At 45.5% G+C, this 72,089-nt stretch overlaps 1 long non-coding RNA gene across 10 annotated transcripts; it reads left to right on the forward strand.

Moving 5' to 3' along the window:
- Positions 1-27,209: 27,209 nt before the first annotated feature.
- LOC125513176 lies at positions 27,210-33,080 on the forward strand. 10 transcript variants are annotated; one of them, XR_007285731.1, is made up of 10 exons: positions 27,210-27,515; positions 28,344-28,728; positions 28,812-28,909; positions 29,640-29,719; positions 29,820-30,218; positions 30,500-31,108; positions 31,212-31,279; positions 31,540-31,668; positions 31,861-31,953; positions 32,771-33,080. It is a non-coding gene; the product is annotated as an uncharacterized LOC125513176 (long non-coding RNA). The 10 variants fall into 10 exon arrangements; XR_007285733.1 differs by having other exon boundaries at positions 29,659-29,719; XR_007285729.1 differs by lacking the exon at positions 28,344-28,728 and having other exon boundaries at positions 30,500-30,588; positions 30,947-31,108.
- The last annotated feature ends 39,009 nt before the right edge of the window (positions 33,081-72,089 follow it).

Here is a 72,089-nt window from a genome sequence, read left to right on the forward strand (position 1 = left end):
ATGACATGTTCATGAAGCTAACCATGGCAAGAGCAAGTTCATAGGGTCCATGGATCACTAGCAACAACCATGGCAAAATTGATTAACATGATAACATTCTACCAGGAACATTTTATAGCAAAAGTAGAGCAACAATAACTCATTTTAGGGCACTCCATAATTGCAAACAGGGGCATGGATGGATAGAGAATAACCACATGTTCAAAACATCCTTACTGAAGTATCTCAAAATAAGCATGTATCTCACTATCAAGGTTACATGGCATCAAAATAACAGCAGGAAAATGACTTGGCAAAATCCTAAGTCACTGAAAACAGCAATATCACGAAGCCTAGTTTTCATGCTTGTTCTAGTCACCACATTGATCAAAAAAATGCAAGACAACCACCTCTGTAAAGACGGCATGACATAGTTCAAAACACATGTATATCTCATGCCCATATGAAGCACACAACAAATGCAACAAAAATGACAAAACCTCATAATCTGATAAGTAGCAGCAGTATACATTTTATAGCACTCTTACTTCAATGATTTGGGAATCAAGATGAACTCAAAAAAGAATGCCACAATGGAATGAAATGAGGAGCATCTCACAATGAACATTTCGATATATCATGTGCATGAAACGGAGCTACGGTCATGGAGATACGAGGCAATGAACATGGCATGAAATTATCATAGAAAAAGACACGAAACGAGGGGGGTTCGACCTCCAGATCTAGGGTTTGACTTCAGCACGGAAACCGATGCAGGGCTGGAGTGCTCGTCGGAGTTCGTCGGGGACGGCGACCGGAGGTGAGGAGGTGGCCGGAGCGTCGGGACGCCGGATTAGGCGCAGGGTCGCTGGAGTGGTGTGGTGGTGGCGGTGAGGCGCGCTGACAGCGGCAGGTTAGTGCGGCGGCGCATGGAGGAGCGGTGGTGGTGCGGCGGGGGAGAACGACGGCCGGAGCGGGTGATGAGGCGGCACGGCGGCGGAGCTCAGAGCGGGTGGCGGCGGCGGCGAAACGGGCCCCGCGGGCCAGGCATGGGCTCGCGGGCTGGCGGAGGTGGGAGGCGGCGGACGCCATGTGGCGGGCGCCGGTTGGCTGCGGGCGGCGGCACGGACGTGTCTGGTTCGATCTAGACATGTCTGGCGGTGGAGGAGGGAGTTTTGCTAGGGTTTGGACCCGAATTTCTGGGGAGGATCACAAATTTATAGGTATGAGGAGGTAGGATTGTCCAAATGAGGTGTAGTTTTCGCCCACATGATCGTGATCCGATGACGGAGGACATGGAAGTGGTTTGGATGGGTTATTGGGCTGTTTTGGAGGGGTGTTGGGCTGCAACCCACAAGAGGCCTTTGCGGCTACCAGGTTAACCGTTGGAGCATCAAACGGACTCCAAATGGGAAGAAATTTGACAGCCGTTCTACTGGTGGTGTACCAAGGCCACTTGGAAAATCTCGGTCCATTCCGAGAATGTTTAACCCCCGCTCACGAAGAGAGACAAGAGGGGTGCGCCGGTGCATGTAGTAGTGTCGGATTGCAAAACGGACAACGGGGAAATGCTCGGACGCATGAGACGAACACGAATGCAAATGTGATGCACATGATGACATGATATGAAATGCATGACATGAACAAAAAGCAAAACAAAGACAAAACCCAACCACGAAGGGAATCTCATAACTTAAAGCCGAAAATGGCAAGAGTCAGAGTTACAAATATGGCAAGTTACATCCGGGGTGTTACACATACCTCCCAATACTAGCCATATATTCATCAAAATAAGAAAATAACACATAGAAAACAGAATCTGTCAAAACCAGAACAGTGTGTAGCAATATGGAGATTTCCAATACTTATGTAACTCCAAAAATTCTAAAAAATTAGGAAAGCCTAAGAAATTTGTTTATTAATCTTCCTAAAAAAGAATCAGTATTTTATCGCGCTTTTGCTAAAAATGAAAATTAATTTCCTGGGAGCAAAAGTTTCTGTTTTTCAGCAGGATCAAATCAACTATCACCGTATGCTATCCCAAAGGTCTTACTTGGCATAAACACTAATTAAAACACAAAACCACATCTAAACAGAGGCTACATGAATTATATTTTGCAAAACACTACCTAAAAAGCAAAAACAAACCAACAAGCACTATTGTTTAACACCCTTACTAGGCATAAAACACGAATAGATCTAGGTATTATCATCTTTGGCATGCAATCCATAAGTGGCTCTCATAATAGATTCGTAAGGAAATTTAATTTTATTTCTTGGAAAGTGTTCCATGCCTTTCCTAAACGGAAATTGGAATCTAATGTTTCCTTCTTTCATATCAATAATTGCACCAATCGTTCTAAGGAAAGGTCTAGCAAGAATAACAGGACATGTAGGACGGCAATCTATATCAAGAACAATGAAATCTACGGGAACATAATTCCTATTTGCAACAATAAGAACATCACTAATCCTTCCCATATGTTTCTTAATAGAGGAATCCGCAAGATACAAATTTAAAGAACAATCATCAAATTCACGGAAACCTAACACATCACATAAAGTTTCTGTAATCGTGGAAACACTAGCACCCAAATCACACAAAGCATAACACTTGTAATCTTTAATATTCATCTTAATAGTTGGTTACCACTCATCATAAAGTTTTCTAGGGATAGAAACTTCCAATTCAAGATTTTCTTCAAAATATTGCATCATAGCATCAACAATATGCTTAGTAAAAGCTTTATTTTGATTACAAGCATGAGGAGAATTCAACATGGATTGCAACAAGGAAATAAAATATATTAAAGAACAATTATCATAATTAAAGTACTTGAAATCCAAAAGAGTGGGTTCATTGCTACTTAAAGTTTTGGCCTCCCCAATCCCACTTTTACCAATTTTTGCATCAAGATCTAAAAACTCTGAAACATTGGGACGCCTTTTAACTAAAGTTGACTCATCTCCAGTACCATCTTCATCAAGATTATATTGGAAAACAAAGATTCAATAGGAGTCACATCAATCACTTTAAGATCTTCATCATTATTTTCACGGAAACTAGAAGAACATGTGTTTACAAACCAATCTTTCTTAGCACACATCTTAGCGCTTCTTTCTTTGCACTTATCAATGGAAATTATCATAGCTTTGAGAGACTCATTGATATCATGCTTGGGTGTAATAGATCTAAGTTTCAAAGAATCAACATCAAGAGAAATTCTATCGACGTTCCTAGCCAAATCATCAATCTTAAGCAATTTTTCTTCAATCAAAGCATTGAAACTTTATTGCGACTTCATAAATTCTTTAACACCATTCTCAAAATCATAGGGCATCTTATTATAATTTCCATAAGAATTGTTGTAGAAATTACCATAATTATTAGAGGAATTACTAGGAAACGACCTAGGATTAAAATTACCTCTTTACGCGTTATTACCAAAATTGTTCCTACCAACAAAATTCACATCCATAGATTCATTATTATTTTCAATCAAAGTAGAAAAAGGCATATCATTAGGATCAATTGGGCACTCTTGCTAGCAAATAATTTCATAAGATCATCTATCTTTCCACTCAAAACATTAATCTCTTCAATCGCATGCACTTTTTACTAGTGGAAGATCTTTCGGTATGCCCTTGAGAATAATTAACCACAATATTATCCACAAGTTTTGTAGCTTATCCTAAAGTAATTTACACAAAAGTACCTCCCGCGGCTGAATCTAAAAGATTTCTAGAAGCAAAATTGAATCCAGCATAAATTTTTTGTATAATCATCCACAAATTCAAACCATGAGTAGGGCCATTTCGTATCATCAATTTCATCCTCTCCCAAGATTCTGCAACATGTTCATGATCAAGTTGCTTAAAATTCATAGTATCGTTCCTAAGGGAGATGATCTTAGCGGGAGGAAAATACTTGGAAATAAAAACATCTTTACACTTATTCCATGAATCAATACTGTTCCATGAATCAATACTGTCCATGAATCAATACCAAGTTTTAGCGCGATCTTGAAGTGAGAACGGAAATAGCTTCAATTTAATAATATCGTTATCCACATCTTTTTTCTTTTGCATATCACACAAATCCACGAAACTATTAAGATGTGATGTGGCATCTTCACTTGGAAGGCCGGAGAATTGATCTTTCATGACAAGATTCAGCAAAGCAACATTACTTTCACAAGATTCCGCATTAGTAGCGGGAGCAATCGAAGTACTAATAAAATCATTACTATTGGTATTGCAAAACTCACATAATTTGGTATTCTCTTGAGCCATTGTGACAAAGCAAGCAATCCAACTCACGAGCACACAAAAGCAAGTGAAGAAGACGAACGAAAGAGGGGCGAAGAAAAGGCAACTTTTTCTGAAAATCATTTTAGAAGTGGGAAGAGGAAAATGAGAGGCGAATGGCGAATAACGTAATGCAAGAGACGAGAGGCGAATGGCGAATAATGTAATGCAAAAGATGACATGACGTAGATCTCCCAGGCATTGGCACCAGAAATTCTTCCTACTACCTCTTGAGCTTGCATTGGTTTTTCCCTTGAAGAGGAAAGGGTGATACATCAAAGTAGAGTAAGTATTTCCCTCAGTTTGAGAACCAAGGTATCAATCCAGTAGGAGACAACGAACAAGTCACCGAATACCTGCACAAACAACCAACAACTTGCAACCAACATGATAAAGTGGTTGCCAATCTCTTCACGATTACTTGCAAAAGTGAGATTTGATAGAGATAGACAAACAGTAAAGTAATTATTTTTGGTATTTTTGGTTTATAGATCAGAAAGTGAAAGATTTCAAAGGAAGTAGATCAGAAACTAAAATTGTAGATCGGAAACTTATATGATGGAAAATAGAAGATTATGGCCCTGTTTGGTTCGGCTGTGGATTTCTAAAAGGAGCTATGAAAAATCTGCTGTGCAAAAACGGCTATGAAAAATCTGATGTGAAAAAGATGTAGGTCATTTGGCAAACTAGCTGATACAGCTTTTTCAGATTTTGGCCCGCAGCGGAATCAGATTTTGGAAAGCACGTCGTGGGCTGCTTCCGCTTTTGGTTCAGATTTTGGCAGCGGATTTCTGGAATTGGATTCTGCTGGGTTCTCCCTTTGGTTCAAATTCTGTTGCGCGACAGTGGAATCCGTCGATAAAAGCTGAACCAAACAGGGCCTATATGATGGAAAATAGACCTAGGGGCATAGGTTTCACTAGAGGCTTCTCTCAAGATAGAAAATACCACGGTGGGTGAACAAATTACTGCCGAGCAATTGATTGAAAAGCTCAAAGTTATGACGATATTAAGGCAATGATCATGAATACAGGCATCACATCTGTGTCAAGTAGACTGACTCCTGCTTGCATCTACTACTATTACTCCACACATCGACCACTATCCAGCATGCATCTAGAGTATTAAGTTCATAAAGAACGAAGTAATGCTTTTAGCAAGATGACATGATGTAGAGGAATTAACTCAAGCAATATGATGAAATACCCATATTTTTATCCTCGATGGCAACAACAGAATACGTGCCTTGCTGCCCATACTGTCACTAGGAAACGACACCGCAAGATTGAACCCAAAGCTAAGCACTTCTCCCATGGCAAGAAAAATCAATCTAGTTGGCCAAACCAAATCGATAGTTCGAAGAGAGTTTCAAAGATATCAAATCATGCATATAAGAATTCAGAGAAGATTCAAATAATATTCATAGATAAGCTGATCATAAATCCACAATTCATCGTATATCGGCAAACACGCCGTAAAAAGGTATTACATTGAATAGATCCCCAAGAACATCAAGGAGAACATGGTATTGAGAATCAAAGAGCGAGAAGAAGCCATCTAGATACTATGATATGCAATGCATATGCGTGCTCCGGAAGGGGAAGATTGATCAAGGCATAAACTTTGCAAACCAAGTGTGCTGCTAGAAAGATGAGATGATTTCGATCGAAATCGATATAAAGATTGCCGAAAACAGATGCACGGTTTGCAAATGGCAAGCAAAACAAGAATGGCACAATTCTGCGATTGACAGCACGATGCCAACTACAATGCAACAAGAAACTAAGCTACTGCACTCTAACATAGAAAACAATCACACTGAAGTGATCTACGCAAGATGCTTGACAAAAGATGAACACTGAGCCATGGCTAAATCACACAAGAGTAGGTTAAAACAAGCATGGAAAAAGTGCAAAAGATATCAGCTTCACAGACTTAGTGAAATGTACTAGCATGCCAGGAATAACATCAGGAAGCAAAGTTTAGAGCAAGCAAACAACATGCTACAAGAACAGATCATAGCAAACAAAGGCATGTCATGAATCTACTAAATGCATAGAACAAAAGTCCCTTACTGAACATGAGCCAAAAAGGCACAGAAGATATGATGACACCCATGTAAACATAGCAAGTTTTATTAACAGTTTCAGACTTGCAGAAAAACTGAGCATGGCATAAACAGAATTATGAAGGCATCTTTGCGAGCTCGAATCACCCAACACAAGGCATTGCATGACAAGACAAGCATACCTACAACAATAAGACATGATCGTGAAGCTAACCATGGCAAGAAACAAGTTCATAGCATGCATGGATCAACAACAACATCCATGGCGAAATTGATTAACATGTAAAATATCTGCCAGGAACATTTTATAGCAAAAGAAAAGCAATATTAAGACATGCTAAGGTACTCCATAAATGCAAACAGGGGCATGGATGGATATATCATAACCATATGTCCAAAACATCCTTACTGAAGAATCTAAAAACAAGCATGGATCTCACTGTAGCATCATGTATACATGGCATCAAAATAACAACAGGAAAAGGACTTAGTTAAATCAAAAATATGGCGAAGGCTACTTTGCATGCTTGTGCTAGTCACCAAATAGATCACACAAATACATGACAAGCACCCCTGTAAAGATGGCATGGCATAGATAAAAACACATGTAGATCTCATGTTCATATGAAGCACACAACAAAAGTGACAAAAATGACAAATCCTCATAATCTGCTAAGTAACAGGAGCAAACATTTTATAGCACTCTTGCATCATCGATTTGGGCATAAAGATGGACTCAAACAAGCATGCCAAAATGGAATGAAATGAAGAACATCTCCCAATGAACATTCTGATATCTCATATGCATGAAACAGAGCTACGATCATGGAGTTATGATGCGATGAAAATGGCCTGAAAATATCACAGATAAAGGACTTAGAGAAATTAGACCTCCGAGAATCGGGACGGAGCGGTGCGGGATGGAGAGATCCGGGGACGGGGCGCGTTTGGAACGAGGGACTAGTGGATCTCATCCCGATTTAGTTCAACGCCAACTCCGGCGAACCGTAGGGTTCCGGCGATCGCCGGAGAGGGCGGAGGAGGAAGCGGGTGGCCAGATCCGGTCCGGCCCGACCGGATCCGCGGCGAGACGGCGCGGCAACCGGCGACGAGGCGGCGAGGAGCGGAGAGCTGCGGTGGCGCTCGCCGGCGCGGCGGCGGGGACGTGAGGCGGCGAGGCGCGGTCGCGGGCGGCTCCGGGAGCCCGCAGCGAGCGGCGGCGCGGTCAGGCCTGCGCGGGCCCGCGATGGGCTCCGCGGGCCGGGGCGGCGGAGGAGAGAGAGAGGGCCGGTGGAGGACACGTGGCACCGCGTTATTGGTCCGGGCGCAGTGGCGGACACGTCCGGCCGTCTTGGACGCGTCCGGAGGCGACGCGGGAAGGTTACGGTAGGGTTTGGACGTGAAATTTTGGGGGAAGACATATTTATAGATAGGAGGAGGTAGGAGTGTCCAAATGAGGTGTAGTTTTCGCCCACACCATCGTGATCCGACGACGGAGGACATGAGAGTGGTTTGGAAGGTGTCGTAGTTTTGTCACGGGAGATGTCCTAGAGAAAGGACTTAGTCGTGGAGCCATCGCGACTGGTTAGCTTGAAGGGGTTAAAGCGGACATAAGGACGCAAGAGAGTTTATACTAGTTCGGCCCCTTAAATGAAGGTAAAAGCCTACGTCTAGTTGTGATGGAATTGATGGGGTTTCGATGACTAGGGAGCAAACAAGCTTCGCCTATGTCTCGAGTTGTTGTCTGTTTGTCCTTGAACCGCCGCCGGGTCGTCCCCTTATATACACGGGTGACTCTCGTCGGCTTACGGAGTCCCAATACTGGCTCATAGATGTGTCCGGTTTGGTCTCTTCTTATTCCTAATTTACAATACAGGTTAACTACTAACGCCGGTTTACGGCTGCAGGCCTTGAGCCGACCATGGGCCTTGAGCCCTCCTTTGTCTTCTTGGGCTTTAACTTACTTAACTACTGACGAAGTTAACCCGGCCCAGATAGGCCGGTTTACGCCCAGTAGTAATATCCCCAACATTAGGCCCCAGATTGATTTGAACGGGTTCATGTCAATCCTTTAATAAAAGCTTCATCTTCAACATCTTCTTATAAATTGGTAAACCGCCATGATGTATTCTTCTCTGATTGCTGTAAACCGGAGTGACGTCACCTGTCATAACGAAGCTATCCATTATGCTTCTTTGTTTAATAGATCGGCGGAAATCGAGGCGACAGCTCCATTTTGTGGCCCCTTGATTGTCGCGCCTGACTCATGTTCTTTCGCCTTATAAATAGGACCGAAGGGTCATTTCTTTTCTCCTTCCGTGCCTTCTTCATCTTCCTCGCGTCGCCAGCCTCGGAGCTCCGCCGCCGCCGTCGACCTCTGCCTCATCCTTGGCCGCTGCATCAACCTGAGCGCACCAGAACATCGCGGCAACCTTCCGCATCTTCCTCAGCTCCGGTAAATCTTCTATCTTTTCCCCCGCAGATCTGGCCTAGGGTTTCGTAGTTCTTCAGGGTTCATCGTCTGCCTCTTGCTCATACAATAGATCTTTAGATGAATCCGCAAATCTTTATTCTGTGCAATGATAGTTGTTTGACCTTCGCCTTTACTTATGCATCTCAAACCATGGGTCTATATGAACGTTTTGCTCATTGGTTCGGTACTGCTCCTTTGAACCTCTAAGTATTTATCTCTTCTCTGAACTTGCTTCAGATCCAATGCTGTAAAGAAATCTTGTGAAACCTGTTTGTGCGTACTTGTCCATCCGCAATCTCAGCTTTTCAATGCTTAGATCAGGCAGTTTAACCTTATAGAAAATTTTCCAAACCGGTATATGCCATTAGTCCCCTTGTTGTACCACCAGATGTTGGTTGCTTCATGAAACTCCGGTTTAGATAGTTCTGTCTCCGGTTTAACAGTGCCCATACCAACGTACCTTGATCAAATGCATTTTTGAACCGGGATCTTCTACCTTGTAGATTCCATCATGGCCAAGCAAGTATATGAGTGCAATTGGGTTCCTTCTCGCGTCACAGAGGATCAACTGGACGATTTAGTCCTGATTGGCACTTTAGGCAGCAAAGATACCATCCATTGGAGGGCTCCTGGCAAAGAATGCCCTCCCACACCTCGAGAAGGAGAGGTTGTTGTTTTCGTAGATCACTTAGCCCGGGGCTTTAAGCCGCCCGGTTCTAAATTTTACCGGGATGTTTTAGCCGATTTCCAACTCCATCCGCAAGACACTGGCCCCAACTCTGTTACAAATATGTGCCACTTCCAAGTGCTCTGTGAGGTGTTCTTTCAAGAGGAGCCCACAGTGGAATTGTTCAGAGACCTTTTCCATCTAAACCGCCATACTGAGTTTACTGATGGCTCTAATACGGAGTTGGTTGGCATGGCGATTCAGAAAATGAAAGAGGTCACATACCCTCACGCCAAGCTGCACAGTCACCCCAAGGAGTGGAATCAGACATGGTTCTACTGCAAAGACACCTCCCCTGCTGGTGAGAATCCCTTGCCTGGCTTTCATCCGGAGCGGCTCAGCAATACACACCCTTTTCCTCAAAGATTAACTGCCCAGGAGAGAAGCAAATATGCTCCCCAGCTGTCAAAGCTCAGAGCCTTTATGGCCAACGGTTTAACAGGGGTTGATCTCGCTCGCTGTTCGATATCATGGAGCATACTGCCCCTTAGTCAGCGCTCCGGTTTGATTTGCGAGTATACTGACAGTGTTGATGACCCACTATGACATTCAAAACTCCAGCTCTCCGATGAAGAAATCACAGAGGCTGTGCATAAGATACTGAATGAACCGGAACACGTCTGCGCTAGAACCGGCCTGCTTCCCTTCTGTGCCACCAACAAACTGCCAGCTGTAAGACTTTGATTTTTCTCTTTGCTGAATCTGTTATTGATATGTCTGGTCATTGTTTTTAATATCAGTGTCTGCATAATCAGGGCAATGATCCGTTTTGGAGCAAAAAACTGCCGCAGGAGAAACCAGAAAAACTAGACAAACCGGAAAGAGCAACCCGGCAAAAGACTAAAGCTGTGTAGAAGACTGCCCATAGGAAAAGAACCACTGCATCTTCTAATCCGGCCGCTGATGATGATGTGGATAATCCGGACTTTGAGGTAGAACTTGACTCACTTGGTTTATTTTTCATGCATCTTATTGATGATGATATTTGTCAGGATGATGCCGAAGCCAGCCACGCGGATGTTGCAGAGGTAATTATTCTCTCTTCCGATTCAGAAACTTTGCCTTCACAAAAAATCCGCCAGGCAAACCGGAGAGTTAAATTTTCTCATCCTCTTGCTTATTTGGATCCTAAATTTCTTATGAAGACCCAACAATACGAAGCTCGTCGCACAACCCGGCACAACGGCCAGGTAGTTACCTCCGCCGGTTTACCGAATAGTCCGGTTCGGAAGCGCCATTCAGAGGTCTCTAATTTGCTTGTCAGTGCTTGTCCTAAAGCGGGCTGCTTTCGTCAACCTCTTAATCCGTCTGACTCCGATTATCAGGTTACTTCCCACTCATCTTCTGGCGAGTCCTCGGCTACTCAGCTCCCACCGCTTAAAACGGTGCTTGGGTAAGCTATACTTATTGTGATGTTTGCAGTACATCACCTTAGAACATATGCTGTATTTGATTTTATTATTCTTCTCAGGGCCAAACCTAGGCCAAGCAAGAAAGCCCGCATGGACAAAGCGGCCGAAGAAGATGTCGTTCTTGAAGCAGACAAGACACCCAATGCTGAAGCGGCTATTCCTAAGGATATTCCCAACGATCCACCGCAGCAAGATGATGATCTTATTGCTGAAGAGAGACCTACTGATACCTCAGGTCCTATCCATCAGCCCACAGGTTCCATCCGGATTGAAAGCTCCACCGATCCAGCAAAACCTACTGACAAGCCAACAGCTCCAGTGCAAGCCGGCGGTACCAAGGATGATGAGGTTGTCATTACTGGCACTGGCCATACTGAGCCAAGCAATCCTGTCGCTTTATCCAAACATTCTGCCAAGGAAGAATTTGCTGCCTTTGGCAAAGGCAAGTGGAACGCTGATCTGATGACTTACGCTGCTCTGAACACCCAAGATATCCATTCCGGCTATCTGAACCGGCTGTATACCAGCCGTGACTACGAAGCCGGTCTGGTTAATATGATGAAAGATAAATATGAGGTAACTTTCATATGCTCCTTCCTGCTTGTATGCTTCCATTCTTGCTGATTCTCCTAGCCCCCAAGGGCCGGTTTGAAATATTCTTTCAAACCGGGACTTAATAATATAAATCTTGATGCTTTGAAATTTGCTGATGTAGCCCCCAAGGGCCGGCTCAACTTAGCGTAGTTAAACCGGTACTTTAAGTAATTGAAACTGCCGCATCAGAATATATATGATCAAATAGCCATTAGCCCCCAAGTGCCAAGTTGAATACTTGTATTGATCTTGGGACTTTGTAAACAATTGAAAGATGAAGATCGAATATGCATTAGCCCCCAAGTGCTAAGCGCATAACTTGTTGTGTGGTTGGTACTTGAATCCTTCTACCGATTTGTTGAAACATATATCTGTATGCATGCAGGCGGAGCTGAAGACGAAAGAAAACCAAGTCATCGATCTTCAAGAAAACCTGAAAACCCAACAGGCTGAAACCTCCAAAGCAAAAGAGGAATTGGCCAGTGCTTTAAGCGCCATGGAACAACTTAAGGAGAACTTCAAGAAGAAACGGGCGGATTGGGCCACTGAAAAGTCCGCTTTGATCAAACGAGCAGAGGATGCCGAGGCTGCACTAAAACCAGTGACGGATGAACTGACCAGCATAAAGCGGCACGTTCATGCCATGACCATTGCTATCTTTGGTAAGCCAGCTTGCCTTCTGAATTGGCTCTGCCTTCTTACAGAGTCACCGGTTTATTAACCCTTTATGGTATTTCAGGGACACGCATTGGTCACTTGGGGTCAGATGTGCGGAAGAAATTGAAAGCCGCCTATACATTGGTTGAACAATTGTATACTGGTGCCCAGCGGATCATCTGTACCGCGTCTCATAACAAACCAGCGCCCACTTTGATTCAAGATACTCTGATGAACTGTCAGTGCTTCCTGCCCGGGTTGAAGAGCTGAAGAAATTTGCTGCTCGAACCGGTGCAATCAATGCCTTAATCCGGGCAAAAGCCTGGGTGCCGGATTTTGATCCTATTGAAGCGGCTCAGGGCTATCCCAGCTTGAAGGAAGACGGGTCAGAATTTGGTGAAGCGGATCTGCGAGCAATAAACCGGGAGGTACGTCCACTAGCTTGTCAGTTGGCTGAGGAAGCAGACTTGTCTCATTATCAAGCGCAATATGACAGTCAGAACAAGCGAATAGCTGCACCAATCCATGAATCGGAAAATCTGATCCCTCCAATCCGTAAGCATACTTACGCTCCCGATATTGACCCATCATTGCTGATCCATGATGAAGCTGTTTTTCAAGCATTAATGGGAATCGACTGGACAATTGTGGACTTCCAGCCACTGGGTAGAGAAACGGAAGCTGAAGCGGCGCAGGATGACCCACAACCATCAGGCCAGGCTGGTGACCAAGCTTGAACCGGAAGCCGGTTTTAAAACTGCCTCTCTTTTCTGAAAAACAATTATATTATTATGGGCACCATGTTGCCTTGTAATAGGCTAACTGATACCTTTGATGTTGATATGCCTTCATGCATAACTTGTTCTTCCTGTGGTAATGAACTTTCCAAAACACTTTCTGAAATGAGAAATTCGTCAAGTGCCACCGCGGTTGTACCGTCAGGCAGACTATGATGTCTGTATATATGAAATCAAAACATCCAAAACAAAATTTTAAGTATATGATCAAATTTTTGAGATACATAATACCTGCCATCGTTGAGTATGAAGTTGGCTTGGCCAATCTTGAAGCGGAGTTTTGCAAATCCACACTGTTGGAGGAGATAACAGCTCCTGTATATATATATATATATATGATGCTGGTTTACCATGTAAACCGTGCCGGGTTATAATAAACACCGTGTTACTCCATAAGAGGATGTTAACAACAAGGATCAAACCAGACAAATAGTCTCCGGATTGACGTGAACTGTGTTCCGTCAATTGATTGGTTAAAAAACTTTGTCGGTTTAAAAAACACAATGAAAAGCAAAAACCGCCCTTCAAAGAAAAGTGTGAAGCAAAAGCAACGACAAAACCATTTGCCAAAAAAGGTTTATTTAAGCTGATCAAATGGCGTTACCATGGCCAAACACGACCAAGCTCCCGTTAGGTGTAACTATGGTTCTAGTCAGCCAGGTCCCCAAATGAAACCGTGGCATTTATGCCGACCAAATGGCATGGTCATGGTTCAGGTTCGACCAAGCCCCCAAGTGATTCTGTGGCCTTAAGCCGATCAAGAGGCATGACTAGTTCAGACATGACCAAGTCCCCAAGTGATCTGGTGGCTCTCGCCTATCAAGAGGCATGGTATTGGTTCGGACACGGACCAATCCTCCAAGTGATATAACACGATGCTTTTAGCAAAGCGAACTCAAGGGGTAAACCGGAAGCCGCTTTAAAACAACTCCGTGTAACCACACATGATGTAAAAGAACAGATACCCCGCTTTAGCTGAGGTTCCGGTTTATTATAGTTAATATATACATCGCTGTAATATGTACATAAGTAGAACCAATGGCTCAGGTATAATAAGGCCGAAGATGAGCTATGTTCCACGCCTGTTGGTCTCCTCCTCTGATGTACGTGAGTCCTTATGTTCTCGAATATCGATCAGATAGTATGACCCGTTGTGCAGATTCTTGCTGACCACGAAAAGGCCCCTCCCAAGGTGGGGATAACTTATGCATATCAGTCTGATCTTGGATGAGCCGAAGCACCAAATCTCCCTCCTGAAAGGTTCTGGTTCTGACCGGCGACTGTGATAACGACGAAGATCCTGCTGGTAAATCGCCGATCGGGCGGCTGCGATGTCACGCTCTTCATCCAACCGGTCCAAAGCATCTTGCCGTGCTGTCTCGTTGTCCGCTTCAATATAAGCCGTTACACGAGGTGAATCATGACGGATATCACTGGGGAGAACCGCCTCCGCTCCATAAACCATGAAGAACGGTGTGTATCCTGTTGATCTGTTGGGTGTTGTATTGATGCTCCATAACACAGATGGTAATTCTTCTACCCAACAACCCGGCGTTCTCTGCAAAGGAACCATGAGCCGGGGCTTGATGCCTCTCAAGATCTCTTGATTAGCTCTTTCTGCTTGACCATTGGACTGTGGATGTGCCACTGATGAAACGTCGAGCCGGATGTGCTCCCGTTCGCAGAACTCCTTCATAGCACCTTTGGACAAATTGGTACCATTATCTGTGATAATACTGTGCGGAAAGCCAAATCGGAAAATCACCTTTTTGATGAACTGAACCGCCGTGGCCGCATCACACTTGCTAACAGGTTCTGCCTCTACCCACTTTGTAAACTTGTCTACCGCCACCAGGAGGTGGGTCTTCTAATCTTTGGACCTTTTGAAAGGCCCAACCATATCCAGCCCCCAAGTCGCAAACGGCCAAGTAATTGGAATCATTCTCAATTCTTGAGCCGGTACATGAGCATGCTTTGAAAACCTTTGGCAACCATCACATCGTCTGACCAGATCCTCCGCATCAGCATGAGCAGTTAAACAATAAAAACCATGGCGAAACGCTTTAGCCACCAGAGACTTTGAACTGGCGTGGTGACCACAATCTCCTTCGTGGATCTCACGCAAAATTTCACGGCCTTCTTCAGGAGACACGCAGCGTTGAAAAGCTCCTGATATACTGCAATGATGCAACTCGCCGTTGATGATAGCCATGGACTTGGATCGCCGGATTATCTGCCGGGCTAGAATCTCATCCTCTGGCAACTCACCCCGGTTCTTGTACGCCAGGTAAGGAAGCGTCCAATCTGGAATAACATGAAGAGCCGCCACCAATTGAGCCTCCGGATCAGGAATAGCCAAATCCTCTTCACCGGGGATCTTGACCGACGGGTTGTGTAGCACATCCATAAAAACATTGGGTGGGACCGGTTTGCGCTGAGAGCCTAGCCGGCTTAAAGCGTCTGCCGCTTCATTTTTCCGCCGATCCACGTGGTCCACCTGATAGCCTTTGAAATAACCTGCGACAGTATCCACCTCACGACGATATGCTGCCATGAGTGGGTCCTTGGAGTCCCAAGTGCCAGACACTTGCTGAGCCACAAGGTCCGAGTCACCGAAGCACTTAACTCGACTTAGATTCATCTCCTTAGCCATCCGGAGACCATGGAGCAAGGCTTCATACTCAGCTGCATTGTTAGTACAAGGGAACATTAAACGGAGAACATAAGAAAACTTATCACCTCGTGGGGAAGTTAATATGACTCGAGCCCCCGAGCCTTCCAACTGCCTGGATCCGTCAAAATGGATGGTCCAATACGTATGATCTGGCTTTTCTTCAGGTGCTTGCATTTCCGTCCAATCATTGATGAAATCAACAAGTGCTTGAGACTTAACCGCTGTCCGAGGCACATACTTCAAACCATACGGCCCCAGCTCTATGGCCCACTTTGCAATCCGGCCAGTTGCTTCCCGGTTCTGGATGATATCTCCCAAAGGAGCAGAACTGACCACCGTAATTGAGTGCCCTTGGAAATATTGTTTAAGCTTTTGGCTTGCCATAAAAACTCCATACACCAGCTTCTGCCAATGCGGATACCTTTGCTTGGACTCAATGAGCACCTCGCTGATATAATAGACCGGACGTTGAACCGGATGCTCCTTAGCTGCCTCCTTTCGCTCCATCACAATAGCTACGCTGACCGCCCGAACATTAGCAGCAACATATAGCATTAACGGCTCCTTGTCAATGGGAGCGGCGAGCACAGGAGGATTGGCCAATTGCCGCTTTAAGTCCTCAAATGCTTCATCAGCAGCAGAACTCCAGACAAACTGATCCGTCTTTTTCAACATCTGATACAAAGGCATTGCCTTCTCACCCAGGTGACTGATAAACCGGCTTAGCGCAGCAATCCGGCCTGCCAGGCGTTGAACATCGTTGATACACTTCGGTTTAGCCAGGGAGTTGATAGCCGTGATCTTCTCCGGATTAGCCTCAATTCCCCTGTTGGACACTAGAAAACCCAATAGCTTGCCCGCCGGTACACCAAAGACACACTTGTCCGAATTAAGCATCATTTTGTATGTTCTCAGGTTATCAAAGGTTTCCTTCAAATTATCAATCAGAGTCTCCTTCTCCCTGGATTTAACCATGATATCATCCACGTAAGCATGTACATTATGGCCAATCTGCTTGTGAAGACAATTTTGTACACACCGTTGGTAAGTTGCCTGGGCACTCTTGAGCCCAAAGGGCATAGACACATAGCAGAAGGCTCCAAAGGGAGTTATAAATGCTGTCTTCTCCTGGTCCTTAACTACCATTTTGATCTGATGATAGCCAGAATACGCATCCAAAAAACTTAAACGCTCACAACCCGCCGTAGCATCAATAATTTGATCAATGCGGGGGAGGGCAAAAGGATCTGCTGGACAAGCTTTATTAAGATCTGTGTAATCCACACACATGCGCTAGGTGCCGTTTTTCTTGAGGACCAGCACCGGATTGGCAAGCCACTCAGGGTGAAAAACTTCAACAATAAAGCCAGCTGCTAAGAGCCTGGCTACCTCTTCTCCAATCGCCTTGCGTCTTTATTCGTTAAACCGGCGGAGGAACTGTTTCACCGGTTTATATTTAGGATCCACATTAAGTGTGTGCTCAACGAGTTGCCTGGGTACACCTGGCATGTCGGAGGGCTTCCATGCAAAAATGTCCCGATTCTCATGGATGAACTCGATGAGCGCGCTTTCTTATTTCGGATCCAAGTTGGCACTGATGCTGAACTGCTTGGACGATTCGCCAGGTACGAAGTCAACAAGCTTAGTTTCTGCTGCCGATTTGAACTTCAGGGCCGGATCATGCTCCGTAGTTGGCTTCTTCAACGGAGTCATGTCCGCCGGATCAACATTGTCTTTATAGTACTTCAACTCCTCGGTGGCACAAACCGACTCTGCATAAGCCGCATCTCCTTCCTCGCATTCCAAAGCGATTTTGCGGCTTCCGTGAACCGTTATTGTCCCCTTATGACCCGGCATCTTGAGCTGCAAATACACATAACAGGGCCGAGCCATAAACTTGGCGTAGGCCGGTCGCCCAAACAGGGCATGATATGAACTTTGGATTTTCACCACTTCAAACGTCAATGTCTCCGACCTGGAATCATGATCATCCCCAAAGGCCACTTCCAGAGCTATCTTACCAACGGGATATGCTGATCTGCCAGGCACTACACCGTGGAATACTGTATTAGACGGTTTGAGATTCTTATCTGTTAGTCCCATACAACAGAAGGTCTCATAGTACAGGATGTTAATGCTGCTCCCTCCATCCATGAGCACCTTGGTGAACTTATAACCTCCCACCTGAGGCGCCACCACCAGAGCCAACTGACCCGGATTATCGACCTGGGGTGGGTGATCCTCTCTGCTCCATATTATTGGCTGTTCAGACCAACGTAGATAACGGGGTATGGCCGGTTCAACAGAGTTGACTGCCCGCCTCTGAACCTTCCGGTCTCGCTTGTCCAAGCTAGTGGTGAAGACATGATACTGCCCACTACTCAACTGCTTTGGGTTGCTCTGGTAACCTGACTGTTGCTGCTGTTGGTTGTAACCACCCTGGTTGTTCTGACTATTTTGACCATTATGTCCGCCCGGATTACCATTAAATCCTGAGCCGGAACTTCCTCCACCGTAACCCAGCCCAGATCCTGAGCCACCTCCAGATTCGTGATCATACCAGAAATTATTAGAATTCTTGAACTCCTGCATAATAAAGCAATCCTTCCAAAGGTGGTTTGCTGGTGCCTCCTTCGTCCCATGTCTTGGACAGGGCTGGCTTAGCAGATAGTTTAGGCGGTTTGGGTTAGGGTTGGGTGCTCCATTACGATTTTTCGGCCTACCCTTGCGTCGCTGGCCATTGTCCTGTGCATTGGTATTAGCCACAAAGTCCATGTTACCATCCGCTTTACGCTTGCCTCCTCCGCCATTGCCTACCCAGTGATGCGCTAACCTTTGGAGCTGCTGTTCTTCTTCCCTTTCCCTGTCTTGTCATCATTAGATTCAGATCCTTGGTACTATCAGAATCAGCATATTTCACCAAAGCGGCCATGAGGGTCCCCATGTCGGTGCAATGACGTTTAATCCATCCCAATTTCAACTTCAGGGGCCCAAACTGGCAGTTGCCTTCTAGGGTTAATACTGCGGTGTCAGCGTTGATGCGGTCTGAGGAGTGCAACACTTGTGAAACCCGGCGCACCCAATGAGTCGTTGATTCTCCTTCCTCCTGGACGCATGCAGCTAAGTCCTCTATCGACATAGGCTGTTTACAGGTATCCTTGAAATTGCTGATAAACCAGGCTCGTAATTGGGCCCATGAACTGATAGAATTAGCTTGCAAGCTTTTTAACCAAGTACGGGCCATTCCTTCAAGCATCATCGTGAAGTATTTCGCACACGCCGTGTCATCCACATCAAGCATCTCCATGGCCATCTCATAGCTCTCCACCCATGTCTCTGGAGGTTGATCCGCCGTGTAATTTGGTACCTTGCGCGGGCCTTTGAAATCCTTGGGCAGGCGCACGTTGCGTAAAGCGGGGATAAGGCAAGGCACCCCCAAAGAACTAGATGTAACACCAGGTTCGATCGAGATGGTTGGACGAACCGGCGTGAGCTGCCGAGCCTGATGTTGTGCGGCTAACTCGGCCTCCCTGCGCGCTCGGGCCCGGTTCACCACTTCCTGAGCGTCATCAGCACCACCCGTCGGGTTGTTGCCATGGGGTGCTCCACGTCGTTCATTACTCGACACTGCTGGTTCATCTATATGTCTGCTATAGCTCCGGCTTGGACGGGGGGTCGAGTGGATCCGGTCTTGGCTGTACGAGTACGCTTCCTGTTGGGCCAAAGCTGTCCTCAGAAGTTCCTTGACCCGTCGCGTCTCTACTGCCTGCGGCGAGTCACCTTCAATTGGAATGGCCTCCAACCGTGCAGCAGCGGCAACAAGATTGTCCATTGGGTTGGAGTAGTGACCCGGAGGTGTTAAAGCATCCTGAGGTATAACGGTGTTTTGACGAGGCGGGTCCATCTGACGAGGCTGAACCGGTGCACCGGTCCCAGGGGCTTCTACCCGGTTCCCCTCCAGCGGATGGCCGACTCTTGGTCCTGGAGTGTTGAAAAGGTCTCTGGCCTCAAAAACCGGAGGTAAGCGGGATCGGTGCTTCCTCCTCATGACTTCATGCGACGTGCTCTGGTCCAACATAAGCCTGTAGGCCTGTGCGTCTAAAGCGGCCCGCTCTGCGGCCATCCTGGTGTCCTCAGCCGCCAGATCCGCCTTGGCCTGGGTGATCTGTTCCTTTACCTTTGCAATCTCCGTGTTGTGAACGTCCTGATCTGGCGGATTAACTTCCGCCATAAGCACAGCCAACACATCAAATAGTTCTGATAGAACCTGAGCTGGCGGGCGCACAGGGCCTCCTGCCCTGGCAGCCGTCGCCGCTGCTGAACCGGAGATCGTTGCCGCAACTGTCGAAGAATGAAGCGCTGCTTGTGTTCCGGCCATGAATATTCCAACCCGGTTGGGCTGATCAGAGGGGTCCGGAATACTGTCGCCATCGGAACAGCTCCCAATCCGGCCATCTTGTAGCTGATAAAGAGATTCGGTTTCTCCAGTCGAAGATTCGTCACTGGAACAAATGATAGTCGCCCCACGAAATTCCGATCCGTCCTCATAACTTCCTCCATGGATGACTCCCACGAAGGCACGCTTCATGGCCGGTTTAACCCGGGCGGATTGCGCACGCTGAGCCGTCTCGACGAGGTCGGTGCAGATGTCCGGCTCAGGGCCCGGTTCACCGATCTTGCCAATGAAAACGTGAATGCTACCAAAGGGGACCCGGTACCCGTACTCAATTGCGCCGGCCTCGGGGCCCCAGCCTGCATCGTCGGTGTAGAGCTTGCCGCGATGACTCTTAGTCATCCGGCCTACAGCGTAGCCCTTGAGTCCTTCAAAGCGGCCCTCCAAGAACCAGAAACCATTGTGCGATAGCCCCACGGTGGGCGCCAACTGTCGTAGTTTTGTCACGGCAGATGTCCTAGAGAAAGGACTTAGTCGTGGAGCCATCGCGACTGGTTAGCTTGAAGGGGTAAAAGCGGACACAAGGACGCAAGAGAGTTTATACTAGTTCGGCCCCTTCGATGAAGGTAAAAGCCTACGTCTAGTTGTGATGGAATTGATGGGGTTTCGATGACTAGGGAGCAAACAAGCTTCGCCTATGTCTCGAGTTGTTGTCTGTTTGTCCTTGAACCGCCGCCGGGTCATCCCCTTATATACACGGGTGACTCTCGTCGGCTTACGGAGTCCCAATACTGGCTCATAGATGTGTCTGGTTTGGTCTCTTCTTATTCCTAATTTACAATACAGGTTAACTACTAACGCCGGTTTGCGGCTGCAGGCCTTGAGCCGACCATGGGCCTTGAGCCCTCCTCTATCTTCTTGGGCTTTAACTTACTTAACTACTGACGAAGTTAACCCGGCCCAGATAGGCCGGTTTACGCCCAGTAGTAATATCCCCAACATAAGGGTTATTGGGCCGATTTGGAGGGGTGTTGGGTTGCAACACACACGAGGCCTTTACGGTTACCCGATTAACCTTTGGAGTATCAAACGGACTCCAAATGGCACGAAATTTGACAGGCGGTCTACTGGTGGTGTACCAAGGCCGCTTGGAAAATCTCGGTCCATTCCAAGAATGTTTAACACCCTCTCATGAAAAGAGACAAAAGGGCGACGCCGGTGCAAGTAGGAGTGTCGGATTGCAAAACAGACAACGGGGAAAAAATGCTCAGATGCATTAGACGAACACGTATGCAAATGTGATGCATATGATGACATGATATGAAATGCATGACACGAAAAAAAATGCAGAATGAAAACAAAACCCAACCACAAAGGGAAAAATCATATCGTATCTCTAGAAAAGGCAAGAGCCGGAGTTACAAATATGGAAAGTTGTATCCGGGGCGTTACAACACTCCACCACTACGAGAGGATCTCGTCCTGAGATCTAGGATGGCACCGGAGGGAAAACGGATGATGAAGAGGTAAAACAAAGTTTCTTCTTTGACAAACGCGTGAAACCAAAGAACCTTGAAAGGTTAAACCATTTCGAGAAAAGAATACAACGGAGATAAACGAAGTTGACAATCTCCGTCAGAAAAGAGGAGAACAAATTCGGACAGCACTCTGGTTGAAAAGAGATGCAAGACTTGAGAAGATGAAAAGAACTTGAGCAGAGGACACAACACTCCGGTTAAATGGTTAAGGACTAAAAGAACGCGATCCTCAACATTCGAGATGATGAGAGAAAAGAGCAACATCACAATGCCTCTGGAAGAAATGAAAGAATGGAATGTAATGAACGGAGGGAAACAAGATCTTGGGAGAGCACGCTTACAATAAATGTTAGAACGGAGTTGTTGGATTATCAACAACGAAAGGATAAGCTTGATATGGGTTTACGGAATACGTCTCAAAATTATGAGATGAAATTCTGCCATTAACTGAAAACAAAAGATTGGATTGATATCAACAAGAAGACGAGAAGCTTATTTCATCGGAAGAATAAATGAAGAACTTGTGTCATTTATAAGCACCATAAATAGCAACAATCCTTAGGGAAAGCTTTAGGTGAAATATAACCCAAGATAACTTCAATGAAGAGATCGATGGGTTGAGAAGAAATTGATGGGTTTAACTATCTCATACTTGACAACTTGCGAATCATGAAACACGAAGGGAAATTGTCAAGAATGACATAACACCATCTCAAAAGATAAGGTAGAAAGAATTGCACTTCGGAATGCAAGATGAAGAATACTTGAGCTCCTCTGAAAAGAATCTCAATGAACACTTCGAGAAGGAATTAAATCCTTGATGAACCATCATGTAGAGCCTCCATAAAGAACTCCGTTAATAAAAAGATGGTTGCAAAGAAATGAAGCTTGAAAAGAATAAGATGAACCCTTGAATTGATTAAATGGAGCTTCGCAATGATATAATTGAAAGATCTTGAAACTCTGGGAAGAAAAGATGAAATAATTGAAACCGAGAATTTTGATGAACCTCCGGAATAAGGAATTAATCACTTGGATGAAACAATTATAAGAATTATGTTACACGCATCCTTCACCAATTTAGATTGATGGAAAGCAACGGATTTGGCATACTACTTATTTTCATAGAAAGGATTAAGATAGACATAGCGCAAACTTGGGAAGGTCTTCAACGAACCACCGGTAGCATTGGAAAGAACGAATGAATTGATATGATAACCAAGGAAGAGAACTCTTGAATGAGCCACCGTAAGAATTTAAAACGAATGAAGAAAAGATAGGGAAACACTGGGAAGAATTAGGAAATGAACGAAGATACAAGAGAGAATTTTATACAAGAGAATGAATAGATCACGAGCTAATTAGAGAATATTTGAATGATGCACCGGTAAGATTTGGAGAACGAGAGCTAAAAGCTGAAATGAATAATTCTGAGATGATGGGCTCCGAAGGATCAAACTGAAAATACTCCTGAATTGCTCTGGATGGGTGAAAAGAAATCTCACATCGAAAATAATATGAGAGGATGGCATAACGCTAGAACCATGAATCTTTGAGAGAACGGACCAAGATTTAGAGGAAACACTTCTTCAGTCCCCAAAAGCAGAGAATGACGATGAGAAAGACAACCATGAATTGTTGAGATACTCCGGGATGAAAAATAGAAAGGTTGAACCAACGATGAAAAGAATTTGAAAGATCTTGGAGAAAGACAAATGACTGATGATAATTTATTCTTACGTCAACTTTGAAAGATTTGAGAATAGCTCCGGTAAATTTAGAAGAGTCAGGTAAGATCCTGGAAAAATGACCTGTGGGTTAGGGCCCACTCAAAAAGAAACACCGTTGAATGATTGCTTGAAAAGAGAGATTGCACCGGTTGAATTAAATGGCTTGAATGAGATAGCAACCTCGAATGAGCTTGAACGAATGTAGAGTGGAAACACAAATCTTCGAGATATCTTTAGCACTCCGGAACAATTGAATATCGAGAAGTGGATTATTAACAGGTGCACCAGCATGAGAAAACATTTGAACTGAGGAAAAGATATGATCGACAAAGCTTGAATTGAATCCACTAGAGGAGAAAAGAATGAAGAATGACGAACTTGAAGCTCCGTTAGATTCTTCGTGAGAATCACCGTATAAGAACATTGATTGAAAAGAATGAAGAGACTTCACATGAATAAAATGGATACTTGATTAGGACATATGATTCCTTGAAGGAAAAGGGTGGGAGGGAGGGAAAACAAAGACAACTTGGAACAGATGAAACAAACACCGTTGGGAAAACCGAGAGGTGATCCTGCGGAAGTGGAAATGATCGGATCCACTTGAAGACAAATATGCCGGTTGAAAAAGATTGACATGACAATCTCGATTATCACGAAGGATTGGTATTCACATAGAAGTGTGAGAACACCACTTAGGGAAGGTATGGAATTAACACTTGACATTGAAGCAACTCGAATACCTCAATCAAAACAAAAACAAAGGATTGGCTTGCAAAATAAGCAGGAACAAACATATGATAGATCCCATATCGTATCATGTGTCTGTTGGAAAGATATTCTAGGAGCTACTTGAATTCCCACTTATAAACTCCCGAAACTTTCTGGTTATGCAATCAGGTGTTGGGGATACAGGGGAAGCATAACATCTCACCCAAAACTAGTAAATCCTACATCCAGCTGTATCCATCCTTCAACACATAACCAAGAAACCTTCGGAAATCATTTACCTCAACCTTCGAAAAGCATCCGTTATACAAGTTATGGCAATACTCCCGAACTCCCGCCCCAGTACTGGGTGGCGTCAAGGTTATCTCACCAACAACTGCATAAAAGAGATTTTCGATGTCGGCGAACTCTGGTATTCCAGAACTGCAATGATAAAATTGTGACGACAACACCTCGGAGCTCAACTCCTCGGGACACTGCCACAACCCCTAAATGTCAGGAGGCACCAAGAACAATGTTCTCGTCACAAAACCATCGAAACGATTCCAAGATAACCACGTGATCTTAAAATTTTTTTCATGAAATTTGAGGAGAGAGGAGTGAAAACTCTACGTCAGGAGGCCTCACCAGAGCGACGAAGGGACTGAGGAGTAAAAATAATCCTACTCTCCGATATATATAATCCTATAAAACTCAAAACATTTTGTTCTAGACTCAACAACATCAGCGATTCGACCAAGCAGGGGGCTCCTAAGTCGGGGAAGGCTCTGATACCAAATTGTAACACCCAGGATGCAGCTATATCTCCCACGTGTCGGGGCACGACTTAGAGGCATAACCGCATGGCAGGCATGTCGCAAGAGGGGTAATCTTTACACATCCCATGTACTGAATAAGAAAGGGATAAAGAGTTGGCTTACAATTGCCACTTCACATAATACATAAATATATCATACATCATCCAGAATACAATCAAGGTCCGACCATGGAACCAAATAAAAGAAAGACAACCCCAAATGCTAGATCCCCGATCGTCCCAACTGGGCTCCACTACTGATCATTCGGAAAGGAAACAAAACAACTATCAAGATCTTCATCGAACTCCCACTTGAACTGGGCTGCGTCATCTGCACTGGTATCATCGGCACCTATAACTGTTGGGAAGTATCTGTGAGTCACGAGGACTCAGCAATCTCACACCCGCGAGATCAAGACTATTTAAGCTTATGGGTAGGAAAGGGTAGTGAGGTGGAGCTGCAACAAGCACTAAGCATATATGGTGGCTAACTTACGCAAATAAGTGCGAGAAGAGAAGCAACAAAACGATCGAGAAGCTATAAGTGACAAAGAAGTGATCCTGAAACTACTTACGTTCAAGCATAAAACGAGACCGTGTTCTCTTCCTGGACTCCGCCGAAAAGAGACCATCACGGCTACACACGCGGTTGATTCATTTTAATTAAGTTAAGTGTCAAGTTTTCTACAACCGGACATTAACAAATTCCCATCTGCCCATAACCGCGGGCATGGCTTTCGAAAGTTCAAAACCTTGCAGGGGTGTCCCAACTTAGCCCATCACAAGCTTTCATGGTCAACGAAGGATATTCCTTCTCCCAGGAAGACCCGATCAGACTCGGAATCCCGGTTATAAGACATTTCGACAATGGTAAAACAAGACCAGCAAGACCGCCCGATGCACCGACATCCCGATAGGAGCTGCACATATCTCATTCTCAGGGCAACACCGGATGAACACTACATATAGCTAAAACCAACCCTCAAGTTTCCCCGAGGTGGCGCCGCAAGTGGCTCTGGTTCGGACCAACACTTAGACAAGCACTGGCCCCCCGGGGGGGGGGGGGTTAAAATAAAGATGATCCTTGAGTCTGCAGAACCCAAGGGAAGGTGATAGGTTGTTAGGAAAATGTAAAACCAAGGTTGGGCCTTGCTGGAGGAGTTCTATTCAAAGCGAACTATCAAGGGGTTCCCATAACACCCAACCACGTAAGGGACGCAAAATCAAGGAACATAACACCGGTATGACAGAAACTAGGGCGGCAAGAGTGGAACAAAACACGAGGCATAAGGCCGAGCCTTCCACCCTTTACCAAGTATATATATGCAATATTTAAAATAATATATATTGTGATATCCTAATATATCCATGTTCCCACATGGAACAAACTTCATCTTCACCTGCAACTAACAACGCTATAAGAGGGGCTGAGCAAAGCGGTAACATAGCCAAACAACAGTTTGTTAGGAGAAGGTGGGTTAGTGGCTTGACATGGCAATATGGGAGGCATGATATAGCAAGTGGTAGGTATCGTGGCATAGCATAGAGCGAACAACTAGCAAGCAAAGATATAAGTGATTTCGAGGGTATGGTCATCTTGCCTGAAATGAACTCAGAGTTGTCAAAAGCTTGATCCTCGTTAGCGTACTCAACGGGTTCCTCGATCACGTACTCGTCTCCTGGCTCTACCCAAGGCAAGAACACAAGCAAAGAATGAACAATCAATCACCATGCAATGCGCAAGCAACATGATGCAAAACATGGCATGATATGCAAGGCATGATATGCAATGCATATGTGTGCTTCAAAAGGGAAAGAATGGTCAAGGCATCAACTTGGCAAACCAAGTGTGCCACTGGAAAGATGAGATGATTTCGGTCGAAATCGATATAAAGATCGCCGGAAATGGATGCACGGTTTGCAAATGGCAAGCAAAACAAGAATGGCACAATTCTGCGATTAACAGCACGATGCCATCTAGAATGCAACAAGAAACTAAGCTACTGCACTCCAACATAGAAAAAAAGCACATGGAAGTGATCTACTCAAGATGCTTGACAAAAGATGAACACTGAGACACGGCTAAATCACACAAGAGTAGGTTCAAACAAGCATGGCAAAAGTGCAAAAGATATCAGCTTCACAGACTTAGTGAAAATTGAACGTATAAACCCTCCTAGACTCGTAGTCACAACCATTGCCTCCACGTCGCCTTTAAATCGCTATGCCACCGCCTGTAAATTCCATGCCCCGCCAAGGTCATTTTAGTCATTTCACGCGCAGGCATATATAACGCAGCCCGCCCGTGGAGAAACCCTAGCCGTTGCCTCTGCCCGCACTCGCGCCCCCACCCACCCACGCCACTCTCTTCCCCGATCCCCTCCCACGAACCCTAACCCCCTCCCTCCTCTTCGCATTCTGGGCGGCCATGGACGACTCCATGAGCGGGACCACCGCTGTCGCGGCGCTCGTGGCCGGCGGCGCACTCCACGGGGCTCAGGACATCCGCGGCGGCGCGGACTGTGGACCCAGAGGTAGGGCCCGTGATGCGTTCCGTTCGAGGGGCTGGTCGGGTTGGCGCGGGATCTGAGCCACCGTCGATGGATTTCTCGTAGCTTGGATCCTGTTGCTTTGGATCAGGTATGATCCCCATCTCTCTCTCTCTCTCTCTCCGAGACTCAACCAGGCACTCACTCGCTGATTCTGTTTGTGCGCGTGCGTGTGGCGCAGTTTCACATCCCTGAACCCAAACCCTAAGACTTAGTTCTAAAATATTCAGATGCTCATGTACTGTTCCAACTTGCCATCTTTGTTACTCATGGCTTGCTTGAAGGAGATACAAAAGATGGAAAGAGAACATTTCTTCTTGTAAATTGTCTGTTAAATTTCCATGAACTAACCTTTTCATGTTTAGGTCATATTCAGTGGTGTCGTTTTCCTGTTTGTCTGACAATTACCAGTTAGTGTATTGTACAAAGTGTATGCTGTTTGACATTAACACGAAAGGCAGAAAATACAAAAAATGCATAATTTCCAAGACATGATTCTACTAACCTCATTCTCACGTTATCATTCTAATTATTTTTTATTGTTAGTCAATACATAAGTAGTTTTGGCTGTAGCCATTCTAAAACCATATTCGTTTGCCTCCGCACATAGTTAAACTCGGTCTCATGACACCATTTGTTGTCTTCAGATTTAGATAAAAGCATCACAGTTATCAATTTAATTAGTAGCACCACCGCTATGTGATTAGGACATCATGCCGGCCATCGAGGATGATCTGATCATTAAGTTCTTGTTTGCTGCTGGACATACTTCGCAACCTGCCCTATGGACTGCAGTTTCATTTTTTTGGGTTCTTGAGATATGTTATTTGCAGGGAGCATCCTGATTTCTTTAGTTGCAATTGTTTTGTTCATTTCCTTTTTGCCTTTTTGATTGGCTCAAACATGCTCATTGTGAAAGGGCGAGGAGCCGCCGCCATGTTTCTCCCCGAGCTCCGTGGTAGAATGGTCTATTTGTATCAGATTGTGTTTACTGTTTAGTGGATGCGAAGAGCTCAGTTATGGTAAGCTAGAGCCTGAGGCGTGCAGCAGGTATGTGGAGATTAAGGAGTGTGCCCATGTGAGCGGCTTCGATTTTGTTGTGCCAAGATCTCTGGTGGCAGGGATTCACTTCCTTTTTTTGGTGATAGTCAGGAGGTTATATAGTTTGATGTTTCTAAATTTTAACAATCATGTTTTACAGTACCCTTGACATGAATGAGATGACTGGGCTTAAATGAGAACGATGAGAACCATCCTGTTCTCCGTCGCAATCAGCATGAGTTTAAACTACTACTGCAGCAAATGTTTGTTGTACCTTCAGTTTATGCCGTAGAATTTGTGTTTCATTGTCACTTTTGTGTGTGTTTGATTTAGTATCTTTACTCAGGTGCTTGCTATAGGAGAAGATTAATGGTCCGACACGGCTTCATGATTTATGAGCTGGAGGAGAGGGCATTGGATGAACCAATCAGTTCGAAGCTGTAGGTATGCAAAAACTTCAACATGTATGTATAGTAAATTTGTAATAGCAAAACTCTTGCTTCCTTGCTCTTAAGAGAAAATACACCAAATTTTTTATCACCTTAACTTGTCGATGGCATACCATCCTGTCACAAACCCTCAATAATGTGTAACTCTTTTTTACCAGCTCTGAGATATGCATAGTGATGTCTCACAATTAAGATTATTACTGTGAAAAATAACTAACCTCATGTTATCTCATGTACTTTGGTACAGCCTTCACCTAAGAAGCTGTACACTAGAGGTAAGAACATTATGTGTGTGTGTGTGTGTCTTTGGGGAGGCCGAGGGGGGGGGGGGGGTAAAACCCCTGGGTATGCATTCTTGACTTGAACAGATTTGATAATTTATCCCAATACTCTCTTTGTATTTTTGTCTTTGAGGAAATCCTATGATAGATATATTCTGTCCGTTGTTTCATGCATTCTTCAGCTTTATGATTAATATTCCGAGAAATTTGAAAACTTTAGTCATTAAATATATGTCCCAAGAAATTTAGAATGGGACCATGGGGTTACTCCTTTTGAGGGTTTTCACCTTACAGAGGAAGAAATTTAACATTTTTGTTTGCAATATCATTTTCCCTGATAGACTACATACAGGTTGTTATTTTATTTACAAACATTTCAAGCGTGGTTTTTTTCGTTTTCTGTAAAGATCAATCACATCTATTTTTTTTGTTCCTCCCATCTAGATTTCTGATTTGATTCCAGAGTTTGGAGGTGGATGTTACTAATGGGAGGAAGTTGATCACAAGTTTTCTTTCAGCGATTGGTGAGTTACAAGTCAGCCCCATCTCACCTCACTAAATCTGCAACTCATGCTTTTTTCTTGCTTGATATTAATTCTCGATATTCTTGTCACATCCTTACAGGGACATCATGTGCATATGTATGAGTTTGCTTTGCTTCGGTTGAAGATATATGTGTGCCTGAAGATACAATCTTACATGCATTTTCTGTATGATATGATCACTCTTTCGTTCTCTGCGTGTACGTAGGTTGCCACAATGAGAAGGCTCCTCCGTGCTTAATAGGAAGAGACAGGGTTGCAACCACACTGCACGACGGCAGGCCATGGCGAGCCGCACCGCACCGGGTGGGCTAGGGTGAGCTCCACCGCGAGAGAGCGCACTCGTCGCCCATGCCGGCGGTGTCCCGGCCACGAGCAACTGGAACACAGGGTCCTTGACCTCGGTTGGATCTCCTCCTTCTCCGTCCACATGCGTGCAGCAACAACTAGCAGCCGCACGGGTCTGAGCTCGGCCGCTCAAGTAGGGTGGCTTCCATGTTGTAGCTATTGTTCTTTTCTCTGTTTCTCTGAAGATGCTTTCTATCTTTAGATCTTGCTGAGTGTTCGAACCCAAACCCTAAGACTTAGTTCTGAAATATTCAGACCATGTTTACTGAAGTGTGTCAGTGTTGGTTTACTTGTGATACTTGCTCCATTGTTGTGTTTAATCATATTGTCCGATCTTAGTATATGCTATGCTCGCCAAGTTCAACTATCAATATCTAATTTCTCATTTGATTTTGACACCTTGCTCTTCTGCAGTTTTGTTTCACTTTTCAAGGATGAGTATCTTTACTTTGAAAATGAACTGGTCATATTTCTATCGGAAATGAAGTGATGTTGCTTCCCAGGTAAATAACTGAATTCTCTTCTACTTTAGTAGATTCAGTAACTTTGCTTTAGAGTTGTTGTTTAACAGTAGCACTACCATTGAGTAACTAGATCAATGGCTGCCACTATGTAAATCTTAGTTCAAGTAGATATGATAATCATGGTTCTTCTGTCTTGGTCTGATGATTTTATACATGCTAACAAGCATCCATGCGATATGTTCTTTACTTCTGCACCTAACAGCATGTTTTCGCACAAAAAAGTAAACGTGCCGCGGCAATCATGCGTTTTATCATTTTAATTGGTAGTCAAGTTCGTCCTTCAAATGATAAAGAAGGCAGTCAAGTTCCATCCTCTAATTTCTTGTGATCTTTGTAGGACCAATTGGGATGTATACCTGAAGGAGTGAATCTACTGGTTCAGCTGAAAATTGATCTCTATTTGGTTTCTGTTTTTGCGTTTGGTTTTGCCGGCCGCTCGTCCTTCGTATGCTCATCCATCTTGGCTGCTCTGCTTGCTTGCTTCTCCTCTCTAACTCAGGTAAATGGACCATTCTTTAATTTTTCTGGGGAACGACTCTTCTTTTACCTGTCTTCCATAGCATGCCGGTGCACTGACCACTTCATGTCCATTTATTTATTAGGTTCTGCGATCTCTTGTGTTGCTGCGTCTCGATCTTCTGCTTTGTTGCATCTCTGTTCTATCATCAAGGTTTGCTTTCTTTCTGTCTAGCTAAAATGCATATTTCCTTTCCTGTACGCGTTGTCATGGTGTTTAAATTGCTGATCATTTTAATTTTCTGGATCTGGCACACCATCATGTATTGTTTGGCCTCATCCTGCTTATATGTCATGCTTGTGTATGAGCAGAATGCATCCACTTATTTCAATCATTATACATGTTTTGGAGGTCATGGTGGTGGCGTAGTGCGATGTGCTTTATGATGCTTTCGTATCTGTGTGAGGTTGCAGAGGACGTGTTTGTATTTGCTGGGGTAGAATTCAAATTGTGAGGGATGGTTGTGCTCAGATTTGGTCGCTGCTGGTCGGTTCTTGACTTCAGCGCATGAAAACCTGCAACTGCTATCAACCGAACCACAGGTAACTAAACTTCTGATTTGGTGATGTAGACATAGATCTAGCTAATCCCAATTGCTGGAGTATTTTAGTTCTATTGATTTGTAGCATCTATATTATTAGATATACACTTACGGATGTGCTGGATGTGCTTCTTTAGTGTGCCTTCTCTCATCTCACAGTAAATTGTTTTGTTGTTCTAAATAATTGCTGCAGGAGGGAGCAGCAGGCATAGAAGAAGTCACAAGCCAATTTTGCTTAGCTGTAGCATATTTCACTGACAATAAGTCTGCACAGCAGCCTGGTCAGGTTTGTTTTTGCATTTAAAAACATAAGTCTTTCAGTTTCTCTCTACTCGCTGGTAAAAAAGCACAGTGAATTTCCTTTATAAATACCCAGCTGACGAATACCTTAGTTAAATGAATCAATAGAGAGTTGTATTACTAGAGAGTAGAGACGTAAGAAAACACCCTTAGGTGTGACACTCTATGTGGTTACCTTCTTAGTCCCAGCTATTGACATCATACTGAGATCACACTCTGCCAAACGGAATGTTTGTTTCTATGTACTTCTGGATGCTAATTTACCGTTCTTGATTTTCATGGGGATATTCCTTCATTATTTGGTTACCTGTCAATGCTCGGTCCTATTTCCCACCTTGTGCTTTGACTTCTTGCATTTTTCCGTCTAAGTTATTAGGCTACTGCTGCCTGGTTTGCGCATGATGAACCACTAATTATGATGCACTCCTGGCTGGTCTGCCTTTTTTATATGCTTTTTTAGTGACAACATTCAGACTTAATGTTTATTACTTCATTTCAGAGTTTTAAATTAAGACATCACGGTCAATTTATATGGTTTTCTGAAGTTTCACCTTCCCTTTGTCATACTGGTTTGATCAAATCAATGGGATGCCGGCATTACTTTGATGTACTGGCTTACGGTCTTATTAAGTGCTCCCTCTTCAAACTAATACAAGACCTTTTAGATCACTACTTACCTTTTAGATCACTAAAATAGTGATCTAAAAGGTCTTACATCTTAGTGCACATTTAAATACTTTATTTGCTGTACTATTGTGGATGTACCGTAGAATAAAGCAGTCCTCCATTTTTGTTCTCTGTAGGCTGATGTTCTTGCTCAGTATAAGCCAACAATGGAGAAACTGACCAAGCTATCTTTCATGATCAGTTACACACCAAGCCTATATTTTTGCTACTTCTACATGTTGCTATGATGGTCATTCAGCCCATTTTCTTGAACCTGCACTACAACGAGAGATCTGGGTTGCTTCTTTGTGGCTTCCAAACTTGAAATGTTTGTTCGGAAGTTAGTTTAGTTTTTTGTTGTGGATTCACAGCTTCTCACATGTACCGTTCTCTTAGACTTTTAGATTTCCAAAGAAACTAAATGAATATATGGTGGTATGGTCTCAATAGTACTCCCTCTATTCCAAAATAGATGACCCAATTTTGTACTAACTTTAGTACAAAATTAGTACAAAATTGGGTCATCTATTTTGGAACGGAGAGAGTACAACTTAAAGCCTTCCATGCTTTATATTTTCTCTGAAATTTGCTTTCGAAGAATCATGTATCTATGTTAGATCCGGTGAGAAAAGGCGGCTTCCAAGCAGAGGATGTGGGAGTGTTGGCCACATTTGGTGTTCGACTTGGGTCACTAAATATTCTCACAATACTTGGCTCCCTCTCGGCCTTTGCGCCATTGGCGCAACGAGTCATCTAACATGCTAGGAATAACATCAGGAAGCAAAGTTTAGAGCAAGAAAACAACATGCTACAAGAACAGATCATAGCAAACAAAGGCATGTCATGAATCTACTAAATGCATAGAACAAAAGTCCCTTACAGAACATGAGCCAAAAAGGCACAGAAGATATGATGACACCCATGTAAATATAGCAAGTTTTATTAACAGTTTCAAACTTGGCAGAAAAACTGAGCATGGCATAAACAAAATTATGAAGGCATCTTTGCGAGCTCGAATCACTCAACACAAGGAATTGCATGACAAGACAAGCATACCTACAGCAAGAATACATGATCATGAAGCTAACCATGGCAAGAACAAGTTCATAGCATGCACGGATCAACAACATCCATGGCAAAATTGATTAACATGTAAACAATCTGTCAGGAACATTTTATAGCAAAAGTAGAGCAAGATTAAGACATGCTAAGGCACTCCATAAATGCAAACAGGGGCATTGATGGATAGATCATAACCATATGTCCAAAACATCCTTACTTAAGAATCTCAAAACAAGCATGGATCTCACTGTAGCATCATGTATACATGGCATGAAAATAACAACAGGAAAAGGATTTAGTAAAATTCTAAGGTGAAATCAGCAATATCACGAAGGCTACTTTGCATGCTTGTGCTAGTCACCACATAGATCACAAAAATACATAGCAAGCACCACTGTAAAGATGGCATGGCATAGCTCAAAACACATGTAGAGCTCATGTTCATATGAAGCACACAACAAAAGTGACAAATCCTCATAATCTGCTAAGTAACAGGAGCAAACATTTTATAGCACTCTTGCATTAGTGATTTGGGCATAAAGTTGGACTCAAACAAGCATGCCACAATGGAATGAAATGAAGAGCATCTCCCAATGAACATTCTGATATCTCATATGCATGAAACGGAGCTACGGTCGTGGAGTTATGATGCGATGAACATGGCCTGAAAATATCATAGATAAAGGACTTGGAGAAATTAGACCTCGGAGAATCGGGACGGAGCGGTGCAGGATGCAGAGATACGGGACGGGGTGCCTTTGGAACGAGGGACTGGTGGATCTCATCCTGATTCGGTTCAACGCCAGCTCCGGCGAACCTTAGGGTTCCGGTGATCGCCGGAGAGGTCGGAGGAGGAAGCAGGTGGCCGGATCCGGTCCGGCCCGACCGGATCCGCGGCGAGGCGGCACCGCAACCGGCGACGAGGCGGCGAGGCGCGGTCGTGGGCGGCTCGCGGAGCCTGCGGCGAGCGGCGGCGCGGTCGGGCCTGCGCGGGCCCACGATGGGCTCCGCGGGCCGGCGGTGCCGGAGGAGAGAGAGAGGGCCGGTGGAGGACATGTGGCACCGCGGGGTTGGTCCAGGCGCGGTGGCGGACACGTCTGTCCGTCTCGGACACGTCCGGTGGCGACGGGGGAAGGTTAGGGTAGGGTTTGGCCGCGAAATTTCGGGGGAAGACATATTTATAGGTAGGAGGAGGTAGGAGTGTTCAAATGAGGTGTAGTTTTCGCCCACACGATCGTGATCCGACGACGGAGGACATGGGAGTTGTTTGGAAGGGTTATTGGGCCGATTTGGAGGGGTGTTGGGCTCCAACACACACGAGGCCTTTACGGTTACCCGGTTAATCATTGGAGTATCAAACGGACTCCAAATGGCACGAAATTTGACAGGCGGTCTACTGGTGGTGTACCAAGGCCGCTTGGCTGTCGGGACCCTGATCCTAAGTCACACCGATCTAGCATGTAACACTTCATATCACTTTGTGGCCTCACGCACGGTATTCCCACGGGTGCCACCTTACCTGGCCCGGGACCGTTTGCGCCTTTTGGCTCACGTATATGATAGTGTCGCTAGCATCCATATGACAGAGAAACCGGGCCGACATGACTAGTCGTGAACCCAAAGTAGCACTAACTTACAGGGACAGGCATACATGAGTCAACCTCGAGCATGTCGGTCAACAGCATATGAATCCGGGCTGTAGCACTGGGCTAACAGGACTCCGGGAACCCGGGCTGTAGCAGGCTAGGCAGGACTCCGGATGTCACCGCGTGACATTTCCCCGAAGGGACAGACACAAGAACGAAGTGAATCACATGCCGGCCAGTCAAGTGTTCCGGAGCAGTAGTGCTGGGCTAGCAAGACTCCGGTGAACCGGGCTGTAGCGGACTACTATGGCACATGGAAGCAGAAGACTACATTTCCCCATAAGAGAGGCTATCAGAGGTAAACAACTAGGTTGTCAGATCCCACACATAGCAATACACGTTACACGTAGCATAACATGCAAGTATGTGCTGTACATCATGGCATCACAACATAACTCAAACTCATATAGATAAAGGCCCAGAAGAGCCACATAGCATTCAATACAAACAGGGGTCTCATGACCCATCATTCAGAGCATACAAGCAACGGAAGCATTACATGTCTGAGTACAGACAACTACAAAAGGAAAAGACTAGGAAGCCTGATTATCCACGACCCTTCCAAGGGTACAAGATCGTAGCTGGGATACAAGCTACTCATCGAAGTCACTAGCGTAACCAACTGCAAAACATAAATAAGCAAACGTGAGTACAAAGGTACTCAGCAAGTCTTACATCAGAACTATCTACATATGCAACATTATCAACAAAAGGGGGTGGTGGAGTTTTAACAGCAGCAAGAAAGCTTTGACTCAGTGGCTAACCTCTACTACGAGTATCAGAAACTTCTTTGAGGTAAGAAGATGCACACGAGTCCACATGTTCACCATATCAATACTCCACTATGGATCCGTTCCCGTCTTCCTACGAGAAGGCCATCCATAGCACTCACGCTTATCTTGCGTATTTTAGAGTATCCACTTCAAATTGTCTATGTACTACATAAGTCCTCCAAGTTTCCATATCCGAGGAAAACGGCTATTCGAATAGATAATGTTGACCCTGCAGGGGTGTACTTCTTCACACACGCTCTCGCCACTTATAGCCCTGTACATGTCATGTACCTCGGCAACCTTCAAGCGGAAGCCGGGCGAGGGTGTCGGCCACGACCTGACTAACCACACAAGTCTCTCGTCCAGGTTTATCGCCTATTCGGGTTCCATCCGCAAGGAGATCCGGCCGAGGAGTCGCTCACGGCCCCAAACGATGTGTGTAGGGTTCCCAAGCTCACCATCCGGGTGCCACTTGGTACACCGTGCCACGGTGCCTAGTCTGTCCCAAGCCCGTCCCGTCGGACACCACCTGGTAGACAAGTAGCACTACCTACAAACGCTAGAAACTAGTTGCAACTCCTGGACAGAGATCAAGTGGATTAATAAGCCGAGAGGGGCCGGATAAGCGGAACCCAATGTGTGGTAGTACTGGACTTGGATAACATACACAGAACTCAGTGCTTAAGGACGGTTCCAATGAGACAACCCACCATGTACTCCTACATGGCCTCTCATCTCTACCTTTACCAAAACGTGTTCAGACACTTAGCCTTTACCGGTAGGACATGTTCACCACTCCGATTCATTCCCGATGAATCAGACCTGACACAACTCTAAGCATAGCTGGCATAAAGAAAAACAAGCATGGATGAGCAGGCACATCAAGGCTCAAGCAACTCCTACTCATGCCAGTTGGTTTCAACTATTTACTGTGGCAATGACAGGTCATGCAGAGGAATGGGTTCAGCTACCGCAGCAGAAAGTAGCAGTTTTGAATCGTTGTTGTCCTATTGCAGTAAAAGGAGCAGGAGCAAGAGAGTGGGATTTATCGAGATGCTCAAGGGGGCTTGCTTGCCTGATAGATCCACGAAGAAGCACTGCTCCTCAGACAGGTACTCGGGACACCTTCCGGAGTAGAACCTATCGAGAGGGAACGGTGCCGGCAATCAATGAACAACCATATGCAACAATATGATGCATGAAGATGACATTTCAAAGATGCCATGATTTGCCCTAATGCATCTAGCATCAATTTGGTTGAAGTCCATATGAACCAAGGGTTCATATGCAAACCCCAAGTTAAATATATAACATGCCATTATTACGTTTTCACTTATACATCAAGTATAAGTTGGTTTTTCATGCATGAAACTGGCATAAATGGATTCCTTGCATTTTTCTGATGATTTTTCATATATAATTTATTTCATTCTGGGCTACGGTTTAATTTCTATGAATTTTAGAAGTTTTAACTATTTTCTGAAATTTCCTAATTTATTTTAAATCCAGAAAATAGTTTATTGCATCAGCACTACATCATGCTTGCGTCAGCAAGTCAACAGCGCTGACTGGTCAAACCTGACATGTGGGGGCCACACGTCAGTGACACTGGGGTTAATCCCGGTCAAAACCTGGCGTTGACTTGGTTTGACCAGTGGTGGGGCCCGCTGTCATTGCCTGTGAGCGGGGTTTAATTAGTGCAAACGCTGGGCTTAACCAGCGACTAACTGGCGGCGCTAATCCGGCGCGGCGGTGATTGCCTGCCGGCCGTTTTCGGGCACGGCTGGACGCACCGAGGGCACCGGAGGCAAGCTCGTGCTCTCCCGCATCCAGGGGAGGTGTCAGGAGGTCGCGGGGTGGCCTGGTTCATCGACGGCGAGCATTTGGGCAGCGGCCGGAGTTCAGTGTGCGAGCGAGCGTGGCTATGGGGCGCTAGTGGCTAACCAAAGGGGTCCTCTGGACTCCTGGCATCTTCAGGAACACGACCATGCGCTCGGGCGCGTCTAATGCATGCTAGATCGATGGCGGCGACGGGGTCACCGGCGGTGAGCTCGTGGATGCGGCGGGGCTACCAACTAGAGGACGCAACCGACGACGGGAGTAGGGGAAAAACATGGGCGGCCTCACATCGGTTGCAGCATGCGTCTCGGTGGGCTCGGGGAAGGTCGGACGACGCCGGGGCGGCGAGGCGAATCTTCGGCGGCCGAAGAAGGGGATGACGGCGATGGCGGCGTTACGGGGCGCTCCGACGGGCTTCCTTCTGTGGAGAGGCGTAGCGCGAGGTGGCGGAGCTGCTGGGCATCCTAGCTAGGCGCGGGGGGCTCAGTGGCCACGACAACGGTGAGCGGCGTTGACGAGCTCCATTCGAAAGCGCACGGAGAAGGGGTAGGGGTTCCAGAGAGAGAGGGAGGAGAGCCAGGGGAGAGGATGGGGACGAGAGAGAGAGGGCTTCGAGGCGTCTCCAGGCGCAGGATTGGGTTGACGGGGAGGGCTTCCTTTTATGGAGAGGCGTAGCGCGAGGTGGCGGAGCTGCTGGGCATCCTAGCTAGGCGCGGGGGGCTCGGTGGCCACGGAAACGGCGAGCGGCATCGACGAGCTCCATTCGAAAGCGCACGGAGAAGGGGGAGGGGTTCCAGAGAGAGAGGGGGGAGAGCCAGGGGAGAGGATGGGGACGAGAGCGCGACACGGCGAAGCAGGAGGTGGCGCGGTCGGCTGCATGCGCTGGCTGCCAGTGGGCACAAGGTTGAAGACAACCTTGCCCCTGGTGGGCTGGGCCAACAGTGCCAGGCCGGCTGGGCTGCCAGGTAAGGCCAGGTAAGCCTTTTCCTTTTCCTGTTTTCTTTTTCTATTTCTGACATTTGTTTTGTATCTAAAAGAAATGTTAAAACATTTCCATAAATGCTGAAAATATTTGTGGCATCTAGATATAATATTCTAGAGGACCTTACCAATTCCCAACATTTTTGGAGCCATTAAAATATTTATATAATTTAAATAGCTCCAAATCAAATATTTATGCATTGATTCAAAAATCCAAAATCTGTAGCAAAAATGTGCATCACTTCTGGTTGTTGTTCCCAACATTATCCAAAAAGCATGAACATTTTTGAATAGCATTTTGGGTTCATTGAAAATCCATTTTAAAGTTGAACATATTTGAATTTGCTTTGGTGCTAGGGTTTGCAACTTTCCCCATTTCAAATTTATTTGAAATTTAAACATGATGCACAAGCAAGCCTAGGATCATACCAGAACTAGGGATGTGACAGCTCGCCCCCACTAGGAAATATCTCGTCCCGAGATTCAGGAGTTGGCGAAAAGAAAGCGGGGTACTCAAGTCGAAGACGATCTTCTTGCTCCCAAGTAGCTTCTCTCTCAGCATGATGAGACCACTGAACCTTGAAAAACTTGATGTTATGACGTCGAGTGACACGCTCTGCTTGATCCAGAATGCGAACGGGGTACTCTCGATAAGTGAGGTTATCTTGGAGATCAAGCGTTTCGTGGTCCACTCCGCGGATGGGATCCGAGAAGCAACGCCTGAGTTGAGAGACGTGGAAGACATCATGAACTCGAGAAAGATGTGGGGGTAGTTCCAACTGGTAGGCAACCTCTCCTCGTTTAGCGAGAATGCAAAAAGGACCAATGTAACGAGGAGCCAACTTGCCCTTGATACCGAAACGATGGGTACCCTTCAAAGGGGTAACGCGAAGGTAAGCCTTGTCGTCAACTTCATAAGCCACTTCCTTATGACGACGGTCATACTGGCTCTTTTGAAGAGATTGGGCTGTTTTCAAATTTTCATGAATGATGCGAACTTGCTCTTCTGCCTCCTGGATCATATCCGGTCCAAAGAATTGTCTTTCACCGGTTTCTGACCAGTTCAAAGGTGTTCGACATCTTCGTCCATACAGAATCTCGAAGGGTGCTTTCTTAAGACTGGATTGATAGCTATTGTTATAAGCAAACTCGACGAAAGGAAGACATTTCTCCCAATCCATACCGAATGAGATAACGCAAGCTCTAAGCATGTCTTCGAGAATTTGGTTGACCCTTTCCACCTGACCACTTGACTGAGGGTGGAAAGCGGTACTGAAAGAAAGATGGGTGCCCATGGCATTCTGGAAACTTTCCCAGAAATGAGAGGTGAAAAGACTGCCACGGTCTGAATTGATCTCTAGTGGAACACCATGGAGTGACACTATTTGGGAGATATATAAGTCAGCGAGCTGACTAGCAGTGATACTCTCTCGAAGAGGTAGGAAGTGAGCCACTTTGGAGAGACGATAAATGACTACGAAGATAGCATTATTTCCTTTCTTGGTCCTGGGAAAGCTGGTAATGAAGTCCATACCAACTTTGTCCCATTTCCACTCGGGAATAGATAAAGGTTGAAGGGTGCCAGCAGGTCTCTGATGCTCTGCCTTAACGCGACGACAAACGTCACAGTTGGCAATAAATTGAGCGATTTCTCTCTTCATCCTAGTCCACCAGAACCTCTGGCGTAGGTCCTGATACATCTTTGTACTACCGGGATGAATCGTGAGAGGGGATTCATGGGCCTCCTTAAGGATCAGTTGTTGCATCTGTTGACATTTGGGAACCACCAAACGGTTTCCAAAGTAAACAGCACCTCATTCATCCATAGAGAAACAACCAGCAACTCCCTTGGAAATATTCTTCTTGATTCGGGCGATTCCCGTATCATGCTTCTGAGCCTCTATGATCTGATCCGTAAGGGTAGGTTTCGCCACCAAGGTAGAAAGAGAACCACGAGGAGCTATGTGAAGGTTAAGCTTACAAAATTCCTCATGGAGGGGTGGTTGACATTGTTGCAACATGAGGTTGTTGCAATAGGATTTACGACTTAAAGCATCAGCCATGACATTGGCTTTGCCTAGGGTGTAGGTGATTCCTAAGTCGTAATTCAAGATCAACTCCAACCAACGTCTCTGTTGGAGATTCAGATCTGGTTGGGTGAAGATATACTTGAGACTCTGATGGTCAGTCAAGATTTCGCAACGGTTACCAAGAAGGTAATGTCGCCAAGTCTTAAGTGCATAGACTACGGCTGCAAGCTCTAGATCATGTGTAGGATAATTTTCCTCATGTGGATGCAACTTTCGAGATGCATAGGCAATCACATGACGATCCTGCATAACAATGCAACCTAGTCCTTGACGTGAAGCATCGCAATAGATAACAAAGTCCTTAGTGAAATCTGGTGGCACGAGTATGGGCGCAGAAGTCAGGCGTCTTTTCAGTTCCTGAAAACTATGCTCACACTGTGGGGTCCACTCAAACCTTTTATCTTTCTTGAGAAACTCCGTGAGGGGTTTGGCCACTTTGGAGAAGTTTTCAACGAAGCGGCGACAATAACTGGCTAGACCAAGGAAACTCCTAACTTGTTTGACCGTTTTGGGTGGATTCCAATCGAGAACGGCTTTGAGTCTCTCAGGATTGACAGCAATGCCCTTACCAGAGATCACGTGGCCCGGATAGGTCACTTCTGGCAACCAAAATTCACACTTGGAGAACTTGGCATAAAGGCGGTGCTCTCTGAGTTTTCCTAACACAAGCCTAAGATGTTCGGCATGCTCTTCATCGTTCTTCGAGTAAATAAGAATATCATCGAGATAAACCATGACGAACTTATCTAAGTACTCCATAAAGATCGAGTTCATCAAGCGGGAGAAAGTAGCTGGAGCATTGGTTAGGCCGAAAGACATCACAGTGTACTCGTATTGACCATAAGGAGTGACAAAGGCTGTTTTGGGGATGTCCCCATTTCTGATCTTGATTTGGTGGTAGCCTAACCTCAAATCCATCTTGGAAAAGACTGAGGACCCGGCGAGCTGATCATACAGGTCGTTGATCCTCGGGATCGGATACTTGTTCTTTATCGTGACCAAATTAACGGGACGATAATCTACAACCATCCGATCCGTACCATCCTTCTTCTTGACGAAGAGGACAGGACAAGCCCAAGGAGAAGAACTGGGACGGATGAAACCCTTTTGCAAGGACTCATCAAGTTGTTTCTTAAGCTCGGCTAACTCCAAAGGTGCCATCTTGTATGGTCTCCTAGAGATTGGAACAGTTCCTGGGATAAGTTCTATGACAAACTCTACATCTCTGTCAGGTGGGACACCGGGCAGTTCTTCTGGAAAAACATCCAGAAAGTCACGGACTACCGGAATATCTTGAAGGTCTGGAAGAGGGCTGGCATTAAGAGAATAGATTTGACGCCTGGCAACTCTAGTGGAGACAGTGACTATTTTGCCAGATGGATGTGTAAGTTGAACAGATCTAGTGTAACAATCTATCTTGGCATGATGAGCTGTCATCCAGTCCATACCCAAGATGATGTTAATATCTAAGGACTTAAGAGATATCAAAGAAGCAAGGAATACCAGTCTGTCAACAAGGATTTCATTACCATGGCTTACCTTGGAGGTTTGCCATTTGGAACCAGGAGTCTGGATTATTAGTGGAGTCGGCATATCACAAAATGACATGTCGTGCAACCGAGCATAACCTTCGGATATGAAGGAGTGGGATGCTCCAGTATCGAACAGAACTGAAGCTGGGTGACAATTGACAAGAAGCGTACCCAGTACGACGTCGGGATCATCTTGAGCTTCTGTAGCTGAGACATGGTGCACACATGCTCGTTCAATGGAGGCTGGCTTGGTACTGATCATCTTGCCTGATGGCTTTTCACGGCCAACAGACCTCACAAACTGGGGTGGAGTAAAACTGGACAGAGGGTAGTCACGTGCATAGTGCCTTGGTCCTCTGCAGGTGTAGCAAGTTCCTGAGGTAGGACGTGGACCTACATTGGCAAGTGGTCCACTAATAGGCCTGGGTGGAGCACGTTGCTGAGTTGGGTGAGGCGCCACATCGGATGGCCTCGGTGCATATCCAGGTGGAAGAGCCGAGTTCGGAATCCAAATCCGTCGCTTCTGAGAGCCAGAGCGGGAGGAAGAACCTAGATCGCAGTCGTGCTTTCGAGACTCCTCGTAAGTGAGTTGAGCTGTCTCTGCATTAATGGCCTTGTTCACAAGAGCCTGGAAAGTATCACAGTGATGCAGGTGGAGATCATGATGCAACTTAGGGTTGAGACCCTTCCGGAACCTAGCTTGCTTATTAGCGTCCGTGGACACTTCTTCTGTAGCATAGCGGGCGAGGTTTCCAAACTCTCTACTGTAAGCATCAACAGGCAGCTTACCCTGGGTAAAACTACAAAACTCTTCCCTCTTGCGGTCAATGAGAGCCTGAGGAATGTGGTGCTCACGAAAAGCCTCGGTGAAATCCCTCCAGGTAGGAATCTGACCAGCTGGAAGCATAGCCTCATAGCTCTGCCACCAAATACTAGCAGGACCTTCCAGGTGATAGGTAGCATAGGTGACCTTGTCACCTTCAGCCACGTTCGCAGAAAGCAACTTGTGAGTGATGCTCCGGAGCCAGTCATCCGCATCGAGTGGCTCAATGGAATGATGGAAGGTGGGTGGTTTCAGACCAATGAAGTCGGTGATAGAAACCAACTTCTTACGCTGATATGCGGTGTTCTGCTCAATCTGTGCCAGCAAGCGGTTAGTCTCACGCTTGTTCCTCTCGGACGCTAACAAGAACTCTGCCATCAAAGGCTGGTCAGGAGGATCCTCGTCCCTACCATCTCCGTGATTCTTGCTATGAGCAACTGAACCTCGGTTAGCAGACGACATCCTGGCACAGAAACCAAGGGAACAAGGATGGAATTAGCATAGACATAGGGATGCGGAATGTAATGCAAAAGCATTGGAAATTCTTGAAATCCTAGGAAAATTTCGGCAGCATAATGGCTGTAAATGCTCAAAAGGATTTTTGAGACATTCATCAAAGGAATAGCATAATCAATCAACATCATAATATCAAGGTTCTGGGTCAAACTGAGGACACACGGAAGTAGTAGAACTATACGGAGACACAACCCAACAATCCTAAGACTTTACGGTTTAGTAACACGTCATCCTGAGAGATAGAGGAGAAACCTAGGCCTTAACCCTCGTAGAAAAGAAGAGGCTGACTCAGAAAGAATGACATGAGGTAAAGGAGTAAAAAGAGCCTTACGTTCCCTTCCACGATGAATTCCCTTATATAACTAAAGCATTTCTAGACTCAACTTCGACCAGTTTAGCTTGGTAATCCTACAGTCAGTCAGGCTCTGATACCAATGTTGTCGGGACCCCGATCCTAAGTCACACCGATCTAGCATGTAACACTTCATATCACTTTGTGGCCTCACGCACGGTATTCCCACGGGTGCCACCTTACCTGGCCCGGGACCGTTTGCGCCTTTTGGCTCAGGTATATGATAGTGTCGCTAGCATCCATATGACAGAGAACCCGGGCCGACATGACTAGTCGTGAACCCAAAGTAGCACTAACTTACAGGGACAGGCATACATGAGTCAACCTCGAGCATGTCGGTCAACAGCGTATGAATCCGGGCTATAGCACTGGGCTAACAGGACTCCGGGAACCCGGGCTGTAGCAGGCTAGGCAGGACTTCGGATGTCACCGCGTGACATTTCCCCGAAGGGACAGACACAAGAACAAAGTGAATCACATGCCGGCCAGTCAAGTGTTCTGGAGCAGTAGTGCTGGGCTAGCAGGACTCCGGTGAACCGGGCTGTAGCGGACTACTATGGCACATGGAAGCACAAGACTACATTTCCCCATAAGAGAGGCTATCTGAGGTAAACAACTAGGTTGTCGGATCCCACACATAGCAATACACGTTACACGTACGCATAACATGCAAGTATGTGCTGTACATCATGGCATCACAACATAACTCAAACTCATATAGATAAAGGCCCAGAAGAGCCACATAGCATTCAATACAAATAGGGGTCTCATGACCCATCATTCAGAGCATACAAGCAACAGAAGCATTACATGTCTGAGTACAGACAACTACAAAAGGAAAAGACTAGGAAGCCTGACTATACACGACCCTTCCAAGGGTACAAGATCGTAGCTGGGATACAAGCTACTCGTCGAAGTCACTAGCGTAACCAACTGCAAAACATAAATAAGCAAACGTGAGTACAAAGGTACTCAGCAAGTCTTACATCAGAACTATCTACATATGCAACATTATCAACAAAAGGGGGGGGTGGAGTTTTAACAGCAGCAAGCCAGCTTTGACTCAGTGGCTAACCTATACTACGAGTATCAGAAACTTCTTTGAGGTAAGAAGACGCACACGAGTCCACATGTTCACCATATCAATACTCCACTATGGATCCGTTCCCGTCTTCCTACGAGAAGGCCATCCATAGCACTCACGCTTATCTTGCGTATTTTAGAGTATCCACTTCAAATTGTCTATGTACTACATAAGTCCTCCAAGTTTCCATATCCGAGGAAAACAGCTATTCGAATAGATAATGTTGACCCTGCAGGGGTGTACTTCTTCACACACGCTCTCGCCACTTATAGCCCTGTACACGTCATGTACATCGGCAACCTTCAAGCGAAACCCGGGCGAGGGTGTCGGCCACGACCTGACTAACCACAAAAGTCTCTCGTCCAAGTTTATCGCCTATTCGGGTTCAGTCCGCAAGGAGATCCGGCCGGGGAGTCGCTCACGGCCCCAAACGATGTGTGTAGGGTTCCCAAGCTCACCATCCGGGTGCCACTTGGTACACCGTGCCACGGTGCCTAGTCTGTCCCAAGCCCGTCCCGTCGGACACCACCTGGTAGACAAGTAGCACTACCTACAAACGCTAGAAACTAGTTGCAACTCCTGGACAGAGATCAAGTGGATTAATAAGCCGAGAGGGGCCGGATAAGCGGAACCCAATGTGTGGTAGTAACTGGACTTGGATAACATACATAGAACACAGTGCTTAAGGATGGTTCCAATGAGACAACCCACCATGTACTCCTACATGGCCTCTCATCTCTACCTTTACCAAAACGTGTTCAGACACTTAGCCTTTACCGGTAGGACATGTTCACCACTCCGATTCATTCCCGATGAATCAGACCTGACACAACTCTAAGCATAGCTGGCATAAAGAAAAACAAGCATGGATGAGTAGGCACATCAAGGCTCAAGCAACTCCTACTCATGCTAGTGGGTTTCAACTATTTACTGTGGCAATGACAGGTCATGCAGAGGAATGGGTTCAGCTACCGTAGCAGAAAGTAGCAGTTTTGAATCGTTGTTGTCCTAATGCAGTAAAAGGAGCAGGAGCGAGAGAGTGGGATTTATCGAGATGCTCAAGGGGGTTTGCTTGCCTGATAGATCCATGAAGAAGCACTGCTCCTCACACAGGTACTCGGGACACCTTCCGGAGTAGAACCTATCGAGAGGGAACGGTGCCGGCAATCAATAAACAACCATATGCAACAATATGATGCACGAAGATGACATTTCAAAGATGCTATGATTTTCCCTAATGCATCTAGCATCAATTTGGTTGAAGTCCATATGAACCAAGGGTTCATATGCAAACCCCAAGTTAAATATATAACATGCCGTTATTACGTTTTCACTTATACAGCAAGTATAAGTTGGTTTTTCATGCATGAAACTGGCATAAATGGATTCCTTGCATTTTTCTTATGATTTTTCATATATAATTTATTTCATTCTGAGCTACGGTTTAATTTCTATGAATTTTAGAAGTTTTAACTATTTTCTGAAATTTCCTAATTTATTTTAAATCCAGAAAATAGTTTATTGCATCAGCACTACATCATGCTTGCGTCAGCAAGTCAACAACGCTGACTGGTCAAACCTAACGTGTGGGGGCCACACGCTAGTGACACTGGGGTTAATCCCGGTCAAAACCTGGCGTTGACTTGGTTTGACCAGTGGTGGGGCCCGCTGTCATTGCCTGTGAGCGGGGTTTAATTAGTGCAAACGCTGGGGTTAACCAGCGACTAACTGGCGGCGCTAATCTGGCGCGGCGGCGATCGCCGGCCGGCCGTTTTCGGCCACGGCTGGACGCACCGAGGGCACCGGAGGCAAGCTCGTGCTCTCCCGCATCCGGGGGAGGTGTCAGGAGGTCGCGGGGTGGCCTGGTTCATCGACGGCGAACATTTGGGCGGCGGCCGGAGTTCGGTGTGCGAGCGAGCACGGCTATGGGGTGCTAGTGGCTAACCAAAGGGGTCCTCTGGACTCCTGGCATCTTCAGGAACACGACCATGCGCTCGGGCGCGTCTAATGCATGCTAGATCGATGGTGGCGACGGGGTCGCCGGCGGTGAGCTCACGGATGCGGCGGGGCTACCAGCTAGAGGACGCAACTGACGATGGGAGTAGGGGAAAAAGATGGGTGGCCTCACAGCGGTTGCAGCAAGCGTCTCGGTGGGCTCGGGGAAGGTCGGACGACGCCGGGACGGCGAGGCGAATCTTCAGCTGCCGAAGAAGGGGATGACGGCGATGGCGGCGTTACGGGGCGCTCCGACGGGCTTCCTTCTGTGGAGAGGCGTAGCGCGAGGTGGCGGAGCTGCTGGGCATCCTAGCTAGGCGCGGGGGGCTCGGTGGCCACGGAAACGGCGAGCGGCATCGACGAGCTCCATTCGAAAGCGCACGGAGAAGGGGGAGGGGTTCCAGAGAGAGAGGGGGGAGAGCCAGGGGAGAGGATGGGGACGAGAGAGAGGGCTTCGAGGCGTCTCCAGGCGTGGGATTGGGTTGACGGGGAGCGCGACACGGCGAAGCAGGAGGTGGCGCGGTCGGCTGCATGCTGGCTGCCAGTGGGCACAAGGTTGAAGACAACCTTGCCCCTGGTGGGCTGGGCCAACAATGCCAGGCCGGCTGGGCTGCCAGGTAAGGCCAGGTAATCCTTTTCCTTTTCCTGTTTTCTTTTTCTATTTCTGACATTTGTTTTGTATCTAAAAGAAATGTTAAAACATTTCCGTAAATGCTGAAAATATTTGTGGCATCTAGATATAATATTCCAGAGGCTCTTACCAATTCCCAACATTTTTGGAGCCATTAAAATATTTATATAATTTAAACAGCTCCAAATCAAATATTTATGCATTGATTCAAAAATCCAAAATCTGTAGCAAAAATGTGCATCACTTCTGGTTGTTGTTCCCAACATTATCCAAAGAGCATGAACATTTTTGAATAGCATTTTGGGTTCATTGAAAATCCATTTTAAAGTTGAACATATTTGAATTTGCTTTGGTGCTAGGGTTTGCAACTTTCCCCGTTTCAAATTTATTTGAAATTTAAACATGATGCACAAGCAAGCCTGGATCATACCAGAACTAGGGATGTGACATTGGCAAATCTCGGTCCATTCCGAGTATGGTTAACACCCGCTCACGAAAAGAGACAAAAGGGGGACGGCGATGCAAGTAGGAGTGTCGGGTTGCAAAACAGACAATGGGGAAAAAATGCTCGGATGCATTAGACGAACACGTATGCAAATGCGATGCATATCATGACATGATATGAAATGCATGACACAAACAAAATGAAAAACGAAAACAAAACCCAACCACGAAGGGAAAAATCATATCGTATCTCCGGAAAAGGCAAGAGTCAGAGTTACAAATATGGAAAGTTGTATCCGGGGCGTTATAGGCGGTGCCAATCTGAAGCGGGTCATGGAACTGGCCAAGCCGATCTGAAGGGGGTCATAAGTACTGCTACATCAGCATCCTTACGAGCCCACCTCGAAAAGGAGGACTCCTCCGAGCCCCACCCCACTGTTTGTACCCATAGGTAACCTGCCGCTTCTTGGTTATTAGATGCTTTGAGTTTGAGTGGCCTGAAGATATAGAATACACAATGTTTTATTCTTTCATATGCCATTTTGATATGGATACAGTGTTAGCTTTTGATATGAGCTAGAATTATGTTGCCCCACCAGCCTGAAAATGTTGGGGAGCGTAGTAATTTCAAAAATTTCCCTACGCACACACAAGATCATTGTGATGCATAGCAACGAGAGGGAAGAGTATCATCCACGTACCCTCGTAGACCGTAAGCGGAAGCGTTATGAGAACGCGGTTGATGTAGTCGAACATCTTCACGATCCGACCGATCCAAGTACCGAACGCATGACACCTCCGAGTTCAGCACACGTTCAGCTCGATGACGTCCCACGAACTCCGATCCAGCAGAGCTTCATGGGAGAGTTCCGTCAGCACGACGGCGTGTTGACGGTGATGATGTTGCTACCGACGCAGGGCTTCGCCTAAGCACTGCTACGATATGATCGAGGTGGATTATGGTGGAGGGGGGCACCGCACACGGCTAAGGGATCAATGATCAAATTGTGTGTCTAGAGGTGCCCCCTGCCCCAGTATGTAAAGGAGCAAGGGGGGAGGCCGGCCGGCCCTCTATAGCGCGCCAGGAGGAGCCTCCTCCTAGTAGGAGTAGGACTCCCCTCTTTCCTACTCCTACTAGGAGGGGGAAAGGAAGGGGAGAGGGAGAAGGAAAGGGGGCGCCCCCCCTCTCCTAGTCCAATTCGGACCAGAGGGGGAGGGGCGCGTGACCTGCCCTAGGACAGCCCTCTCTCTCTCAACTAAGGCCCATCAGGCCCATTATTTCTCCCCGGGGGGGGGGGGGGGTTCTGGTAACCCTCCGGCACTCCGGTTTTCTCCGAAATCACCCGAAACACTTCCGATGTCTGAATATAGTCATCCAATATATCGATATTTACATATCAACCATTTCGAGACTCCTCTTGATGTCCGTGATCATATCCGGGACTCCGAACTACCTTCGGTACATCAAAACACAAAAACTCATAATACCGATCGTCACTGAACTTTAAGTGTGCGGACCCTACGGGTTCGAGAACTATGTAGACATGACCAAGACACGTCTCCGGTCAATAACCAATAGCGGAACCTGGATGTTCATATTGGCTCCCACATATTCTACGAAGATCTTTATCGGTCAAACCGCATAACATCACACGTCGTTCCCTTTGTCAGCGGTATGTTACTTGCCCGAGATTCGATCGTCGGTATCTCAATATCTAGTTCAATCTCGTTACCGGCAAGTCTCTTTACTCGTTCTGTAATGCATTATCCTGCAACTAACTCATTAGTTACAATGCTTGCAAGGCTTTATAGTGATGTGCATTACGTGGGCCCAAAGATACCTCTCCGACAATCGGAGTGACAAATCCTAATCTTGATCTATGTCAACTCAACAAGTACCATCAGAGACACCTGTAGAGCACCTTTATAATCACCCAGTTACGTTGTGACGTTTGGTAGCACACAAAGTGTTCCTCCGGTAATCGGGAGTTACATAATCTCATAGTCATAGGAACATGTATAAGTCATGAAGAAAGCAATAGAAGTAAACTAAAATGATCAAGTGCTAAGCTGACGAAATGGGTCAAGTCAATCACACCTAATGATGTGATCCTGTTTATCAAATGACAACTCATGTCTATGGTTAGGAAACATAACCATCTTTGATCAACGAGCTAGTCAAGTAGAGGCATACTAGTGACAATCTGTTTGTCTATGTATTCACACATGTATCATGTTTCCGGTTAATACAATTCTAGCATGAATAATAAACATTTATCATGATATAAGGAAATAAATAATAACTTTATTATTGCTTCTAGGGCATATTTCCTTCAATCTCCCACTTGCACTAGAGTTAATAATCTAGATTACATAGTAATGATTCTAACTCCCATGGAGTCTTGGTGTTGATCATGTTTTGCTCGTGAGACAGGCTTAGTCAACGGGTCTGCAACATTCAGATCCGTATGTATCTTGCAAATCTCTATGTCTCCCACCTGGACTTGATCGCAGATGGAATTGAAGCGTCTCTTGATGTGCTTGGTTCTCTTGTGAAATCTGGATTCCTTTGCCAAGGAAATTGCACCAGTATTGTCACAAAAGATTTTTATTGAACCCGATGCACTAGGTATGACACCTAGACCAGATATGAACTCCTTCATCCAGACTCCTTCATTTGCTACTTCCGAAGCAGCAATGTACTCCGCTTCACAAGTAGATCCTGCCACGACGCTTTGTTTAGAACTGCTCCAACTGACAGCTCCACCGTTCAATATAAACACATATCCGGTTTGCGATTTAGAATCGTCCGGATCAGTGTCAAAGCTTGCATCAACGTAACCATTTGCGATGAGCTGCTTCTCACGTCCATAAACAAGAAACATATCCTTAGTCCTTTTCAAGTATTTCAGGATGTTCTTGACCATTGTCCAGTGATCCACTCCTGGATTACTTTGGTACCTCCCTGCTAAACTAATAGCAAGGCACACATCAGGTCTGGTACACAACATTGCATACATGATAGAGCCTATGGCTGAAGCATAGGGAACATCTTTCATTTTCTCTCTATCTTCTGCAGTGGTGGGACATTGAGTCTTACTGAACTTCACACCTTGTAACACAGGGAAGAATCCTTTCTTTGCCTGATCCATTTTGAACTTCTTCCAAACATTGTCTAGGTATGTGCTTTGTGAAAGTCCAATTAAGCGTCTTGATCTATCTCTATAGATCTTGATGCCCAATATGTAAGCAGCTTCACCGAGGTCTTTCATCGAAAAACTCTTATTCAAGTATCCTTTTATGCTATCCAGAAATTCTATATCATTTCCAATTAACATATGTCATCCACATATAATATTAGAAATGCTACAAAGCTCCCACTCACTTTCTTGTAAATACAGGCTTCTCCAAAAGTCTGTATAAAACCATATGCTTTGATCACACTATCAAAACGTTTATTCCAACTCTGAGAGGCTTGCACCAGTCCATAAATGGATCGTTGGAGCTTGCACACTTTGTTAGCACCCTTTGGATTGATAAAACCTTCAGGTTGCATCATATACAACTCTTCTTCCAGAAATCCATTCAAGAATACAGTCTTTACATACATTTGCCAAATTTCATAATTAAAATGCGGCAATAACTAACATGATTCAGACGGACTTAAGCATCGCTACGGGTGAGAAGGTCTCATCGTAGTCAACTCCTTGAACTTGTCGAAAACTTTTCGCAACAAGTCGAGCTTTGTAGACAATAACATTATCATCACCGTCTGTCTTCTTCTTGAAGATCCATTTATTCTCGATGGCTTGCCGATCATCGGGAAAGTCAACCAAAGTCCACACTTTGTTCTCATACATGGATCCCATCTCAGATTTCATGGCCTCAAGCCATTTTGCGGAATCTGGGCTCATCCTCGCTTCCTGATAGTTTGTAGGTTCGTCATGGTCTAGTAACATGACTTCCAGAACAGGATTACCGTACCACTCTGGTGCGGATCTTACTCTGGTTGACCTACGAGGTTCGGTAGTAACTTGATCTGAAGTTTCATGATCATCATCATTAGCTTCCTCACTAATTGGTGTAGGTGTCACAGAAACCGGTTTCTGTGATGAGCTACTTTCCAATAAGGGAGCAGGTACAGTTACCTCATCAAGTTCTACTTTCCTCCCACTCACTTCTTCCGAGAGAAACTCCTTCTCTTGAAATGATCCATTCTTAGCAACAAAAGTCTTGCCTTCGGATCTGTGATAGAAGGTGTACCCAGCAGTTACTTTTGGGTATCCGATGAAGAAGCACTTCTCCGACTTGGGTTTGAGCTTATCAAGATGAAACTTTTTCACATAAGCATCACAACCCCAAACTTTTAAGAAACGACAGCTTAGGTTTCTTGCTAAACCATAGTTCATACGGTGTTGTCTCATCGGATTTAGATGGTGCCACTTTTTAAATGTGAATGCAGCTGTCTCTAATGCATAACCCCAAAACGATAGTGGTAAATCGGTAAGAGACATCATAGATCGCACCATATCTAGTAAAGTACGATTAGGACGTTCGGACACACCATTACACTGTGGTGTTCCAGGTGGCGTGAGTTGCGAAACTATTCCACATTGTTTCAAATGAAGACCAAACTCGTAACTCAAATATTCTCCTCCACGATCAGATTGTAGAAACTTTATTTTCTTGTTACGATGATTTTCCACTTCACTCTGAAATTCTTTAAACTTTTCAAATGTTTCAGACTTATGTTTCATCAAGTAGATATACCGATATCTGCTCAGATCATCTGTGAAGGTGAGAAAATAATGATACCCACCGCGAGCTTCAATATTCATCGGACCACATACATCAGTATGTATGATTTCCAACAAATCTGTTGCTTGCTCCATAGTTCCGAAGAACGGCGTTTTAGTCATATTGCCCATGAGGCATGGTTCGCAAGTACCAAGTGATTCATAATCAAGTGATTCCAAAAGTCCATCAGAATGGAGTTTCTTCAGGCGTTTTATACCAATATGACCTAAACGGCAGTGCCACAAATAAGTTGCGCTATCATTATCAACTCTGCATCTTTTAGCTTCAATACTATGAATATGTGTATCTCCACTATCGAGATTCAAAAAGAATAGACCACTCTTTAAGGGTGCATGACCATAAAAGATATTACTCATATAAATAGAACAACCATTATTCTCTGATTTAAATGAATAACCGTCTCGCATGAAACAAGATCCAGATATAATGTTCATGCTTAACGCTGGCACCAAATAACAATTATTCAGGTCTAATACTAATCCCGAAGGTAGATGTAGAGGTAGCGTGCCGACTGCGATCACATCGACTTTGGGACCATTTCCTACGCGCATCGTCACCTCGACTTGTTTGCCGTTCTTCCTGAAGTTCCCTTTCTTCTTCCATTTACCCTTTTTCTTGAAACTCGTGATCTTGTTAACCATCAACACTTGATGCTCCTTCTTGATTTCTACCTCCGTAGCCTTTAGCATTGCGAAGAGCTCAGGAATTGTTTTAGTCATCCCTTGCATGTTATAGTTCACCACGAAGCTCTTGTAGCTTGGTGGCAGTGATTGAAGAACTCTGTCAATGACACTATCAACAGGAAGATTAACTCCCAGTTGAGTCAAGTGGTTATGGTACCCAGACATTCTGAGTATATGTTCACTGACAGAATTATTCTCCTCCATCTTGCAGTTGTAGAACTTATTGGAGACTTCATATATCTCAATACGGGCATTTGCTTGAAATATTAACTTCAACTCCTGGAACATCTCATATGCTCCATGACGTTCAAAACGTCGTTGAAGTCCCGGTTCTAAGCCGTAAAGCATGGCACATTGAACTATCGAGTAGTCATCAACTTTGCTTTGCCAGACGTTCATAACATCTGGTGTTGCTCCTGCAGCAGGTTTGGCACTTAGCGGTGCTTCCAGGACGTAATTGTTCTATGTAGCAATGAGGATAATCCTGAAGTTACAGACCCAGTCCGTGTAATTGCTACCATCATCTTTCAACTTTGCTTTCTGAAGGAACGCATTAAAATTCAACGGAACAATAGCACGGGCCATCTATCTACAACAACATAGACATGCAAAATACTATCAGGTACTAAGTTCATGATAAATTAAGGTCAGTTAATCAAATTATTAAAGAACACCCACTTAGATAGACATCCCTCTAATCATCTAAGTGATCACATGATCCATATCAACAAAACCATGTCCGATCATCACGTGAGATGGAGTAGTTTTCAATGGTGAACATCAATATGTTGATCATATCTTCTATATGATTCACGCTCGACCTTTCGGTCTCCAGTGTTCCGAGGCCATATTTGCATATGCCAGGCTCGTCAAGTTTAACCCGAGTATTCTGCATGTGCAAAACTGGCTTGCACCCGTTTTATGTGAACGTAGAGCATATCACACCCGATCATCACGTGGTGTCTCGGCACGACAAACTTTCACAATGGTGAATACTCTGGGAGAACACTTGTACCTTGAAATTTAGTGAGAGATCATCTTATAATGCTACTGTCGATCTAAGAAAAATAAGATGCATAAAAGATAAACATCACATGCAATCAATATAAGTGATGTGATATGGACATCATCATCTTGTGCTTATGATCTCCATCTCCGAAGCACCGTCATGATCACCATTGCCACCGGCGCGACACCTTGATCTCCATCGTAGCATCGTTGTCGTCTCGCCAACTATTGCTTCTATGACTATTGCTACCGCTTAGTGATAAAGTAAAGCAATTACAGGGCGATTGCATTGCATACAATAAAGCGACAACCATATGGCTCCTGCCTGTTGTCGATAACTCGGTTACAAACATGATCATCTCAAACAACAAAATATAGCATCATGTCTTGACCATATCACATCACAACATGGCCTGCAAAAACAAGTTAGACGTCCTCTACTTTGTTGTTGCAAGTTTTACGTGGCTGCTATGGGCTGAGCAAGAACCGTTCTTACCTACGCATCGAAACCACAATGATAGTTTGTCAACTTAGTGTTGTTTTAACCGTCTAAAGGACCGGGCCTAGCCACACTCAGTTCAACTAAAGTTGGAGAAACTGACACCCGCCAGCCACCTGTGTGCAAAGCACATCGGTAGAACCAGTCTCGCGTAAGCGTATGCGTAATGTTGGTCCGGGCCGCTTCATCCAACAATACCACCGAACCAAAGTATGACATGCTGGTAAGAAGTATGACTTGTATTGCCCACAACTCACTTGTGTTCTACTCGTGCATATAACTTCTACGCATAAACATGGCTCTGATACCACTGTTGGGGAATGTAGTAATTTCAAAAATTTCCCTACGCACACGCAAGATCATGGTGATGCATAGCAACGAGAGGGAAGAGTATCGTCCATGTACCCTCGTAGACCGTGAGTGGAATCGTTATGAGAATGCGGTTTATGTAGTCGAACGTCTTCACGATCCGACCGATCCAAGTACCAAAAGCACGACACCTCCGAGTTCAGCACACGTTCAGCTCGATGACATCCCACGAACTCCGATCCAGCAGAGCTTCACGGGAGAGTTCTGTCAGCATGACGGCGTGTTGGCGGTGATGATGTTGCTACCGACGTAGGTCTAGACTACTCACAAAGCATATTCATGTTCATAATCAGAGGAGTAATAATTATCATTAAGGATCTAAACATATGATCTTCCACCGAATAAACCAACTAGCATCAACTACAAGGAGTAATCAACACTACTAGCAACCCACGGGTACCGATCTGAGGTTTTGAGACAAAGATCGGATACAAGAGATGAACTAGGGTTTGAGAGGAGATGGTGCTGATGAAGATGTTGATGGATATTGACCCCCTCTTGATGAGAGGATCATTGGTGATGACGATGATGATTTCCTCCTTCGGGAGGGAAGTTTCCCCGGCAGAACAGGTCCGCCGGAGCGCTAGATATGTAATAAGAGAGAAAAGGCATAAGTATTGTACCAAAATATGTAATAACATCCCATATTACAATAAATATCAATATAAAAGCATGATGCAAAATGGACGTATCAACTCCTCCAAGCTTAGACCTCGCTTGTCCTTAAGACAAAGCCGAAATCGATAATCATGTCCACATTTTTAAAGATAGAGGTGTCGATAAAATGAAATACGAACATGAGGGCATCATGATCATCTTTAGAACAACAACATATATTGACATATAATTTCTTATGCTAAAGTGATAATTCATTCACAAGGTAAAGTATTAATCAGAAACTTTATTGAAAACCAACAAACTATGATCTTAGTCATTGAAGCAATTGCAATTTATCATAATATCGTAAAGACTCAATACTAACATTTTGCAATCTGGGATATTAATGCAGAACATCCATGGGAAGTAAGATTCACAAAAAGGGAGTGGAGCAACGGGAAAAGGGAGCACAGTTTCAAGGCGGACCTTAACTTTGAAGAGTTGTGGCCTAGAGATATAGTTTTGGAGAGCCGTGGGCTTGTAGACCACCTAATCTTCAATCAGGTATCATTGTTATCATTGATGGAGGCATAATAATTGTTCTACGAGAATGTTGTGACAGAAAATAAAGATATTCTTAGAAAGAATGCTTAAAAGTTTAGAATATGACATCAAATCTCATGACTTGTAAACTTCAAAATTATGTAGCAAATGAGTACATGAAGAAAGATAAATCAACATTTGAAAGCAAGCGTAGAAACATATCCTTGCGAAACGACTACTATTTCCACACTACTCTTTAGCCTATACATATGTTTCAGGATGGCAACTCGTTCGGCTAGTGCAAGATCCATAGTGCAATTTAGTTAGATATTTGCGCTGCATGATAATTAGACAGTATTATTACAATGCCAAAAGGAGCTTGAATTTTAACGCTACTATTATACTGCATAGATACCATATCTTCAGTTTGCCATGATTATCACAAAATATCATGAAAGATGAGTTTACATGAGAAACTAACCCATCAGTACATGGTATCTAACCTAAGATGCCTTGTACAATGATAACCAGCTATCAAGGCCAATCTCAAAACTATTGTGACAGAAAAAAAAGCAGGAACATTGAAGTATAAGCTTTATAATTGGACTGTAACAAAGAATTTCGCTTGGAGATGAGAACAATAAACTAAGATAACAAAAATAAAATGCATCATGGGAAACTAAAATGTCAGCAAAGGATCAATCCATAGATCAACCGGAGAAGATGAAATGGGTCTGAACCGAAGGAACCAAATCAGTTAACCTGGTAGAGGGTATGAATCTGAATGTTTGTTTACGACAATACCTGGTAGAGGAGCTTCTCAAGGATGAGCTCTGCAAATTCCTTGACGATGTGGAAGAGGTCAGGGAGAAAGACGACCCTACAGTCTGAACCGGCAACCTAATATTCTGTTAGCCTTTTACTCTGCAACAGTAACATAAGATAACCCAACATATCATAAATTAGATTCTATAACAAATAAAATATGCATATGCCACTAAGCTAGATACATTTTCGTGAGAAGGGTAAGCTTTCCATGAATTCTGTAATTCTGCCATGAAACAAAATGGATGCAAGAAAGCACCGGCAGTACATTAACTAAATAGAGAAGGGGGCAGTGAAGCTATAGTTGAAGTGTAATAGAAAGAACCACACATACATTTAATACTCTTCCTTAAAACTAAAGATATTCACACATGAATGAAAAAATGGATTAATACTCTGCACATCCAATGAAGTACTTCTGTAATGTTTTTGGAAAATTTTGAAAACCATACAGATGTGCAGATTCATTAGCTGCATAAAAATATAAGATTCTTCAATTAGGGGGAAGAGACACAGTTGAGTTGTTGTTTTGAGTCTCATAGCTTAAATTTTGGTATGACTCATGAAATACTCATCACGGTCAATTCAGAGAATAAACTGAACAATGACAGATTTACTATATCCATATGCACACCAGATGATGAGCTACGCAGCATATGATATCCAGCTTGGTTTCATAAGTATGTGAGTTCAGTGAGTACCTCTGGGCTCAGTTGGCCATAGTTGTGAAGATGATGGCGGAGAGAAGTGATGGCTCACCACCACACCCCAGATCCAAGCACCAGCAACTTACAACCCGCTTGGATTTTCATGCAACACCATATAGGCATAGATAAATAAGAATCTACATAAACAAAAATGAGATATTCTGGGGATTAAATCAAAACACGAGGATGATTGTAAAGTAATAGGGAGAGGATACAATGGTTGAGGGGAACTCGTAAAGTATTAGGATGACTGGTCACAGAGTATAAACATATACTCAGGGGCAAATCAATTTGAATACAACCTAATTATTATGAGAAACAAAAGGAGTATGGTAATTCAGAAAAGCAAAATCTGTACTCAGAAGTAGCTGCCAGTTACTACCATTTCGTGATTTTGTTCTGCACACCCTAGAAAATAAAATGAATCTGCACTTCTAAGACCTACGGCTAGATAGTTAACTACCTTATCCAACAGTTCCATTACAGAATATAGCAGCAGCAGCAAGAAGAAAGCATCAAGGTTCAGGTCATACCACTACCAAAATGTGATCTTATGGAACAAATAGTAAATTATCTGCACAATGAAGCCTGTAAAAACAAATAAACAAGCACCGAAGGTTTTTATTTATCACATTTTCTGAAGGAAATATTCCCTAGAGGCAATAATAAAGTTAATATTTATTTCATTATATCATGATAAATGTTTATTATTCATGCTAGAATTGTATTAACCGGAAACATGATACATGTGTGAATACATAGACAAACAAATTGTCACTAATATGCCTCTACTTGACTAGCTCGTTGATCAAAGATGGTTATGTTTCCTAACCATAGACATGAGTTGTCATTTGATAAACGAGATCACATCATTAGGAGAATGGTTCGATTGACTAGACCCATTTCGTCAGCTTAGCTCTTGATCGTTTTACTTTACCGCTATTGCTTTCTTCATGACTTATACATGTTCCTATGACTATGAGATTATGCAAATCCCGATTACCAGAGGAACACTTTGTGTGCTACCAAACGTCACAACGTAACTGGGTGATTATAAAGGTGCTCTACAGGTGTCTCCAATGGTACTTGTTGAGTTGACATAGATCAAGATTAGGATTTGTCACTCCAATTGTCGAAGAGGTATCTCTGGGACCACTCGGTAATGAAAATCACTATAAAGCCTTGCAAGCATTGCAACTAATGAGTTAGTTGTGGGATGATGCATTACAGAACGAGTAAAGAGACTTGCCGGTAACGAGATTGAACTAGGTATTGAGATACCGACGATCGAATCTCAGGCAAGTAACATACCGATGACAAAGGGAACAACGTATGCTGTTATGCGGTTTGACCGATAAAGATCTTCGAAGAATATGTGGGAGCCAATAGAACATCCAGGTTCCACTATTGGTTATTGACCGGAGACGTGTATCGGTCATGTCTACATAGTTCTCGAACCCGTAGGCTCCGCACGCTTAAAGTTCGGTGACGCTCAGTATTATGAGTTTTTGTGTTTTTATGTACCGAAGGTAGTTCGGAGTCCCGAATATGATCATGGACATGACGAGGAGTCTCTAAATGGTGGAGACGTAAATATCGATATATTGGACGACTATATTTGGACACCGGAAGTGTTCTGGGTGATTTTGGGGAAAATCGGAGTGCCGGAGCGTTACCGGACCCCCCCGGGAGAAATAATGGGCCTTATGGGCATTAGTGGAGAGAGTGAGGGCTGGCCTAGGGCAGGCCACGCGCCCCTCCCCCTCTGGTCCGAATTGGACTAGGAGAGGGGGGCGGCACCCCCCTTTCCTTCTCCCTCTCCCCGTCCTTTCCCCCTCCTAGTAGGAGTAGGAAAGAGGGGAGTCCTACTCCTACTAGGAGGAGGACTCCTCCTCCTGGCGCGCCATAGAGTGCCGGCCAGCCTCCCCCTTTCTACTTTATATACGGGGGCAGGGGGCACCTCTAGACACACATTGATCCCTTAGCCGTGTGCGGTGCCCCACTCCACCATAATCCACCTCGATCATATCGTAGCGGTGCTTAGCCAAAGCCCTACATCGGTATCAACTCGGAGAAGTTTGTTCAGGCATCAATTATGCATCAGGGGGCACCTCTAGACACACATTGATCCCTTAGCCGTGTGCAGTGCCCCACTCCCCCAAAGCCATTTGTTCTTGATGACATGGGAGATGTCTTGTTATAAGTAATCATGTAAATTTGGTATTCGTTCGATATTTTGATGAGATGTATGTTGTCTTTCCTCTAGTGGTGTCATGTGAATGCCGACTACATGACACTTCACTATTGTTTGGGCCTAGGGGAAGGCATTGGGAAGTAATAAGTAGATGATGGGCTGCTAGAGTGACAGAATCTTAAACCCTAGTTTATGCGTTGCTTTGTAAGGGCTAATTTGGATCTATATGTTTCATGCTATGGTTAGATTTATCTTAATTCTTCTTTTGTAGTTGCGGATGCTTGCGAGAGGGGTTAATCATAAGTGGGAGGATTGTCCAAGTAAGGATAGCACCCAAGCACCGGTCCACCCACATGTCAAATTATCAAAGTAACGAACAAATCATTTGAGCATGATGAAAACTAGCTTGACAGTAAATCCCATGCATGTGTCCTTGGGAGCACTTTCCTTTATATAAGAGTTCACAAGCAACACATAAGAGAAGAAACCAGGAGTGTGACATTGGGCGAAGAAAACAGGGGAATCTTCTTCAGAAGCACGTAAAGTACGTTTGGTCTCCGGAGTGTGACATTGCTTTCAACACTTTGAAAGAGAAATTGATCACTGCTCCAGTTCTGACTCCACCTGATGAATCCAAGCCGTACGAGGTCTTTTGTGATGCCTCTCTCCAAGGTCTTGGCGCAGTATTGATGCAAGATAAGAAAGTTGTTGCTTATACCTCTTGCCAGTTGAAGCCCAATGAGAAGAACTACCCCACTCATGATCTCGAGTTGGCGGCAGTTGTGCATGCTCTTTTGACTTGGAGACATCTCTTATTGGGAAGAAAAGTGGACATTTTCACTGATCACAAGAGTCTCAAGTACATCTTCACTCAGCCCAATCTCAACCTCAGGCAAACTTGATGGGTCGAAATGATTCAAGAGTATAATCCGAGTATCGAGTATACTCCAGGCAAGGCCAATGTGATTGCTGACGCATTGAGCAGGAAAGCTTATTGCAACAGTCTGATTCTCAAGCCTTATCAACCCGAGCTTTGTGAAGCTTTCCGCAAACTTAATCTGCAAGTTATTCCTCAAGGTTTCCTCGCCAACCTTCAAGTCTCTCCTACCTTGGAAGACCAGATTCGCCAAGCCCAGCTTCTTGATGCTATGGTGAAAAAGGTGAAGATTGGGATTGCCAAGAGTCAACCCAAGTACAAGTGCTACCGCCTTGATGACAAGGATACTCTCTTCTTCGAGGATCGTATTGTTGTACCCAAAGGTGACCTCCGTAAAGTGATCATGAACGAGGCTCACAATTCTCTCCTCTCCATCCACCCTGGGAGCATGAAGATGTATCAGGACCTCAAACAGGCTTATTGGTGGACTCGAATGAAGCGCGAGATTACTCAATTCGTGAATGAATGTGATGTCTGCAGAAGAGTGAAGGCAGAACACCAAAGGCCAGCTGGTCTCCTCCAACCTCTTGCCATTCCAGAATGGAAGTTTGACCACATTGAAATGGACTTCGTGACTGGGTTTCCAAAGTCCAAGCGTGGCAATGATGCTATATTCGTTGTCATCGACAAACTCACTAAAGTGGCTCACTTTCTGCCTATCAAAGAGTCGATCACTGCAGCTCAATTGGCGGAACTCTATACCTCTCGTATTGTCTCTCTGCACGGTGTATTCCACAAGTGATCTCTTCAAACCGTGGCAGCATCTTTACCTCCAAGTTTTGGGATTCTTTTCAGAAGGCCATGGGCACCAACATCCGCTTTAGCACAGCTTTCCATCCTCAAACTAGCGGTCAAGTCGAGCGTGTCAACCAGATTCTTGAAGATATGCTCAGGGCTTGTGTGATCTCCTTCGGCATGAAGTGGGAGGATTGTCTTCCTTATGTTGAATTCTCCTACAACAACAGTTTTCAAGCAAGTTCGGGCAAGGCCCCATTTGAAATTCTGTATGGCAGGAAGTGCCGTACCCGTCTCAACTGGTCTGAAACCGGTGAATGCCCGTTTTTGGGTAATGACTTAATCACAGAGGCAGAGGAAATGTGCAAAGTCGTTCGTGATAACCTCATAGCAGCCCAATCCCGCCAGAAGAGCTACTATGATAGTAAGCACCGTGATTTGGCTTTCGAGATCGGAGAGCATGTTTACCTCCGCGTCTCTCCTATGAAAGGTACTCGTCGCTTCGGTATCAAAGGGAAGCTTGCCCCTAGATACGTGGGACCTTTCAAGATTGTCAGCAAGAGAGGCGACCTCGCCTATCAACTCGAGCTTCCTTCAAATTTTGCAAATGTTCATGATGTGTTCCATGTATCTCAGCTCCGAAAGTGCTTCAAGACTCCTGACCGCACCGTCAACTTCGAGGACATTGAGCTCCAAGAAGATCTCTCCTATCGTGAGCACCCAGTTGCTATTCTTGAAGAGACTGAACGCAAGACTCGCAACAAGTCAATCAAATTTCTCAAAGTCAAGTGGTCACACCATTCCAACCGTGAAGCTACCTGGGAACGCGAGGATCACCTCCGTTCTGAGTACCCGGCGTTCTTTCAGTCCTAGATCTCGGTACGAGATCCTTTCGTAGTGGTGGAGTGTTGTAACACCCCGGATGTAACTTTCCCAATTTTGTACTCCAACTCTTGCCGTTTCCGGCTTAAGTTATTTTATTTTCTCGGGTTCGGGTCTTTGTCTCCGTGTGTTGTTGTCGTTGTCATGCATCTCATATCATGTCATCATGTGCATTGCATTTGCATACGTGTTCGTCTCATGCATTCGAGCATTTTCCCCGTTGTCCGTTTTGCATTCCGGTGCTTCATTCTCCTCCGGTGGTCATTTCTACCTTTCTTTCGTGTGTGGGGATTAAACATTTTCGGATTGGACCGAGACTTGCCAAGCGGCCTTGGTTTACTACCGGTAGACCGCCTGTCAAGTTTCGTATCATTTGGACTTCGTTTGATACTCCAACGGTTAACCGAGGGACCGAAAAGGCCTCGTGTGTGTTGCAGCACAACACCCCTCCAATTTGGCCCAAAACCCACCTAAGCCTTGTCCATCATCTAGATCGTTCGATCACGATCACGTGGCCGAAAACCGCACCTCATTTGGACTCTCCTAGCTCCCTCTATGCCTATAAATAGGTCCTCGAAAAATCCGGATCCCCCTCGTCCAAAACCCTAAAAATCATCTCCGCGCCGGCCAGACATCGTCGCCACCCCAACCGGGAGCTTCCACGTGGCGCCCCCGTGACCACATCGTCGCCCCGCGCCGCCAGGCCCGTCCCCGGCCCCCGCGGCCCACGTCGCCCCGCCGCCTCCTTCCCGCACAGCGCCGCCTCTCCCTCGCGACCGGCCGCCGGCGCCACCACGCGCCATCGCCGGGTCTTTGCCGCCCCACCGCCGCAGGTCACCGCCACCGCTGCCCGCTCCGGCCGCATCTCCGGCCACCTCGCCGCGCCCGAGCCCGTGGTGCCCTCTCCGGCCACCCTCCTCCGTCGTCCAGCCTCGTCGCCGGCTGTGCCCTCGGCGGCCCCCGCGTACCCGAGCCGCCGCCGAGCTCTCTCCGGTCAGATCCGTCGCCGGCGACCTCGAGCCCGTCGGCTACAGTAACCGCCGAAGAAACCCTAGATCTGGTGGTTCTTTTTTTTCTAAGTTCCCGGATTTTCCTAGTCCATATGCTCCTGTTCATCGTGTCGTATCTTTGCATCCGTAACTCCGTTTTTGGCATATAGCATATCAAAATGTTCATCTCAGAGAGTACATCATTTCATTCCATTGCATCATTTTCATTTGAGTTCATCTTGATGCCCGAAAAGCTGTTGGAAGAGGGCTACTTGAGATAATTGTCAGATCTGCTGCTCCATTTAGATATTTGTCATTTTTGCCATGATTTTTGTGTGCATGATATGCCCTGATGCTCTACATATGTTTTGTTAAGGGTTTTTTCATGTTTCCAGTGGTGCAACCCATGTATTTTTGTGCTGTGTGTGGTGACTAGCACAAGCTTGCAAAGTGGTGCAGTTGGTAATGCTGATTTCAGGGACTTAGCATTTCCACTAAGTCCTTGAGCTGTTTATCTCATGTTGCCATATGTTCATGTTGTTTCCTAGTGATCCGTGCCTCTTTTGAGGATGATCAGTAAGGATGTTTTGTTAATCTTGCAGTGCTCTATCCATCCATGTCTTTGTTTGCAATTATGGAGGAGCCTAGCTTGAGTCAATCGAGCTCTACTTTTGCTACTTTGTGAATTTGGTCAGATTGTCTACTTGTTAGCGATTTTGCTCATGATGTTGTAGTCGATCTGTGCATGCTATGCTATTATTCTTGCCTTGTATAGCTTGCATTTTGTGTATTCTTGACAGATGTATTCTTAGATTATCATGTCTTGCTCCGTAGTGGGTGCATCGAGCTCGTAAACATGCCTACTTGAGATATGTTTCAGCATGTGCCAGTTTTCACTAAGTCTGTGATCTGATTATGTTTTTGCTATGTTCACATGCTTGCAATTGTATTTTCTGATCCCTTTTGGCTCAAGGTCACTAAGGGACTTTTGTTAAGATCTTTGAGTAGCTCCATGCCATGTTTTACTTTGCCATGTTCAGGTACTGTAGCATGTAGTTTTGTTGCTCCAAAGTGTGCTACCTGATCTGAGATTTCCAGACAAGTGTTAATTTCACTAAGTCTGAAATCTGTTTGCCATATGCATTTTTCCATGCTTGTTTGAACCTGTTAATGGATGAATTGGGCGTAGCTCAGTGCCAGACTTTTGTTAAGCATCATGAATGCATCCCTGCCATGTATTTTTATGCCATGTTTGGGTGCTGTAGCACGTTCATCTCGTGGCATTTAGATGGCTACTTGCTGTTAATCGCAGAACGTGGTCATATTTGAATCGCTTGCCATTTCCAAACCGTAACTCCGATTCCGGTGTTATTTATATCGTTTTCAAGCGATTTCATCTCATCTTTCCAGCGGCACACTTGGATTCCCAAGTTGAGGCCAGATTCATGCATCCCTTGTGAAATCTTGCATATGGATCCCGTATCGCATCCCGCATAGCATATCATCTTTGCATCATATTGTTTGATCCTTGCACGTGGTTGATTGTGTCCTTATTACTTGTTTGTCTTATTTGGGTAGAGCCGGGAGACAAGTTCGCTAACGAGGAGCCCGTTGAGTTTTCTTTTGAGGATCTAGTCAACTCTGACAACTGTGCAGGCAAGATGATCATACCCTCGAAATCACTACTATCTTTGCTATGCTAGTTTGCTCACTCTTTTGCTATGCCAATGCTACGATGCCTTCCTCTTGCTTTCAAGCCTCCCAAATTGCCATGTCAAACCTCTAACCCACCTTGTCCTAGCAAACCGTTGATTGGCTATGTTACCACTTTGCTCAGCCCCTCTTATAGCGTTGCTAGTTGCAGGGGAAGATCGAAGGCCGTTCCTTGTTGGAACATTTATTTACTTGTTGGGATATCATTATATTATCTTGTTATCTTAATGCATCTATACACTTGGTAAAGGGTGGAAGGCTCGGCCTCTCGCCTAGTGTTTTGTTCCACTGTTGTCGCCCTAGTTTCCGTCATATCGGTGTTATGTTCCCGGATTTTGCGTTCCTTACGCGGTTGGGTTATAATGGGAACCCCTTGATAGTTCGCCTCGATTAAAGCTTTTCCAGCAATGCCCAACCTTGGTTTTACCATTTGCCACCTAGCCTCTTTTTCCCTTGGGTTTCTGGAGCCCGAGGGTCATATTATTTTAACCCCCCCACCCGGGCCAGTGCTCCTCTAAGTGTTGGTCCGACCAAGTAGACTGCGGGGCCACCTCGAGGCAACTTGAGGGATGGTTTTACTCGTAGGATGTCTCATCTGAGTGTTCCCTGAGAACGAGATACGTGCAGCTCCTATCGGGATTTGTCGGCACATTCGAGCGGTGTTGCTGGTCTTGTTTTAACCTGTCGAAGTGTCTTGAAGAACCGAGATACCGAGTCTGATCGGAACGTCTTGGGAGGAGGTCTATTCCTTCGTTGACCGTGAGAGCTTGTCATGGGCTAAGTTGGGACTCCCCTGCAGGGATTTGAACTTTCGAAAGCCATGCCCGCGGTTATGGGCAGATGGGAATTTGTTAATGTCCGGTTGTAGATAACTTGAACCTTAACTTAACTAAAATGAATCAACTGAGTGTGTTACCGTGATGGCCTCTTCTCGGCGGAGTCCGGGAAGCGGACACGGTGTTGGAGTAATGCTTGCGCAGGTTGTCCTCTAGTTTCTCGCTCGCGCTTTGCCTCCTCTTCTCGCTCTCTTTTGCGAATAAGTTAGCCACCATATTTGCTAGTCGCTTGCTGCAGCTCCACTTATATTTACCTTGCCTTACCTATAAGCTTAAATGGTCTTGATCGCGAGGGTGCGAGATTGCTGAGTCCCTGTGGCTCACAGATTACTATTACACCAGATGCAGGGCCTGATGATTCCACTCTAGGAGACGCGCTTGAGCTCAAGTGGGAGTTCGACGAAGACTCTCAACGTTACTGTGTTTCCTTTCCTGATGATCAGTAGTGGTGCCCAGTTGGGGGTGATCGGGACCGTGTCGCATGTTGGGTTATCTTTTATTTTGGCATCGTAGTCGGGCCATGAGTGTTTGGATGATGTAATGTTATTTATGTACTTGATTGACGTGGCGATTGTAAGCCAACTATGTTATCTCCCCTTTTATTATCTATATTACATGGGATGTTGTGAAGATTGCCTAACTTGCGACATATGCCTTCAATGCGATTATGCCTCTAAGTCGTGCCTCGACATGTGGGAGATATAGTCGCATCGAGGGTGTTACATGCTCCATCCCGCACAGCGAGCTAGTGAAGCTCTAGACCAAGGGATTTCTCCCCCCGGCCTATATGGTCTGGTTCGAGCCGAACTTGCCACCTATAATGGCGGAGAGCAAGCGGAGAGCGCGCCCAATCCCTCCAAAGGAGAGCGAGTATGCCTTGCCCCTTACTTAATAAGAGGGCTCGGATTTCCAATTCATCCGTTTCTCCGGGGGCTTCTGGAGTTCTATGGCCTCCAGCTGCACAACCTCACGCCTGCCTCCATATTGCATATCGTGGGCTTCGTAGCCCTTCGTGAGCTCTTTTTGGGCTGTGAGGCTCATTTCGCGCTGTGGAAAAGGCTATTCCGCCTTGTGCCCCACTTTAAGGACGGGTCGATATATCAAGTGGGCGGAGCCGAAGTGTGGCGCTTCGCCGGGACTGGATATCTATCCGGAACCCCAAAGAAGGCGTCTGAGGACTGGCCTTCGGAATGGTTTTATATAGAGGACGTTCCACTGCCGGATCCTGTCCGGATCGGCTTCCCTGAGTTCGACAGTGCTCCCCTAAAGAATCGTTTAAGTTGGCATCCATGGAGCCCTCAGAGGGAAAGCGACAGGGACGTTATTTACCTGATGGGCCGAATAAGATTGTTAGCTCGTTCCGGACTAACCATGATCGGAGTCAAGGCCGCATGCATCATGCAAGGGGTGCAGCCGCCTCAGTATAGAGGCCGCCCCATGTGGGACTTCAACGGGGAGGACGACGCCACCCGCTATGGCCGTAAGGGGCCGGATTCGGCTGCCGCTCTAATAAAGACCTTTTCCGCTTTGTACAAGGGAGAAGAGGAGGAATTTCTCTATGTCAACCCACGGGGTGGATTTTCTATGTACAATCCCCCGAGTTGGGTAAGTGGACACTTTTACTTGCCCATTCGTTTTATATTCCCATTGTTAAATTTTCAGTCTAACGACTTCAACGCAGGAACTGCGCCAGGTTGTTAAAGAAATAAACAGCCCTCCTCCACAACCTGAGGATCCGGGATGGTCCCAAGGACACATGATCTTGAGTTGAACGAGTTTAACCAAGCTACAAGAGCTTCGTGGTGAACTATAACATGCAAGGGATGACTAAAACAATTCCCGAGCTCTTCGCAATGCTAAAGGCCGTGAAGGTAGAAATCAAGAAGGAGCATCAAGTGTTGATGGTTAACAAGATCACGAGTTTCAAGAAAAAGGGTAAATGGAAGAAGAAAGGGAACTTCAGGAAGAACGGCAAACAAGTTGCTCCTCAAGAGAAGAAACCCAAGTCTAGACCTAAGCCTGAGACTGAGTGCTTCTACTGCAAACAGACTGGTCACTGGAAGCGGAACTGCCCCAAGTAGTTGGCGGATAAGAAGGTATATGTGATATAAATGTTATTGATGTGTACCTTACTAATTATCGCAGTAGTGCCTAGGTATTTGATACTAGTTCTGCTGCTAATATTTGCAACTCGAAACAGGGACTAGGGATTAAGCGAAGATTGGCAAAGGACGAGGTGACGATGCGCGTAGGAAATGGTCCCAAAGTCGATGTGATCACAGTCGGCACGCTACCTCTACATCTACCTTCGGGATTAGTATCACATAGGTTACCATATGCAAAGATGCACTGATGTCCACAAACCAATCCCCACCTCTGGTGTAGGAACCGGGTTTGGGCGTGTACTGCAGCACGGCAAGCAGGGCCGGGTCGCAAGGGACCGGCGCGACCAACGAGGCTGGTAGCCGATATAGCCCGTCAGCCCATCGCTAGGGTTTGGCCCTCCATAGACAAATGGTGCAGTAGGGTAGTAGGGCGTCGGAGGGGCCTCATGACCCAGCTGAGGTGCCACATACAGAGTCTAATGGCCGTGATCCAAGAAGGGTGGGAGCGGGGGCACGAGGATAGGCATCATGTAAGAGTGCTCCACCCCAGTCCAGGGATTATGGCCGCCACTCCACAGCGGCGGCGGGTACTGTGGACCGGCGCGCTGCTGGTTCCCATTGGTGTCGTCGTTGTTGCATTGTTGGCCGTTCCGGCCACACCGGCGTTGTCGAGTTCGATCAGCCGGCCGTTACCGAGGAGGTGCCGCAGGCGCCTAAGTCCAAGGTTGATAGGGGGCACCATAGGCACCAGCGGGTGCAGCAAGCACTGGCAGGCATGACTGCTGGAGGCGTCGTAGGCACCGGCGGGCATGGAGGGGGTTGGTGCAGGGCCACTGCATGAGTAGCCTGCAGCACAAGGTCTTCACCTGTCGCTCCTCGAGACGAATATATGCCACTGTCGGCTCGTAGGTAGGGTTAGCCATAAGATTGGAAGCGGTGTTACAGAGATCCTCGTGGAGGCCGCCGGTGAGGGTGGATAGGTGATGACCCACAAGTATACGAGAGCTATCGTAGTCCTTTTGATAAGTAAGAGTGTTGAACCCAACGAGGAGCAGGAGGAAATGACAAGCGGTTTTCAGCAAGGTATTCTCTGCAAGCACTGAAATTATCGGTAACAGATAGTTTTGTGATATGATAATTCGTAACGGGTAACAAGTAACAACTGTAACAAAGGTGCAGCAAGGTGGACCAATCCTTCCTGTAGCAAAGGACAAACCAGGATGAACTCTTATATAAAGGAAAATGCTCCCAAGGACACATGCATTTGTCTATGGAGGGCCAAACCCTAGCGGTGGGCTGACGGGCTATATCGGCTACCAGCCTCGTTGGTCGCGCCGGTCCCTTGCGACCCGGCCCTGCTTGCCGCGCTGCAGTACACGCCCAAACCCGGTTCCTACACCAGAGGTGGGGATTGGTTTGTGGACATCAGTGCATCTTTGCATATGGTAACCTACCTGGGTAACCTTTCCTCTACGTCTCCCGTTCACACTTCCTCTCGTATCATCATCGGTAACGGTGCCAGCCTCCCTATTACTCCTGTCAGTTCTACTATTTTCCTTCCACTTCTAGACCACTGTTTCTCAATAATGTTCTTATGTCTCTTAAACTTATTCAGAATTTAGTCATTGTTCCTAATCTTTCTCATGATAATTCTATAAATTTGGAATTTGATGAAGTAGGTTTTTATGTTAAGGACACCCGTACCCGGATGGTTCTTCACTGATGTGACAACTCTGACGACATGTGCCCCATCTAGTCTTCATCAGCATCATGTGCTGGACCTCCCGGTTTTTTCCCTGCCGTCGGTCTTTGGCACGCCCATGTCGGTCATCCTAGCTCCACCGCTCTTCGTCAAATAATGAGGATTTTTCTTTTTCATGTAATAAAACGGATCATCATGCTTGTCAAGCATGCCATATGGGCAAACAAGTTAGACTTCCTGTTGGTCCTTCATCCACAGTTGTGGCTTATCCTTTCGAATTAATTCATAGTGATGTATGGACATCGCCTATACGTAGTAATTCTAGTTATTTTATACTATCTTGTCATTCTAGATGATTATTCTCACTTTGTGTGGACTTTTTTGCTTCGTAGGAAATCCGATGTTCCCGCCACACTCATTGCATTCTACTCCTACGCGTCTACTTAGTTTAGCCGTCCTATACATGCTCTTCAGACTGACAACGATAAAGAATTTGATAACATCACCATTCGCACTCTTCTCTCCAACCACGGTACAATTTTCCGCCTCACATGTCCATACACCTCACAACAAAACGGTAGGGCTAAATGTGTTCTTCATACTCTTAATGAATGTGTTCACGCCCTTCTTTTTCATGCTTACATACCACCTCGTTTTTGGCCCGATGCCCTGGCCACCACCAACCTTCTTAACAACCTTCACCCTTGGATTCAAGATACATACATGAAACAAAAGCTGAAAGCTTCATATCACTGTACTAGTCCCTCCGTTCCTTTTTTGTATGCGTATAAGATAATCTCATTTTCCCTGCAATGGTCAGCGCCTTAACATCTTTGTGCTGCTCTTTCCAATAGTACCACACACGCAGTCACAATAATTCCCACCTCTCTCTCCCATATTTCTTGTCCCTTCCCAAGGCATGCTTGCATAGGGAGAGAGATTCGCATACATGCAAAACCAGAGAGAGAGATACAGATAGATGAAGAGGAGACAGAGACACTGGTACAATGACCTGCTATACAAATGGTTTTTAACCCATTTTCGTGACGATATTTTATAACGTTGCCTTGCTAATGTGGGCGATAGGGGGGGTCTGTTGGTGAACGTAGTAATTTCAAAAAAATTCCTACGCACACACAAGATCATGGAGGTGCATAGTAATGAGAGGGGAAGAGTGTTGTCCACGTACCCTCGTAGACCATCAGTGGAAGCATTATAACAATGCGGTTGATGTAGTCGTACGTCTTCACGATCGACCGATCCTAGTACCGAAAGTACGGCACCTCCGCGATCTGCACACGTTCGGCTCGGTGACGTCCCACGAACTCATGATCCAGCAGAGTGTCGACGGAGAGCTTCGTCAGCACGACGGCGTGATGACGGTGATGATGATGCTACCGAAACAGGGCTTCTCCTAAGCACCACTACGATATGACCGAGGTGGATTATGGTGGAGGGGGGCACCACACACGGCTAAGAGATCAATGATCAACTTGTGTGTCTATGGGGTGCCCCTGGCCACGTATATAGAGGATGGAGGGAGGAG

This window comes from Triticum urartu, chromosome 6 (assembly GCF_003073215.2).
Source record: "Triticum urartu cultivar G1812 chromosome 6, Tu2.1, whole genome shotgun sequence".
Taxonomy (NCBI): domain Eukaryota; kingdom Viridiplantae; phylum Streptophyta; class Magnoliopsida; order Poales; family Poaceae; genus Triticum; species Triticum urartu.